Source organism: Peromyscus leucopus, chromosome 8a, assembly GCF_004664715.2.
Source record: "Peromyscus leucopus breed LL Stock chromosome 8a, UCI_PerLeu_2.1, whole genome shotgun sequence".
Lineage (NCBI taxonomy): Eukaryota > Metazoa > Chordata > Mammalia > Rodentia > Cricetidae > Peromyscus > Peromyscus leucopus.
In genome coordinates, this window is record NC_051085.1 from 49,645,624 (window position 1) to 49,711,702 (window position 66,079).

The 66,079-nt window shown below is 49.4% G+C and overlaps 2 protein-coding genes across 2 annotated transcripts in view; both read left to right on the forward strand.

Moving 5' to 3' along the window:
* Igf2r (insulin like growth factor 2 receptor) overlaps positions 1 to 19,345 on the forward strand; it is an 89,402-nt gene extending 70,057 nt beyond the window's left edge. The window contains 20 exon segments of the mRNA XM_028866666.2: positions 969 to 1,105; positions 1,989 to 2,182; positions 3,256 to 3,382; positions 3,928 to 4,047; positions 4,290 to 4,546; positions 4,918 to 5,136; positions 6,187 to 6,336; positions 6,933 to 7,094; positions 8,399 to 8,606; positions 8,865 to 9,011; positions 9,732 to 9,966; positions 10,480 to 10,616; positions 11,591 to 11,705; positions 12,785 to 12,912; positions 12,915 to 12,930; positions 13,453 to 13,640; positions 14,296 to 14,482; positions 15,138 to 15,281; positions 16,155 to 16,224; positions 17,653 to 19,345. Coding sequence (XP_028722499.1) covers positions 969 to 1,105; positions 1,989 to 2,182; positions 3,256 to 3,382; positions 3,928 to 4,047; positions 4,290 to 4,546; positions 4,918 to 5,136; positions 6,187 to 6,336; positions 6,933 to 7,094; positions 8,399 to 8,606; positions 8,865 to 9,011; positions 9,732 to 9,966; positions 10,480 to 10,616; positions 11,591 to 11,705; positions 12,785 to 12,912; positions 12,915 to 12,930; positions 13,453 to 13,640; positions 14,296 to 14,482; positions 15,138 to 15,281; positions 16,155 to 16,224; positions 17,653 to 18,069 — 3,358 coding nt within the window. The 3' untranslated portion in view covers positions 18,070 to 19,345.
* Positions 19,346 to 32,491: 13,146 nt separating this feature from the next.
* On the forward strand, positions 32,492 to 59,512 carry Slc22a1 (solute carrier family 22 member 1). Its single transcript, XM_028866665.2, has 11 exons — positions 32,492 to 33,073; positions 39,081 to 39,184; positions 39,651 to 39,805; positions 41,863 to 42,031; positions 44,128 to 44,242; positions 44,372 to 44,478; positions 47,436 to 47,650; positions 50,165 to 50,273; positions 53,895 to 54,007; positions 56,035 to 56,137; positions 59,304 to 59,512. The coding sequence occupies exons 1-11, from the start codon at positions 32,660 to 32,662 to the stop codon at positions 59,368 to 59,370; spliced, it is 1,671 nt and encodes a 556-aa protein (XP_028722498.1). The 5' UTR covers positions 32,492 to 32,659; the 3' UTR covers positions 59,371 to 59,512.
* Positions 59,513 to 66,079: the final 6,567 nt, after the last annotated feature.

The following is a 66,079-nucleotide window of genomic DNA, read 5'->3' on the forward strand; positions in this document are numbered from 1 at the left end:
CAAGAAAATATGGAGAACAGTCAAGCAAGATATCCACTGTCAACCTATGGTCTCCATATACACACAAACATTTATATGAACAGAAACATAGGTGAACAGGTATACTTCCCCTACCCCCAAGGAAAGGGCTTTGCCTGGCTGCCCTGTCTAAACTTTCAACCAACTCCAAACTTACATCCCTTCTCCTTGCTCTTCTTCCCTCCCCACCCCCATTCAGCTCTTTTAGTCATTTACTATTTAAAATATAGATCTTATTTGCAGCCTTTTTCTCTAATAACCTGTGTAACGCTGTAAGAGTGACCCTTTTCGTCTGTTTGGTTTTGCTCACCTCTGCTGGCTTAGCTTTTACTTTTGGATGACCAGGTCCTTTTCATTCTCCTTTGAATATAGAGATCCCCTGAACTAGTGCTCACCTGTCCTCACCTGGACCTAGACCTGGTGTCTTGTGGCCCCTGTGCCCTATCTTGCTTACATTGGTATTGCATGTGACACACGGCCAGTTTTCCATAGCTTCCTGTGTCTAGGTGTGTAGTGCTGGACCGTCATCCAGGCAGAAGGTCCACACAAACTCCTCCTCATCTCCAGCCATTGGTAGTCTCAGGTCTAGCTCCCAGCTGACTTGGTGGGGCGGCTCCCGGGAACGGCTGGGATTGCAGATGCTCTGAGCGCCAGTTGGTGGTTTCTGCTGACCAGTGTGTCCACTTCCCACTGGCCTGTGTGTGGACGCATTCTCCAGACTTGGCTTTTCAGATAGTTTTTTTTGTTGAAGGGAACCTTGACTCGTCAGAGCTCAAGGCTGCGTTCTGCTCACTCTGTATAAATACAGAGAGAAAGTTCTGTCCTTCACTTAGTAAAGTCTGACTCACAGGACATCAGGGATAGACTGATGCTGGAGCCTTTCTGAGTAAAGTGCCAAACATGTCCTTGGAGCTAACTGAACCCTAACCATGGTGTTCTGTTCCCTGCAGGGATGGGGCTGGCAACTCCATTGACCTCTCCTCACTGTCGAGATACAGTGACAACTGGGAGGCTGTGACCAGGACAGGGGCCACTGAACACTACCTCATCAATGTATGCAAGTCTCTGTCTCCGCAGCCTGGCAGTGGTGAGCAATAAGAGAACCCTTGTGAGGTGGTGGTCCAGGATGAACCTTCTGGAACAGAAGACAGAGCAGGAGAGGCCTCAGTGGGAGGAGTTTGTTTGGCCTAGAAGCAGCAGGGAGAGGAGCTGAGGGCCTTGGTGACTGATCTCCGTGTGGCCCAGGCTCGGTTGATGCCAAGGACTTTGCAGGGAACATAGTAACCTCTCTGATCATGAGGACATGGCTGTGGGTAGAAAGAAAGCAGAGTTGGAGATGGGAGGGGACTAGAGATCCTTAGGCGGCCACTGTTTATCTACAGGGCACTTGTATCATCTAGGGTGAGCTCCCCCAGGTCTGGGACGAGAGTGGAGACCAGAGGGCACTGTGTGACCAACAGTTTCCCAGGGAGTTCCTTGGAATGCTGAAGGTGAAGGCCACCGATTTGGGGGAGTGAGGTACGGCCTCACCCGCAGCACAAATGCTGTCACCCCAGGTGCTGCTTCTTGAACTTCACCCTCAGCATGCTGGAGGCCATGGCCCACTTTGCTTGCTGTGTTGTTCTGGGCAGCCCGTGACTCTGGTGCAGGGCTCGCCCTTCTCAGGGCATAGGGCCCAGGTGCTTGGAGAATAGGAAGTCAGTGGAGTTCTTGGTAAGATCTTGACTAAGGAGTGAGAATGTGGGCCTGGCGTTGAGGACTCCTAGCCTTATCATACACGGTGTTTAGAGATGATGGGGAGGCTTGGTTTTACATACAGCATACCTCACATTGGCCCCAGCCCATTTATGGTTAATGCTGCATTTAAATGAGCAAAAAATGAATGTCAAATCTGTGTGACTGGTGGAGGACACAGCTTCGCTTTCCACTGCACTCACCCCCGGAGACACTGATTGTGTCTTTGGTTGCAGAGCCGTGCCCTCCAGAGGCGGCTGTGTGTTTGCTGCTGGATGGCTCCAAGCCTGTGAACCTTGGCAAGGTGAAGGATGGGCCTCAGTGGACAGCTGGTGTGACTGTCCTGAAGTATGTGGACGGCGACTTGTGTCCAGACAAGATTCGGAAAAGGTCCACCATTATCCGCTTCACCTGCAGTGACAGCCAAGTGGTGAGTTAATGGCTTCCAGAAGAACATGGGGTCATGGGCCAGTGACACTACCAGGCTTCCTTTGGGCGCCAGCTGAAGAGCTCAAGGTGGCATGGTTATGGTGTCTGCTGTTTGAGAAGGTCTGTGATTTGGGAATGTGAGACTCCTCATTGACTCCGTAGGCAGTTAACTAGATACTTCCAGGCACGGGGTTAGTTGATTCTTTTGAGTCTTGTCTGGTTCCTTAAAGATCAGAAGGGCAGCTGACACTTGGCTACCTGTCCTGTGTTTGTCAACAAGATGTAGAAAGGACCAGAAGTGCCTGTGTCAGGTGGTAGGCATGCCTCGCTGGGCTGGTCTTCTTCTGAGTTGCCTCCTTCCCTGGTGCCTGGTGTTGGCATCCAGCAGATATGGATGCCATGGGGTGCTTATCTCTGACAGGGAGGCGTTCCCTGTGCTCCCATGTGTGATGGGGCACATCTGTGTCGGGGAAGTAGGATCTGTGTGTGCAGGCAAAGGGAGGGAGGGGCGGAGGTCGGGGGGGCCTCCTGCCCGGTTCCTTCTCATCTCTGAGGGAGCAAATGCGTTATGGCCCAGCATACACCGGAGGGTGGTGGGGCCTCTGTGTGTCAGTGCTGAGAGCTGTACAGGAAAGAGGAGGGTACAGTCGAGTGAATGGTCTCAGTTCCATAATGGTGGGAAATGCCTGAGGCCAGGAGTGAGCTGTAGCCAGGGCCTCAGAAGCATTAGTGTTAGTGGCCCACTCTGTTGGTGGATCCTTTTATTTTGACTGGAACAGGCATTAGTTCTCTAGCTAAGCATTAGGTCGGTGTTTGCTCACCGAGTCCCTTGGCCTGGGTTCCCTGGGGCTGTCCTTAGGAAATGTCAGCTCTCTCGGCTGGCTTCTGCCCCTGGTATTTTGCTGACTTGTTGAGGCCCCTGGTTACTTTACCCTTACTTTTCCTGACTTGTGCTTACCCATAGAGACACCCCAAGACTTACTGTGCTTGACATTGCCAAGCAACCTTCCTGGGGCATGGGCAGGCACCCCTGCTGCACCAGCTACTCTAATGGGATCTCTCTGCTTACCCTAGAGCTCCAGGCCTCTGTTCATCAGCGCAGTGCAGGACTGTGAGTACACCTTCTCCTGGCCCACACCCGCTGCCTGTCCTGTGAAGAGCAACGTACATGATGACTGCCAGGTCACCAACCCCAGCACAGGTGAGGGGCAGGCATCACCAGCCCTGCCCAGGGAGGGACCTAGGAGATGCATTTGATGATATTCGGGCATCTTTGGCCTTTTCCCAGAGCCTTGTGCTCATTCTAGAAGGAAGCTACCTCATGCCCCTTGCTCCTCTGGAAGCCAGTCTCCATCTTGTTCTGTGCTGTGCTCCTGGCTGACCTTGCTGGTACTGCTGGCTCCACTGGTGCCAGGGCCTGCAGAGCCGGGCACCTTTCAGCCAATGGGGCAGCTACTAGAAGGCTTCTGCCCTTCCTTCTGCTGAGCGACAAGAGGAACACGGGTGGCAGGCTGTTGATGGTCAGAGAGATGCATCAGGCCCTCGGGAACCCGAGTGGTTGCTCTGGTTCCTCTCATGGCTCCAGAGACTGGTAGTCAGGTGACCAGTGCTGCTGGTTGGAATGTTTTGGGGTGCTCTTGGTGTGCGGGAGTGGTATTGAAGAGTGAGGGTGACCTCGCTGATGGGGTTTGAGCTTGCAGGCAGCACCGTCCTGGGTCTCAGCTCCCCTCTCCCTCTGCTCCGCAGGCCATCTGTTTGACCTGACTTCCTTAAGCGGCAGGACCGGAGTCACGGCCGCCTACAGTGAGAGGGGCCTGGTCTACATGAGCATCTGTGAGGAGAACGAGAACTGCGGCTCTGGTGTGGGTGAGCGCCCTCGCTTCCTTTGCCCGCCCGATTGCTGTCCCGAGGGCTGGCCTCAGCCCTCTCACCACTCCCGAGACCCACACCACCACCCCCTGCACTGGTTAGGAGATACAGGGCTGCATGCCAAGTGACGCCAGCCTGGGATGCCAGTGCTGAGCGCTAACTGGATCTGCAGGAAGCCTTCCTAGGAAATGAGCCCCGGCCCCTCACCGGTGCCTTCCCCGTCCCTCTCCATGGTGCAGGGGCCTGCTTTGGACAGACCAGGATCAGCGTGGGCAAGGCCAGCAAGAGGCTGACCTACGTGGATCAGGTCTTGCAGCTGGTGTATGAGGAAGGGTCCCGGTGTCCCTCCAAGTCGGGCCTGAGGTACAAGAGTGTCATCAGCTTCGTGTGCCGGCCTGAGGCCGGCCCTACCAACAGGCCCATGCTCATCTCTTTGGACAAGCAGACGTGCACACTCTTCTTCTCCTGGCACACGCCCCTGGCCTGTGAGCAAATGGTGAGTGGGGGCGGAGCGTGCCTGTGTCACGCAGCTGTGCCCAGTCCTCAGTTCCCTGCTCCCTCACAGTCCAAGGCTGGGCGGCCTCAGCTAATCTTACTTCCTTTTTTCTTCTCTTGGGGGTGGAAGTCTCATACTATATCCTATGCTGGCCTTCAACTCACTGTGTAGCCCAGGCTAGCCCTGAACTTGTGGCAATCCTCCTGTCTCAGCCCCTTGAGTGCTGGGACTGTAGACATGTTCCATCATACCTGGCTTTAGCTTTTTAAGTTCTTCATGGTCACCGGAGAAAAATTATTTGCAGACTTAAATGTAATCTTTTCTTTTTTCTTTTTCTTTTCTTTCCTTTTTTTTTTTTTTTTTTTTAACAGACGGAATGTACTGTGCGGAATGGAAGCTCAATGATTGACCTGTCCCCTCTCATCCATCGCACTGGTGGCTATGAAGCATATGATGAAAGTGAGGACGGCACCTCGGATACCAGTCCTGATTTCTACATCAACATCTGCCAGCCACTGAATCCCATGCATGGTGTGCCCTGCCCTGCGGGTTCCGCAGTGTGCAAAGTTCCTGTGGACGGGCCCCCTATAGTAAGTGTCTGAGGTGAAGCGTTGGGGATCTTTGCACATTTCTAGTTGTAGCCTGTGTGCTGGGTGTTGCAGATGTGTGCGTGGTTTGCCAAGCACTCTCAGTGGTGTCAGCGCTAACGTCACTTCAGGTGTGAGCTCTGTGTGGGACATCAGATGGCCTTTGAAAGTGATGTGAAGTGTAGTGTTGTGCAGAGGAGGACCAAGGCAGGAACCACGTTTTACTAGGAAATTCTTCAGTAGCACCCCGACAAGTTATTCTGATTGTGAATCATTTCCTGAGGTCCAGTCTGATGAGTTTTTCTGCTTGGCCCTTCTTTGTAAGATTAACATTTTGCCTCCAGTTCTTTCATTGGTGAAAGTATTATGTGGTCTCAACGTGCCCCATAGTGGTGATTTAAGACCTACAATTGTAGCTGAGAATAAAACCCTGAGAAAAAGCATGTTCTTACCATATACATGCTCATATGCACACACTCGCACACAACACTTATCACACACACACACCCCCATACACCCCACACATTAATAATACACATACATATAGGCATGTTTCCAGTCCATCTGTCTTTCATTCATTAACTTACTTAAAAGTACTTACTGAAGAGCCACTGTGTGTCAGCTACTGTCCTGAGCAATGATATATGGTCAACAAGAGTTGTCCCCTATGTGGTAGACTCAGTAGGCACCATTGAGCTGAGTAAGGAGCAATCTCAGGGCAGTGTGGTTATCAGGACACCACCAGGGACATCATCAAGGCTCCTGCCTTTCTCCTTCTGGGGTTGGGGACTGTGGCATTCTTGCTATGAATGAGGGGAGAAATCCCTAGTGCTTAGAATCCGGAAGCTGAACATGAGTGGAGACAGCCTTGGTGCCCATCCAAGCTTCTCTGGTGTCTGCACGCTGGTGACCTGCTTGCTTGACAGCCACAGAGAGAGAGAGTAGAAAGTGCTGCTGCTTTGAAGGCGGATGATGTACTGCAGTGCCGTGTGAGTTCCTAATCTGCCCCCCTTGGGATGGTTATAAAGCACTGTTTGCTTCCTTCTGTTCCAGGACATTGGCCGCGTCACAGGTCCCCCGATATTCAATCCTGTGGCCAATGAAGTTTACTTGAACTTTGAAAGCACTACTCCTTGCTTAGCGGACAAGTATATGAACTACACCTCACTCATTGCCTTTCACTGCAAGAGAGGGGTCAGCATGGTGAGTGTGCCTGCCACCTGTTACCTTTACCCACAGCACCGCTGTGGGGCCTGCCTCAGTGATAGATCGAAACCACTTACAACATTAGTTGGGGTGTGAGTAAGTATGAGTTAGCACAAATGCTTTCTGTTACTCAAAACGTGGTAGCTTTGCGGATAGAAGCCACATTTAGTTAGCACTAATTCTGAATGCAGTACAAGGTTGAAATACCTTTTTTTTAAATTATAAGGTGATTGGTTTTCTGACTAGGAGGTTAGACTTAAGGGTACCTACCTTCACTCATTATATAGCCTTATTATTTGTCAGGACCAGATGAGCAAATGCAACTGTTCTCAGCCCTGAACCCAAACAACTGGCTGCTCTCTGCTGCTGAGTGAGGGAGAGAGAGATGCTCCGATTCAAAGTTCATTAGCCTGTGTAGTACATGGCTGCACTGTATCTCCCCCTCATAAGTATCCCGGTGTCCAGATGTGGCAGAATGCAGACCTGCTTTGGTTTAGTGTGCTTGCTTGTGCGGTCACTGCTCCCAGGCAAGAGTCTGGTGGATCTTGTACTCACACTCTGGTTTTTAAGACTAATGCTCTTCTTGGCCACAGGGAACTCCTAAGCTGATAAGGACCAATGACTGTGACTTTGTGTTTGAATGGGAGACTCCGATCGTCTGTCCTGACGAAGTAAAGGCGCAGGGCTGTGCCGTGACGGATGAGCAGCTGCTCTACAGCTTCAACCTGACCAGCCTCTCTACCAGCACATTCAAGGCAAGGCTGCCGTCCGTAGCCAAGGGCTCTGGCTAGTGAGGCGGGCAGTGACATTCTGTGGGACAGGTGGATGACAGGCATGGTGGCTTGGGGACATGCATTGGACCACACACCCCTAGGCCAGGACAGGGTTAGTAGGGTGACAGAAATCCACAGTAGAATTGCCAGCCTGAGCTCGAGGTAAAGAGACTGCAGTTTGCCATTCACAGAGAGAGTGAGTGACTCGGTGCTGTGCAAAGCTCCTCAGCCGTGCATCTGGGGGCGGGGGTGTGCAGTTATTGGCAAGCCAGGTCAGTGTATGGACTGGGCTACAGCACCTTAGGACCTGCTTGTGCCTGACAGCTGGTGAGTTCTGAACTTTCCTCAGGAGTTGGTACCTGGGGCACAGGGGTAGTTGTCTGCATGGGCACAGGGCCCTCGCACATGGCCACAGTGAGTGAGGAAGGCAAGGCCCATGTTTACATGTGGAATCATTTGTGTAGACGATTTCTGAACAGTCTTATTAAATAAGAATCACAGAGCCAAATACAGGGGTGAAAGCCGTAGAGATCAGAGGAATAGTGAGAGCCACCAGCTAACCTTAGCTCACCACGCCACCGTAGCTTCCCAAGAGAGAGCCTCTTCCTGTCTAACCTGCACCTTTATTGCCTTGCTCTTCTGCCCTCTCATTGGCTCTCAGCCCAGCCACCTCACTTCCTTGTCACTGCCTGTCTGTACAGACCTCCAGGTCTCTATGGTTGCTACTGGGATTAAAGGCATGTGTCACCACGCTTGGTTGTTCCCTAAAGAGACCCTGCCTGCCACATGATCGGATTTGTTTATGGCGGGCTATGTTCTCTGATATCCAGGCAGACTTTATTAACATACAAATAAAATATCCCCACATTTCAGCACAAATAAAATATCACCACACGTCTGCTCAGCTACTTGACTCATATCTTACCACCATGCCTGCCCTATTTCCCAGCTGAAGAAATACTAGTTTCAAGACTAGGGGGAGCCTGGAAGTCAGAGCAGCAGGATCCAGCCAGAGAGGACAGCAGGGCAGCACCCATTGGCTGCCTGGGCCCAGGGGAGAGAACATGTCGGGGATGGAGACTAGCCTGGGGTGACGGAATTGTGACCTCTTCTAGTGGCCAGAGGAACTGCCTAGAGTGCCAGCAGGCATTCCTGGTTGCCTCTGGAGGTGGCCTTGGGCCCAGGAAGACGGCAGGGGAGCCATGGTGCTGTCCAGGTACAGGACCATGAACTGAAGTAACGTTTCTTTCTTTACTTGGAGCTACACATGCTGTCTGTCTGTGCAGGTTACTCGGGACTCTCGCACATACAGCATAGGGGTGTGCACCACCGCAGCGGGCTTAGACCAGGGAGGCTGCAAGGATGGCGGGGTCTGCCTGCTGTCTGGGAACAAAGGGATATCTTTTGGACGCCTAGCATCGATGCAGCTGGATTACAGGCACCAGGACGAAGCAGTCATTCTGAGTTATATGAATGGTGATCCTTGCCCTGCAGGTAAATCTCACATTAGGGTACATTTCAAAGACTTGAGGGGTGAAGCTTCAAATCTGTGAGCACTACATCTGCCATAGTCCCCTCCCTGGTAGGAATGCCCGTTCCTGGAGCATGCGCGTTGTCTGCCGCTTGCTTGTTTGGTGCATCCTGGCTGTCAGGCTGGGAGACAGCTTCTTAGACTCCTTGTTGGGTGACTGTGGGCAATGGCGTCTAGTAAGGTGTTGATACATCTAAATGATCTTGCTTCTTTCCTTCCAGAAACGGAGGACGGTGACCCCTGCGTCTTCCCCTTCACGTACGAAGGGAAGAGATATGATGACTGTGCTTTGGAGGGACGGGCAAAGCTGTGGTGCAGCAAAACTGCAGACTATGAACGTGACCACGAATGGGGCTTCTGCAGACAGTGTAAGTGGGGAGCTGAGTTTGCGGGTCGGGCGGCAGCTGTTCTTGGGATGGCCAAGTTAATTAAGGGCCTGATCCTATTGTGCAAGCGTTGTTCTTGTTAGTTACAGAAAGCATTTTAGTTGCTCCATGGAATGACAAGGCAAATGTGTATGCAAACCACAGTGGAGGTGTACTGAGAATGGACATGCTGAGCAGCTGGAGTGCCTGTGCTCCCATACCGGCATTCAGCTCTGGTTCAGATTCACTCCTCAGCTAGACTATTCTCTGTTGGGTCTGCAGTGTGGCTAGTGAGTGTCAAGTCACTGAACACACCATTTGTGGGGTGGTGGTGTTCATGGAGAGCCAAACTTAGCACCGTGGCTGCTTTACAATTTAGGGATGGAAGAAGGGTTACACCAAAGCCTGAACATCTGTGTCATTCTCTAAGTGATCAAGGACAGTGGTTTGACTGATGAGAGATGACTAGCTCCGAGGCTTGTGTTACAGAGAATACTGTGGCCCATGGGTGGCACTGGAGTTTTAAATTCTTGTCGTCGCCGTCCGTATGTGATCAAACGTTGAATGCTTTCCCAGGAAGAATCTTAAGGTGTTGTGGGGTGTGAGGGAACTGAGACTCTGGACAGATCTGCAGGAGTGAGACAAACCGTGGAGATAGGAGAGAGGCGGGTGAGGTCCCGGTATGTGCCCCTCCCTAGTCTGACCATTACCACTGCTCTCCAGCTGACAGCCACCGGATGTCTGCCATCATATTTACCTGTGACGAAAATGAGGATATCGGGAAGCCAGAAGTCTTCAGTGAAGTTCGTGGGTGTGAAGTGACATTTGAGTGGAAGACAAAACTCGCCTGCCCTCCGAAGAAGATGGAGTGCAAGTTCATTCAGAAGCATAAAACCTATGACTTGCGGTTGCTCTCATCCCTTACAGGGTCCTGGGACTTAGTCCATGAAGGAACCTCGTGAGTACACCACCGCTCATGGTCCCCCCAGTTTGCAGATAGGACTATCACAAGCCTGAGACGTGGTCTAGAGTGTCACTGAGTGCCTCTGACATAGTGTGGGGAGTTCTGGTGAACTCACTGACGGTTGGGAAGGACTTCCTGATGCGCAGGTCTGAGGGCAGTTTGAGGTTTCTAAGATTTTTGCCAGGTCTTTAGGTCTGCCTTTGCCCTTTGAGCTAATTACCCCGACTGCTCCATGTGGGAGTTGCTCTGCCAGGCTCCCTGAGCCCTGCAGGGCCTGCTGCAGATCAGGACTGTGAATTGGAGGACCTGGGTGAGTGTCTCCACAGCCTTCTCTCCTCTCTGCACCGGGCCAGGGCTACATGGGGACATGTCTCTGCATGCAAGCCTGCCCAGGCAGCTGCCTTCTGTGACTGCTCTCGGTTCCTTCTCCTCTGCCAGGGCAGCATGGAGCATCTCAGGGTAGGGATTTCACTCCCCTTTCTTCCCACCCCTTTGTGTCTTCCGTAGGTACTTCATCAATCTATGCCAGAACGTATACAAAGGGCCCCTGGACTGCTCTGAAAGGGCCAGCGTTTGCAAGAAGAGCCCATCCGGTGACGTCCAGGTTCTTGGGCTTGTTCACACACAGAAGCTGGATGTCATAGGTAAGGCTCTGGGGTCCTTGTCCTTGGTTCATTTCCTGCGTCAAGATTGACAAGGCCAGGCTGTCCCTGGTGTAATGGGGAAAGTATGTGAGCTTTGGTGGAGATTTCAGACTGTTCTCTATGAGAAGTTGAAGCATTTCTACTCACTTTGGAACATGAAAGCACACGCCATTCTGTATGCTCTGAGGCATGGCCTGCCTGTCTGTTTAAAGCACCTCTGGCGATCATGTTCTGGTTTCTAAATCTATGTCTGCATACATCTAAGAAATCCACAGTTGCACAGGACGTGGTACAGGTTAGCGTGTTTTTCCTCAAGCACTTGGAGAGTACTCATGACTCTTTAGTAGTTTGAATACAAGCTCACCTTCCATTGGTCACTGTGAATGCAAGCTCACCTTCAATTGGTCACTGAAAGGAAGATGTATCTGCTTGTTAAAGGGCTCTCATACACTCTTAGCTAAGAATGACTAGACTATGTGAGGTGTTTGGACATTTTGCCCTGCCTGTCAGGTTAGAGTGGGGTTCTGAGTTGTGCTGACCGAGCTACAAGGTGTCATGGATATTGAAATGGAGAGAGAATTCGGAGGGAATCACCATGAGCTAATCACAAACCCAGGTTCTAACAATTGGCAGGGTCCCCAGACAGGTGGCCAGAGTCTCAGAAGTGGCCTGAGAGGTGCCTGTCTCTGGGAATTAAATCCCCAATATATGAACCCTGGTGGGCACACTTACATCTTAGGAATCCTGTGGGGTTGGATTAGCCCTGCAGGTGTAGCTGTGGAGGGTTAGCATTGCTGAGGAACCAGGAAGCTCATGGTCTTGCTGTCGCCGTGGCACTGGTGGTGTGGGCCTGTGCTGTCTTTGCGCGTGGCAGACACCTTTAGATGGCCAGCACTTGTCTTCACAGTAAATTTAAACCCCTGATGCTCTCGTGATACCCTAGAAATAACCCCAGTTCATTGTTTATATTTCAGACGACAAAGTCATTGTCACTTACTCAAAAGGCTCTCCTTGCGATGGGAATAAGACCGCCTCCTCTGTAATCGAGTTGACCTGCGCAAAGACTGTGGGCAAGCCCACATTCGAGAGGTGAGACAGTGCCCAGTGCAAGCACACCACGGCTCCTCGATGCCTTCCCCCGTTTCCACAGTGGAGTTGGTAAACATGCACACGGATGACAGGGTGTTTGGGGGCAGGGGCCACAACTGAGACGGCGGAGGCCAGAGCTGCAGATGGTCTTGTCTGTGCGGTGTTTCTCCCCACAGGAGGCACCCCACCCCCACCCGAATGCCAAGATATACCATAACCAGGCCGCCTCAGCTTCTTAGCCTGGTTTGCCTTAAGAAACATGCTCCCAAACTGGCTTTGGAGCTGCTGTGCTGGCCTGGCAGTATAGGGCTGGGTGTTGCCCTTGGATGCCATGGTAGAATTAAGGGCCACCACCAGCAGCCCGTCTAGAACCCACAAGCAGGTTCTGGGGTGTTCTTGAAGGATTACAAGTGTGTTCCAGGCAGTGTTGGGTGTCTAGGGGGAGTGTGGCCAGCAGGGGGAGCATGTGAGCTGCTGCTTTGGAAGCTGTGCTTTGAAAAGGCAACCATAAACCTATGAAAGGACTTTTTAACTTCTGAGACTTGTAAAAGTGAGATTTTTAAGTCTAGGTCCAGAATCTCCAGCTTTATTTGTTAAGACTTTTTTTTTCTTTTTTTTGTATACAGAGGCTTGAACCCAGGGCCTCAGCAAGTGTTCTGCTTTCGTATAGCATTTCCAGTTCCTTTTGTTATTTTTGAGACAAGATGTCGCTAAGGTGCCCAGGCTGGCCTTGGATATTTGTTCTGTAGTTGTGACAGGCACTTAGCACCTTCTGCCTCTGCCTCCTGAGTGGCTGGAATCACAGGCTTATGTTCCCAGGGTCAGCAGGCACCAAATCCATGCTACTTTTCCATACACCTGATGGAAAATGTTATCTTTATTACTGTGCTGGAGCATGGTGACCAAGATAATTGTCCTGGACCAGAGCTGTCACTCACTGTGTGCTGTGGGGACCTATAGCTGAGGCTGCAAGGACCCTTCAGAACCCAGCCTAGGCCCCTTCAGGCTCCTCCAGCTGTGTGTCTCGCAGCCTTTCTGTGTGTAGCCTGGTGGTGACCGAGTCTGCTCCTCCCTTCCAGGGTGGATACTGACACTTGCACCTACTACTTCCACTGGGACTCACGGGCTGCCTGTGCCGTGAGGCCTCAGGAGGTGAGCATGGTGAACGGAACTCTCACCAACCCTATGACCGGCAAGAGCTTCAGCCTCGGGATATTTACTTTAAGTAAGTGCAAGATTGCCTCTTTGGCATTTACATGTAGTCAAAGTGAACAAAAATGTGAGACTTTCCCTAGCAGGAGTGCTGCAAGGTAAGTCATGTGTGTGTTTCCGTTCCTGTTACTGGAGTAACCAAGTACTGCTTAGAACAAAGCAAAGTACTGCTGTTTCCCATGGTTTAACACCACAGACGGCGAGTCTTTATAACGAGCTTCCCTCTGCCTTCACCGCTGGGAAGCCCAGGACTGTAGCCAGGGATCTCAGGAAGTGTAGGGAAGAAGGAGTCTTCTGGGCTGAGCCGCGGGCTGGGTGAAAGTGAAGGCCCGTCTCTTGGCAGCCGGCTTGGAGTCCTTTGGCCATGTGGGAGCAGAGTGCATACGTGTGCTGTCTGCAGTGTGTAAGAAGGTGTAGTCTCTCCAGGAGGTGACACTGGGGGCCAGAAGATGACGGAAGCATTCCTGGCTGGAGTATGCAGGAGAAAAGAACTGTCAGGCAGGTTTGTAAGACACTGTGCTCTCCTCTGCCTCAGGCTGTTCAGAGCCTCTGGGGACATGCGAGCCAACGGAGACAACTACCTGTATGAAATCCAGCTCTCCTCCATCACCAGCTCTACTAACCCTGCATGCGCTGGTGCCAGCATCTGCCAGGTGAAGGCCAACGACCAGCACTTCAGCAGGAAAGTGGGCACCTCTGACATGACCAAGTACTACATCCAAGGTGACTTGCTGCTTCCTGGTAATGGTTCATGTGCAGCTCTTCAGAGGGAGAGCTTTGCATGCTCATCCACAAACCCACTGCATGGGCATCTCAGACAGATTCCAGAACCAAAGCCCCTTGTGAGACGGTGCTGCCCTGCTGGGCAGAGACAGGGAGACAGGGAGACATAGTATGACTGTGACCTGGCATTATGCATGCTGCTTCCTTATTTAGAAACTTTTAAGTAGTTAGAGAAGAAGAAGTTTCATGGGAGAGCTGGCTCAGTGGGTCAGGGTGCCTGCTGCTGCCAAGCTTGAGGACCTGAGTTTGATTTCTGGGACTCAAAGGGTGGAAGGAGAGAACCAACTCCCATAAGTTGTCCTCTGACCTCCATGATAGGTGTATGGACACACACACACACACACACACACACACACACACACAATTGCTGGTCTCTGGTGGTCAATCTCACTTTCCAAGTAGAACGAGACCTCCTGGTCAGCCCACCGTAAATTTTATCACTAGCCAAGGACAAGGGCCAGACCTCATGTTAGATGAGGTCAAAATCTTTACTCTGCTTGCTGGGATGCCAGGTCATTTTTAAAACTGTGCACATGGGACATTGGAAGTATCCACTTGGTGGGTGGTAATGGAGCTGTGGTTGTCTCCTTTCCAGATGGTGATCTGGATGTGGTGTTTACCTCACCCTCCAAATGCGGGAAAGATAAGACCAAGTCTGTCTCATCCACCATCTTCTTCCACTGTGACCCTCTGGTGGAGGAAGGGATCCCCGAGTTCAGCCACGAGACTGCTGACTGCCAGTACCTGTTCTCCTGGTACACTGCGGCTGTCTGTCCTCTCAGGTGAGTGTGGCAGCCCGTGGCCCTTTCCCACCTCTGTTGAAGGCCAGAGAGCTCTGAAGTGTCGAGTCCTTGTGCTAAGTCCTCCTGAGCAGAAGGGAAAGCCAGCCTGTGTCCATGTACACCTGCTGCTTCCCTTGTGTGTTGAGCATCCTGGACATCCTGCTTCCTCCTCCTCTGGGACTGGCACCATTGAGTGGGCGTGGCGGAATTACTCCATTCCATAGTAGTGTTCTTGGGCCAGCCGGGCTAGAGCCAGTAGGCGCTACAGTGTTCATGCCTAACCAGTCTGTCTTAGATATTCCCTCTACCCAGAAGCCCTAGGACTAGATCCTAAGATGGCCCGGTACAGGAGAAGCCTTGCCTTTGCTTGGCCTGCAGGGTTCTGCAGCGACAGGCAGACCCACAGGAGATGATGTCCATGGCTGGTCTTCAACTCCTAGTATTTCCTGATGTCTGAAGCCGTGCTTTCTGTCAGTAGGCCTGGCCCTGCCTTAAACGCATTCTCAGAGCACTCTAGATGCTGCTTTCTAAGCCTAGTGGATCGCGGGTCCTGGGCTGGGTTCAGTAGGGGCTGATTCCCTGGGCCCTGGGTTCCTTGAAGTGTTGCTATACTTAGCTCCTGACATGGCTTCCTTTCTTTGTGATGTCTTTCTAGTTTTGCCTTGGATGGGGACAATCCTGAGCCAGAGTACAAGGGACTCTCGGAGCGGAGTCAGGCGGTCGGGGCAGTCCTCAGCCTTCTCCTGGTGGCGCTGATCGGCTGTTTGCTCGCTGTGCTGCTTTATAAGAAGGAGAGAAGGTAAAGTGGGTAGGAGGGGCCGGACTGGGCTAGCAGTCCATAACTCTTGGATGTGGGCTTGGGTTTTGAGCCTGGCAGCAGCAAACATCTAGGTTCAAAATTCTAAGCAGTGGGTACCACTGCCTTTAAAGGTCTTCATTTCCATGACATGGCATGAGGTTGCCCAGAACTTTGGCACAGTTCGTAGGTGCCGATGTGGTTCAAGTTCACACTGGGTGTGTACGTCACAGACTGGTGCTGGTGAGTCTTAAGACACATGGACCTTGTGTGAAGTCCAAAGACTGATAAGAAATTACAAAAATATGCTCATCAAAGATTCTTACTGATCAGCTGACCCTCCTTCCCCACATCACACCAAGTGAACATTAAGCACCCGCTGAGTGTTAGGTGCACTCTCCTGTTGGCCTTGCTTTGCTAGGTGAAGGGCTTGTCATATACATGACTGTATTTTTTTTTTCAGTCAGATTTTTTTATGTCACCCATTAGAGAGGTCCTGGGCAGGTGGATGAGTGTACAGAGTGGAGCCAGCCATGCTCAGAAATGGACTCAGGGAGGGATGGGGCTCAGGGAGAGCCATCCTCGCATCTGTGGGGGCCACTGTCAGTAGTCTGGGCACACAGAAGGTGTGTTCCTGCTGCTGCTGACATTGGGAGTCTCAGGTGGAGCAAGACTGGCATTTCTGTGCTGATGCTGAGCCCAGTGGTTCCAGCTGTGCTGTCACAGTTGGCTGTTAGTCATTCCAAATGCCCTGCCCTGGCGTGTATGTGGGACACAGCCCTTAGGAGCTGCACAGACTGGACTTGGGGCTAGCCAGCTGGTTCCCTTGTCTCTGCTTATTCTTCTGTCTATTTACTGTGGTTTCCATTTTGACAGGGAAATTGTGATAAACAAGCTGACCAGTTGCTGCCGAAGAAGCTCGGGTGTGTCCTACAAGTACTCAAAGGTATTGTCCACTGGGTGGGGCAGCCTTCCTCCATGCTGGGAGAGTGGCTTAACAGCGGGCATTGGGAGGGAAACCTCACTCTAACACCAGTTTTGTGGCCTTCCTGCCTTTGAGTTTCTCTCAGTATGGTTGTGGCTCATTTCCTTCACATTGTTTGATAGTCTGTTTCCAAATTTTTGGGAACTCTTAGAAGAAGCCCCGATGATGAAGTCTCTGTGTACCAACCATCTGGGTAATTTTTCTGAGACAGACTTTCAAAAGAGGCCAAAGGACATAGATGTGTTTATAGCCCTCAGACATATGTAGGCAGAGGTTTCCTGTCTCACCAGCCACTCCCAGAACATTTTATTTATTTTATTTTGGCTTTTCAAGACAGGGTTTCTCTGTGTAGTTTTGGTGCCTGTCCTAGATCTCACTCTGTAGATCAGGCTGGCCTCGAACTCACAGAGATCCACCTGATCCCGAGTGCTGGGATTAAAGGTGTGCACCGCCGCCGCCATTGCCACCTGGCAGAGACTTATTATTATAAATGACTGGCCCCTAGCTTAGGCTTGTTGCTAACTAGCTCTTACAACTTAAGTCAACTCACATTTCTTACCTGCCCCCTACCATGTGTACCTTCTTTTAGCATGGCACATCCATCTAGCTTCTCTGTCTCCTCCCAACTCCTCAGACTCCACCCTTCTTCCCTGTATTCTCTCTGCCCCCACAATCCTGCTTAGCTGCAGTGACCTATATTCACACAGTATAAAGGAATATTCCACAGACGTACTGCCAAATCACTTTTTAAAATAAACTGAGGCCGGGAAGACGGCTCTGTTGGCACAGTGCTCTGTTGCAAACACAAGGACCACAGTCCAGCTCTCTAGAACCCGGGTTTTTTGTTTTTTAAAAACCGAACCATGGGCATGGTGATCCACACTAGAATGCCAGCACAGGGGCAATTCAAACGTGGTGGCGCTCTGGGCCTTGCTGGCCAGCCAGCCCTGTCTACTTGATGATGAGCCTTAGGCCAGTGTGAGATGTTGTCACAAAACAAAAAAGCCAAGGTGGATAGCTTCTGAGGAATGACACCCAAGAATTTCCTATGTATGCACACATATGTGCATACATGTGCACCTGTGCACATTTGAACATACACAGAAATAAAATTTAAAAATTCGACTTTCTGATACAAACCCTTCCTGTGGCTTCTCTTGCACATCGGATGCCCTCTCCCCGTTATACAGCTGCCCAGGGGAGCCCCCTCTGCCAGCACTGCTTCCCAGTCACGGGCCATGTCAAGGCTCTCGCCAGTGGCTCTTTGCAAGCTCTCATCTCACGCCAGCACAGAGAGGCCCTGGGGTGGGCGGCTGTGCAGGGGAGCTGGTCAGCAGCAGACGGGCGTCTTGCCTGGGTCTCACGGTCTCTGCTCTTGTTCCCTGACAGGTCTGCAAGGAAGAGGAGGCCGATGAGAACGAAACGGAATGGCTGATGGAAGAGATCCAGCAGCCAAACCCAAGACTAGTGAAAGATGGCCAAGAGAACGGGCACATCACCACCAAGACCATGAAAGCAGAAGCTATCACTTCCCTGCGCGGGGATGACCAGGACAGTGAAGATGAGGTCCTGACCATCCCAGAGGTGAAGATTCACTCAGGTAGAGCAGCCGAGGGAGAGAGCCCAAAGCCCCTGAGAAACCCCCAGCTCAAGGTCCTTAAGGAACGGGAAGACGGAAGGATGGGCCTGGTCCAAGGAGAGATGATCAGAAGAGTGAAGCCTCGCCCCGGACAGCACAAGTCACCAACCTCGGCCAAGCTCGTGTCCTTCCATGATGACAGCGATGAGGATCTCTTGCACATCTAACTCCGCGGTGTCTACAGGAGAATGCAGAGCCACGGGACAGCCAAACACCTCCAACCAAATAAGACTTCAACTTGATGATGCTTCTATCATTTTGCCTTTAACAAAAACTGCTTCAAAGGGAAGAGTTTTTGTAATGGGGGAGAGGATGAGGGAGGTGGGCACCACTCCTTTACAACCGTTTACAGTCAATGGAACAAGTGTTGCTTGAATTGGCCAAAGGGCGGCACTTTGTGCCAGGGTTTTGCCCCAGGTCCTCACTTTACAAGCATAGCTGCAGTGTGCTTCCAACAGGTGCCAAGGCCACATGCATCTCATAACAGAGGGCTGTGTTTAAAAAACCCTTGCTGCTTTAGACTCTGGGGTGTTCAACCATTTCTATTTAGCATTGTAATTCTCTCCTCCTATTTATTGACTTTGACAATTACTACTCAGGTTTGCAAAGAAAAAACACAAAAAAAATACAAAAAACAAAAACAAAAAAAAAAAAGAGAAAAGCCAGTTTTTTCTGCCAGCAGGGATGTAAGGTGATGCTGGCGTTGTGCTGGGGCGGTTGTGTGTGGCTCCTGAACTGGTCCTTGATACACACACTAGCGTAGTGTTCCTCTCCGCCTTCCAGTTTGTAAGGGCACACATATTCACAGGTCCCCGAGTGCCTAGGTTTGGGAAGGCCCGCCTGCTCTGTGCCTCGAATTGTAGCCGCAGCTCTTTGCAAGCATCCTCCTGGGTGTGGCTTTTGCTAGCTGGTGAGTCCCAGCAGCTCACCCAGAGGAGGACCCGGTCCATGTGACGGGAGTTGAGGCACGGAGACCAGCTACACCTAGGTTGGGTGGTCGGCCTCATCTCTTCAGGGTCTCACGACACCACCTTTACTGTGCTTTTTCGTTTTTTAAGGGGACAGAGTGTTTATCACCCACTTGACCTATAAGAAGCCTTAATTTGTACAGGGTGACTTACAGACATCATGTGAACCCCAGTGGGCCAGTGTTGTGTGTGGACCTGTGCCCGGGCAGAGTCCCAGGATGGAAGGGCGGCCCGGTGTGGGCTTTTCTTGACGTATTCAGTGACTTCTCACGTTGTAGACTGTACATAGGTGGTATCTATATACTGAAAAGCAAACCGCCCTGCAGATTGCTTGGTTTGTGCCGATTTGGCTGGCTTTTTTTTTTTTTTGATTTAAACATGAGTGTATTTTTAAAATTTGATTTTTCTTTTCATTTTTTTCAATCAACTTTACTGTATTATGAAGTATTCAATTTCAATAAAAAAAAATAATAAATTACTAGGTAGGTGTAAGTGATTTTCCCCTCACCTCCCAGAGTGAAAACTCGCTGAGCTGGTGACCACTCTGATTGCCTGTTTCTTCTTTCGGTCTAAATTGCAAAAGGCATTTGCATTTGGGTTTTGCCTGAGTGTCCTGCCAAGCGGCTACCCACCTTTCCCTGGAGCTGGCCCACTTGTATGTTAAGTCTGTGTCCTTCAGCTTTACCTGGATCTGAGGGCTCTGCTCTCCAACATAAACCTCTGCACCTCCACCTACCAAAGCGAAACTGCCACTCATTTCCGGTGCCCAGTGAAGCCTTTGTGTGTGGTCCAGTCCAGCCCTGAGTAAATTCATCAGTCTTTGTCCTAACTGAGAGTTGACTTGGAAGCAGAAAGCTGACCTTAGTTGTTCCTTCATAGTCATTGTTTTGCTGTCTGAAGTTTCTGTTGACCAGGTGAAGATAACTAGACATTATTCATGTGTTTTGAGTAGTACATTTGTGATGGGAAGAAACCTTGTGTGTCCCACTCAACTGTCTAGGATGTGAATCGTCTGTGTCCAGTGTGTGTGTTCTCTGTACACTACTCACACACCTCATAGTCACCGGCCATGCCATTTATCAGACCAACCCTTCAGTGCTGTGGCACACATATACAAACTGCCCCTCACACCCTTTTTGAGACAGCAGCCCATCTAGTGGAGGCTAGAACTTGCTCTGTAGCCACAGATGACCTTGAACCTCTGATTCTTTCGGATCCTACCTCCACTGGAGTGCTGGGATTATAGATGTGTGCTACCATGCTCGTGTCTTGTGGTATTAGGGATCAGCCCAGGGCTTTGTGGTATGAGGCAAGATCTGCCACTGAGCTATATCTCTAGCCCATTCCTCATGCGTTCCATCTGGGTGGTGTTCTAGCTCTTCTCCCCTCCGCTCCATACTCGGGCATTTGCAGAGGCCCGTTGGTAAGCTCGGTAGCAGAGAAAGATATTGGCTTTCCTGGCTCCTGCCTTGTGGGCTTAGCTCTGGCCCTCAGGAGGGAAAAGGGGTGCTAAGAGGTATGGATGCTTTTGCCCCGCCTCCTCCCTCCAGCCTTGGAGGATATAGATTAATGATCCTTGCCCACTGCTGGTACAGGATCTTTTTAACAAAACCCGAATGACAGCAAATAGGAGGAATTCAAATCTTTTCAGAGAAAGGATTTTATTGGTCAGAATACTGCCTAGTGAGGGATGGAAGTCTGGGATCAAGTCGGGTTTATTAACAGGTGAAATCAATACACTACACTCACAGTCCGGAACAAGGCTGCGAAGATGACACTGATTTCTGACGCTCCTCTAGTCCCTAAAGGGCAATGGGAAAGGTCCGGGGAAGGTCACGAAGCTGTATTTTATTTTTGCTTTTAGCATGGTTTTCTGTGCTTCTTTTTTTGAGTGTTGGACGCAGATGGGATGAGTGGGGATTTAAGGAATATGCAGGCAAACCCCTGCTGAGGAAATCGTGGAGGAGCGGAAATGAGTTATTAGGGACATTGTAAACCCTGGTTTCAGCCACTAAACAGCATTATACAGCCAGACCCTTGGGAAGGGCTGCAGTCACCTGGTTAGAATACCTGCAGATGAAGGTCAAAAACCCAGAGCCCATTGGTCCTTCTGCACCATCTTGGAAATCGTGGCCCTCAGACTCGGTTGGGAACATGACTTTCTGGAAGCCCCATTTCAGCCCCTGAGGAGCTGCCCACATCCTGTTGGGTACCTGTCTGGCCAGGGCTCCTCTGTTGACCGCTCACCCTGGACCTGAGCTTCCTGAGGGTTCTGGCCGTAGTTACGCCAGATCAGGACCATGTAGTCACATGGCTCGAGGGAGCAGGCGAGGTATTCATCAGAGGCACCGTGCTCACACTGGTTTGTGTAGAACGGAGCTGGCTTTGCATTGACCTTGACCTGGGAGGGTCAAGCAGCTGCAGGGGCGGCCTCAGTCGTAGTTTCAGAAGCTGCCTGGTACAGATGGGGAAGTTGATGGTGGAGCCAGTGATGCACACACTACACAGAAGGGAGGAAGGCCCTTGCCTTGGGCATCTGACGTCTTTTTTTTTTTAACGGCCACACCTGCAATCTGATCACACAAGATAAAGAATGCCTTCTCTCAGTCCTTTGAGATGAAGTTGTGTCCCTGACTGTCACCTGAACCTATCATTCCTAGAGTGAGTGTGAGCGTGTTACACTGTGCAAGCACTAAGGCTGGAGTCTTGTGTCTGTGTGTGTGTGTGTGTATGTGTGTGTATGGTGGGGGAGGTGTTTGAGGGAGAGGTTTGGCCTTTGCCACAGCGAGGGGGCGGAGACAGTGCTCACGGCTGCGACCAGAGTTCTTAAACTCTTACAACCTGCCCAGGAGTTCTGCTCCTCGCCCTGCTCCGACTCCATCTGCAACAGCACGTAAACCTTAAAAGCCACGTGTGTTTGCATCCACATGTAATCCTGTTGCTGGGAAGGTGCAGACAGAGATGCTTGTGGCTGGCTGGGTGAGCCAGTCCGAGTTCACTGAGACACCCTGTCTATAAATAAACAAAATTAGTAAGGTGGAGTGTGATAGAGAAAGACACCCACGGTTGAGCTCTGGTCACAGGGTGCACACGTGAAAGAACACACTTAGACACATGGGTTCAACAAACAAAAACTGAAGAAACTGGGTGTGGAGGTGCTTGTCTGTCATCTGGCACTCAGGGCTGAGGAACTAGTTTCACAAGTTCTAGGTCAACCTCAGTTACATGCACAGCAAGTCTGAGGAGCGCCTTGGCTACATTAGACTATTTCAGAACAGCGGCAACAGCAGAAACGTGGGGGAAATGACAGGACAAAGGGAGAGTGCTCACCCCAGGGATCTCTGGGCAGGCCGGAAGCCCGTTGGCCACTTCCTGCTGAGTCATTGCTGACTTTTCCCAGCACAGGTGTCTCCCAAATCCTACCACTAGTCCTACTTTTTCAGGACTAGGTCATGCCCATTTTACTAGGGGCTGACCTAGGAAGCTCGCCTGGATTCCCTAAGTCATATCTAGAACACCCTAGGAAGCTAGTACTTCATAGGACCCAGGCTTGTCCTCAAACCTGGCTTCTCCCTTTCCGGGTGAACCCAGCCTCTGTTCTTTGTGGGAGTCCACAGAAGTTTCCTCGTGAGATCTGAGTTTGCCTGACACAGCAGAGCTGCATAAGGGGATGATGTGACCACGGGCAAGGTCGCCAGGTGGTTTGAAGGGTCTGCACTTGGCTGTGCCTGGGGGAGGTCTTTTGCTCCGCCCCTTGGCATTCCTTTAAAAGCCCCGTTGCCAGAGACAGTCAGGGCCTGATGGATAAGGATCCAGGCCCTCCCGAGGCTCTTCTATGTTTCTGTCTCTCTCTAGCAGTATTTTTATCTAATATTCCCTGCTGCTCCTGCTCTAGAGTACCCTGGGGGGGGAGTAGGGGGGAGTAGGGGTGGGATGCCCCCCACGACCCTTGTTCCTGTAGCTGCTTCAACTCCCGTCCCTTCCTTGGCTCCAGGAGGTACAAGCACCTGGGGTCCGCTTTCCTACAGGCGGAAAGCACCCACATGGAATTTGTGTCTAGATGGACATTAGGTGAGTTGAGCTGATGCATAGACTGTTTTGGAAAATGGGTCACTGGTGAATTGATTTATTGAGACATGACGTGATTCCTCAGGGCAGGTGACCTGTGGTCTTAGTCTGTTTGCATATAACAAAACACTAGAGACTAATAGTTTCTAAAGGAAACAAGTTAATTTGGGCTCAAAGTAGAGGCTGAAAAAGTTCAAGAATATCGAGCTGGTGTGGCCTCATGCTGCTCACTCATGCCAGAAAGAAGAGCCAGTGGGCACGTGAAAGAGGGGAGCAAAGGGTACTGGATGCCGTGTGGTGGCTTGTTCTTGGAGTAACTAAGCCTGTTCCTTGGGGATGACCTCAATCCAACAGTTCTCGACGTGTGATTGAGATTCCCTGGTGGTGTGTGTGTGTGTGTGTGTGTGTGAAATGACCCTATGATTGTTGGAAAACACAGATATTTACATTACAATTCATAAGAGCAAAATTACAGTTATGAAGTAGCAACAACAATTTTGTGGTTGGCAGTTGCCACAGCATGAAACTGTGAGGGGATGGAGCATTAGGAAGGTCGGGAACCACTGCCTTAATCCCTTCATGGAGGTGGAGAACCAATACCCACTATGTCTTAAAGGTCCTGCCACACCTCAACACCATTAACAGTTAAAATTCTATCTGAACTTTGGCAGAAGAACACATCCAAATCACAGCGTCTGCCCTTCTGGCTTTGGGGTCTCATCTACAACATGGGGTTAACCTGGGAATTCATCAGAGCATGGGTCCCTCTCAGGAAGGAGTCTTGCAATTTAAACTGCCTGGGCTATCTGGACATTTGCATGTGGACTGGAACCACGGACCTAGGTAAAGATAAAGAGAACCACATAGGCTAAGAAAGAACCCCCTGGTCCCTGGTCCAAATGGAAGAAAGGCCTGAGCCAGCAGAATGAATGGGAAGCACAGCTCCCCTTCCGACCAGGGCTGAGAATATGCATGGATAAGTGAAAGGTGGGCACGGGGCCCAGTGTGGTGGGAGGGGGTGTGGGGATGGTGAGGGATGCTGGTTTCTGTTCTAGTGTGTTCCAAGTGGGACCTTTGTACCTTGGCAAGTCCACAGACATATGAGGGCACCTCTCGGGGAAGTGAACATCTTGGGGGCTCAGAGAAGACAAGTGCCCTGCTCGGAGCTGATCGCTTGACCTTTCTTTGGGGTGGGACTTGTATGTGTGTGGCTAGAGTTTTTCCCAGTCCTGCTTGACCCACAGTCAGGACAAATCTCTCACCTGCCAGGCCTGCAGCTGCTCAGACCCAACCAAGTAAACACAGAGACTTATATTGCTTACAAACTGTATGGCCGCAGCAGGCTGCTGCGGGCCGCAGGAATATCATAAGAACTCAGCTGGTTATGGTAAAGTCACTACCTGGAGGAATCAGGGAATTCCTCCAGAGGAAGCCAAATCCCAAGGAGTTTTTGGTGTTACTTGGCTTGTTATATATCAGCTGTATTCTGTTATGAAAATCATGTGTGCCTTCATAGTTTTCTCAATTGATTTTTCCCTAAAAAGGGCTAACAATGTGGACTGATCACTCTCTAGACATACACATTCCAGGCATTTGGAGAACAGCCTCAGGAAAGGCTTTCTCTGGAATCAGATATCTCCCCTAGCCACTTTCAAGGACTAAAGGAGACATCACCCAGGTGGTCACCCAATTTCTGAGGACTAACAGTGATAACAACCCACAGGCGAAGGAGACACTGCCTAGGTCAGGTGGACGTTAAGTAATAGCTTTACACAATTCAGCTCAGACCCTTCCTTCTTACAGCATTACTAACTTTATAGACCGCTAACTCCTCACCTAACCACTTCTAGGAATATTTAGATAACCTTCTGTGCTGACAGCTATGCTCAGCCAGAACTCCAATTCAAGCCTCCCTGTAATTATCATCATTGACAGCATCCGGCCAGGTCCATCCCCAGATGGAGGAAAGTACCTTATCAGAGATACCTCCATACTTTCTAAGAATAGACTTAAGCATCCAGCCTACCTGTCTGAGAAGGCCTGGTGGATGTGCCAATTAAGCCTTACTTCCTCCTTTCCCAAACCTTACCTCCAGTTCCAGATCTCCCTTTAACTATCACCAGATGCATCTAGCTGTACACAGGTTGCCTAGCGACTGAGCACACTTTCCCCCACCCTGCAGAAAAACTGGCAGGTAGCTTGGACAGATAGCAGCCACAGGAAAAAAAAAAGACAGTTTTATTTTCTCCCATTGACCTAGCAACTTATAGATTCTTAACATTTTCTACTAATCATGTTTAAGATTATAGTTGAGCACATGAGAGCCCTCTTCTTAGATATTACCTGAATTCAGCCTTTAGTTAATTCATTTCCCCATTGGTCACTTCCCTTTGGGGTTACAAATGATAATTAACAGCTATTGCCTCTCAATGTGATTCTTATCACCCCTCTGTTTGACCCTGGAAGCCTGGATTTATATACCAGGACTTCCAGGGCACAGGGGGACTGAGAAGAGAGAAGAGAATGGAAGAACTAGATGGGTAAGAACTTGAGAGAAACAAACTGAGATGGGGAAGAACTAGATTGAAGGGCTAAAAGAGAGGACTAGAGGAACAAATGGAAGATGAGGAAAAGCCAGATGAGAGAGAAGGAGACGAGAGAGGAGCTGATAGGGGAAAGAACTAGATAGATGAGAACCTAGAAGGGACAGAACTAGATGAAGGAATTAAGATAGAACCTAGAGGGAACAGTAGACAAATATAGAGAAATCAGGCAAGGAAGGAGCTAGGCATGAGAGCAGAATAGAAGCTGTGTAGAGAGAGAACTATTACAGAATAATAATAAAGTGTATGAACTAGGGAGTTTCGTGTACATAGATTCATTTCTTTTCATCAAAGATTAATTATCAGCTGGTTGTAGATTCTTCCCGGACCCTGGGAGGGGACTAACGAGGGGCTGGACCCCCATAGTCCTCCATAGCAGGCTTCTTGTTATCTAGTTCTTATATCTTAAATTAACCCATTTCTATTAATCTGTAAGTTGCCACATGGCTTGTGGCTTACTGGTGTCTTTTACATGTTGCTTGTCATGGTGGCGGCTGGTAGCGTCTCTCTGACTCAGCCTTCCACTTCCCAGAATTCTCCTCTCTCCTTGTCCTGCCTATACTGCCTGCCTGGCTACTGGCCGATCAGTGTTTTATTAACTAATCAGAGCAACACATTTAACATACAGAACATCCCACAGCACTTCCCCCCGCTTTTTTTTTTTCCAAAAAGGAAGGTCACCAAAGGCCCCAGAGGATACAATATTATCTGAGAAACAGAAGAAGGACATACTGAGTAGTCTGTAGGGCTGGTTGCTCAGTGTTCCTGTGTGCATGTGTAGGGCTGTGTGACTTCTGTGGGTGTGATAGAATACCATGGCCAAAAAGGAATTTAAGGAAGCTAGAGTTTATTTTGGCTTATGGTTGCAAAGGGATAGAGTCCTTCATGATAGGAAAGGCATGGTGGCGGGAGCTGGGAGCTGGCTGGTCACATTTTCATCTACATGGGACGGGGATGGGGGCGGGGGGTGGGAGTGGGAGGGGGAGAGAGAGAACACAGAGTGAGCACATGTGCAAAAACACAGGAAGTGAGGTGAGAGTCTAGACCCTCAGACCCCGCCCCCAGTGACATACTCTCCAGCAATGCTCCTCCTCCTAAAGGTTCCATCACCTCCCCAGACTGCACCGCCAGCAGGGAACCAAGGGTTCACATTCACGCCCCTATAGGAGATAGTTCTCATTTAAGCCACCACCACATTTAGCCTCTGACATCCATGGGTTCATGGTCATATCATAATGCAAAATACTTGTAAACTTCAAAAGTCCCCATAGTCATTAACAATCTCAACACTTTAAAAGTTCAGTCTCTTCTGAGACTTCAGGCAATTTCTTAGTAGTGAACCCCTAGAAAAGAAAAAAAAAAAACCCCGATCTTATACTTCCCACAGACAATGGCACGGGTATACATTCCCACTAGGGGGAAGTAAAGTGAGGAAAGATTGGACCAAGGCCAAACAAACAAAAACAAACAGAAAAAAAAAAAACCCAAATCCTGTACATCTTCGTCTACACTCTGGGGCTTCAGTTTCAAAGGGTTCAGATGGCTCCTTTCCAAGGCTGCCTGTGACATACATCTCTCTTGGGCTGGTTCCACTCCTTGTACCAAGTTCTGATTGGCAGATGTTTCATGCCTCTGGCATCTCCAACATCTCGGGGTGTCCACCACAACCCAGGCTTCACCTTTACAGCTTCAGGCAATGGTTTCTCCCTGAAGATTCAGGCCCAGGCACAAGCTGCCTTGGCTACCTGAAACATGGAGGAAGAACCTATGGCTCCCTTAATCTGGCATTTTTTTTTTTAACCTCCAAAACTGTTGCCATGTGGACACCTAACTGCTGGGTGTGGCTGCCATCTTGGTGTTGGGCCATGGTTGTGTCAGCTTTTGTATGTAGTTGCTTTCTAGCTGGGGTGTGGAAGGCATTAGGGCAGGCAATGGAGGCCCAGCTCATGCGGTTTCAGAGAAGAACAAGGACTGTTAGCAGCTGATCTGGAGACCATTCCTGTGATACTTTGGTGAAGAACTGGCTGCATTCTACCCACGGTCTGAGAAGCTGCTGTGGGCTGTCTTTCTATATGCTGTGAATATGTGTTGCTCCCATTGGCTAATAAATAAAGCTGTTCTGGCCTATGGCAAGGCAGCTTAAGGCAGGCGGGAAATCCAAGCAGAGATATGGAGAGAAGAAAGAGGAGGGAGAGATACCTGGCCAAGGCCCAAGGAGCAGCAAGATGCCAGCAGACCGGTAATGCCACGAGCCATGTAGCAAAACATAGATTAATAGAAACAGGTTAATTTAACTTGAAAGAGCTAGTTAGCAAGAAGCCTGCTGCTATAGGCCATACAATTGGTAATTAATATTAAGCCTCTGAGTGATTATTTTATGAGTGGCCATGGACCGCGGGGCTGAGAGGGACCAGAGAAAACTCTGGCTACATAAAGCTGAATTAGAGAGGAATGGACTAACTTCTTTGGTGGAGGAAATGTCAAGCTAGCATAGCCCTGGCTGAGTCTGCAGCTTGGCTCCCGCGGCTGATCTTTTTGTAGCTCCACAAATAATTAAGAGCAACACGCGGGGCTGAAAGAATGGGGAGAAAGTGCCTTTTGGAGGAGAAAAGCGCAATTGGGAAGTTGAAGGCTGTAGTGAAGTCCAAGGATGAGAGAGACTGTGACCTTAACCCTGAGATTCGTACCACCGAGGAGAGGCCTCCCCTACTGCGGGGACAATAGGAAAAAGGTGCCTTGGGGCAAGAACCAGTCCAGCTAAAGCTCTGGGACAAAGTGTCCAAATGCATGAACCTTTGGTGGTGTTTCTCATTTAAACCATCACAGCGACCTGCTCCTACTGTTATGTGCCCCCCTAGAGCCCAAAATATACATGTGTATGTATGTTGGGTATGTATGACTGTACATATATTCACACACTTAATTTTTTTTTTTTTTTTTTTTTTTTTTTTTTTTTTTTTTTTACTTATGAATGCCCGGCCTTAGCTTGGCTTGTTTCTAGCCAGCTTTTCTTTTTTTTTTTTTCTTTTTTTTTTTCCATCACAGGCAATTTATTTTGTTCTATTCATTCACAGTTAATACAGAAAATACTTGGAAACATTTCCATATAATGTTTGACACAGAAATCATCAAATAGAAGTATACAATGTTGACAGGAGGCAGTACATTTATAATTTATAACCCCAAATGTATTTATAAATTAGAAATGGAAAGATCTACAAATGAAATTATGAAGGTTCACCAAAGTCATTTAATCTGTCAGTTTCTCATTCATTTTTATGTCTTAATAATATTCTATTGTATGAATAAGCCACATTTTATTTCTCTCCAGTATTTGATAGCTATTTGAGTTGTTTTAACTTTTTTACTATTAGCAACACACTGCTGTAAACCTTCATGTACATGTTTCATAGGTGCACATTTTCAGTAGTTTGAGGATATATTCCTAAGGGTAGAATTGTTGAGTAACAGAGTAACAATGTTTTGCATTTTGACCAACCACCAAACTGTTTTGCCAAAGTGGCACACCATTTTACAATCTCACCAAATCCTTGTTTTTAAGGCTCTGATTTTTGTACAAAAGCATTCAATCATTCTGTCAGACCAAACCAGGAAAAGTAAGCTATAGTTCAGAGCTGTTCTATTCCATTTACTATGCAAAGCCATTCTTGGCGTTTGCAACTCTCAGCCCTTTTGAGTATTCTTGCAGTGTTCACCTTTTCCTCCACCACTTTTTTTTTTTTCACACACTTAATTTTTAAAGCTCGCTTACATTTTAAGCTTTGTTTAACATTTTTTCTCTTTCTGAGACAAGGTCTTATGTATCCCAGGTTGGCCTCAAATACACTATGAGTGGTGATGACCTTGAATTTCTGATCATCCTTCCTCCACCTCCTCAGTTACAGGCATGAGTCCCCACTCTTGGTTTGTGAGGTACTGGGGATTGAACCCAGGACTCCATGCATGCTTGGCAAACTCTCTGCTAGCTGGGGTACGTCCCTGGCCCGAAGTTTTAGTTAGTCCTTGAATATTGTAAATTATATAATTTGAGCAATGTTTGCTGGCTAGTTTTACATCAACTTGATACAGGCTAGAGTCATCTGAAAGGAGGGAGCCTCAATTGAGAAAATGCCTCCGTAAGATCAGACTGCGGGCAAGCCATAATTTTAATTAGTGATTGATGTTAGAGGGTTCAGTCCATTGTGGGTGAGGCCACCCCTGGCTGGTGGTCCTGAGAACTCAGGCCAAGCAAGCCGTGATGAGCAAGCCAGTAAGCAGCTCCCCTCCATGGCCTCTGCATCAGCTCCTGCCTCTAGGTTCCTGCCCTGTTTGAGTTCCTGTCCTGACTTCCTTCAGTGATGGACTATGAACGTGGAAATGCAAGGCTTCTTTTCCTCCCCAACTTTTCTTTTGGTCATGGTGTTTCATCACAGCAACAGTGACCCTAACTAAGACAAGTTGATACCAGGATAGTGGGGTATTGCTGTGACTATGTTGTTTTGGGAGGATTGTGGAAAGACTTTGGAACTTGAGGTTAGAAAAGCCATTGAGTGTTGAGAGCTCAGTGAGCTGTTCTGTGGGAGCATGGGAGATAAGAATGTTGAGAGCAGTGTAGACGATGGGGCCCTGGCAGGTGAAGTGTCAGAGGGAAGCAAAGACTCTGCCAGGCCTTTTCGTGTGAAGAATCTCTGGTTCTGGTTAGCTGGAGCTGAAGAATCAATCGGCCGTGATTAACAAGAGACCAAAAACACCAAAGTAAAACCTTTACTGGGAAAATGATGCTGGCCCGCTGGAGCTAAGAAATTAGTGGTGGTTAAGAAGAGACCAGTGTCACTGAGGTGAAATCTTCTGGGAAGTGTTTCCTTAGGGTCAGCACAGAGAACCTGTGTTCCAGAGACGGCCAAAATCGTACCTTGCACTGGAAGCCAAACTTGGTAATCTAGGAGTCACCCAGGTGGTACTGGTTTTGAAGGCATGAAGGGGTCACGGAGAGCAGCTGAGGCTCGGCACTGTGAGAGGTCAGGAGAGGCCATTGGTGAAGGTGCAGCCTCAGTGGCAGTTGAAGGCCAAGGAGTAAAGGCGTCATGCAGAGAAGTCGAGTCTTGGCATCATGAAGAGAGCCTATGCGAGGCTACTGGTGAAAGTGCAGCCCGGTTGCAGCCGAGACCCAAGCATTCTGGAGATGCCAGAGCCGTGGGATGACCACCATGAGCGGAAGCAGTGATGGAGTGGAGCCAGACGGAGCCTAGAGGACAAGCTGTGTGTGCTGCAGAGGACAGAGCCGGAGAAGGAACCCAAGGCCCTCTGAGGAGCCCAGAAGGTTGTGAGTGGATCCCAGACATTGGACAATGAGTTGTTTATAGATAGAGTTTGGTTTTACTTTGTTCAGATTGTGACTGTGCCTGGTTCTTCCCTCTTGAAATAAGAAAGTATTTAACTTATTTTTGATTTTGTAGAAGCCCACAGTTGAGAGACATCAGATTTTAAAGAAGATATTTGTTTTTTTTAATATAATATTTTTATTGATTAGTTGGGAATTTCACAGCATGAACCCTGACCATACTCACTTCTCAGTCCTTCTAGGTCTCTCTCAGCCCTTGTAGTTCCCCCGCCAAAGGAAACAAACAAACAAACAAACAAAAAACAAGTCCAATTTGTGTTGCCCACATACTCAGTGGAGCATGTTCAAACTTTCAGAGGCCAGCCCCGTAAGAAAACTGAGTCTTTCCACACCAGCAACCCTGCAGAGACCATCAGTTATAGACAGATACATTTCAGCATCCTTATCACAATTTTTAAGAGTCCTCTTTGATGGCTTTCTGTCTAGGCTGTTACTCTTTTGGGGGTGAATGGAATGAGGGGGGTAGGGGTAGGGGTTGCCACGGCAGCCTTCTAGATCCCTCTTCTTCAACTGTGGGTCTGCAGTCATCAGTTCCACTGCAAAAGTAGCTCCCTCCCCGTCTACAGTCAGCGGGAGCATGGATCAGCGACTTCCTCACGGTCTCCAGTGTCAGCACGTGCCATGGACCTCAGCATGGAGACTGAACTTTTTTTTTTTTTTTTTGGTTTTCTGAGACAGGGTTTCCCTGTGTAGCTTTGTGCCTGTCCTGGATCTCACTCTGTAGACCAGGCTGGCCTCGAACTCACGAAGATCCCCCTGGCTTTGCCTCCCAAGTGCTGGGATTAAAGGCATTTGCCGCCACCGCCCGGCTGATACTGAACATTTAAAGAGACTTGAATTTTGAAAGTGTTTGAGCTTTTAAAGAGAGGGGAGGCCCTGAGCCTACCTGACTGCTGGCAGGATTCAGTTCCTGTGGTTGAGGCCTGAGGGTCTCAGTTGCTCACTGGTCATCGGCTGTGAACCCTTAGTCCTTACCTTTCCGGCATACGGGCTTCTCAGCAAGGCTACTTGCTTCCTGAGGCCCACAAAGGAGAGAGAATCCCCGAAGGTGGGGCGGCCAGTCTCATGTGATGTGATCACAGAGGCGTTATCCTTGGCATTTGCCATTTGATCTATTAGAAGGGAACCATCGGCTCCCCTCAAGGCCCCTTAACAGTGGCCTGACATCCCTGCAAAGTGACAGTCCTTAATTAACTTTTGAGACAAGCTCTCCTGTAGCCCAGGCCGATCCCAAACTTGGCTGTATAGCCAAGAATGACCTTGAACTTCTGATCTCTTGGCTGCTGGGATTACAGGTGTGCACTACCACATCTGGCTTATGTGCTGCTGGGGATTGAGCCCGGGGCTTCATAGATGCCAGGCAAGGACTCTACCAGCTGACATTCCCACAGAAGGCTCACTAATAGATATGCTCTTCAGAAGGTTCTGAGAGACAGAGGGTGCTCAAGCCCGCTTGCCTGCTCCCTCTTCCCGGGACTGAGCCCTGGCTCACTTCCCAGAAGAGTAAACAAGGCTTGGGGCAAGCCTGGTGTACTCCCTGCCCTGTGTCAGGGGGCAAAAGGTTATTTCTGGTTGGTTGCCTTCCAGATGTATCATGCTTGGACAGCAACTTGATTTCAAACCACCTGAGTTCCAAGGACTTTAAATGAGACGCCGTATGAAACCCTGTGGCAGTCCAGAGCAGGTCTGGCTTAATTGGTAAGGGTGCTACCCAGCCATGCCCACCGTGGACGATGTCCTGGAGCAGGTTGGAGAGTTTGGCTGGTTCCAGAAGCAAGCCTTCCTGTTGCTGTGCCTCATCTCAGCTTCCTTAGCTCCCATCTATGTGGGCATCATCTTCCTGGGCTTCACTCCTGATCATTATTGCCAGAGTCCTGGGGTGGCCGAGCTGAGCCAGCGATGTGGCTGGAGCCTAGCAGAGGAGATGAACTACACCGTGCCGGGCCTGGGGTCTGCGGACGAGGCCTCCTTCCTCAGCCAGTGCATGCAGTATGAGGTGGACTGGAACCAGAGCACCCTTGGCTGCGTGGACCCACTGTCCAGCCTGGCCGCCAACAGGAGCCACTTGCCACTGAGGCCCTGCCGGCATGGCTGGGTGTACGACACTCCCGGCTCCTCCATCGTCACGGAGGTACTAATGGGTTCTGCATTTTGGGTAATGTAGAGACTGAAAGCAAATCCTGGGTGGTTCAGTGTCTTTTCAGACAGGAAAGGAGGTCCAGTTTCCTGTATGCTGTACAGTAGCCGGCTCTGCCCTGACCTCTGTGTTCTTCCCACCAATTGAGTACTAGAGGGGACACTGAGGCACAAGGTACTATGTGGGGAGCCTGCTTTTAAAAATCTACTTTACATGTACCATGTATGTGGGTATGTATATGTGTGTGTCATGGTGTGTGTGTCATGGTGTATGTGTCATGGTGTGTGTGTCATGGTGTGTGTGTGTCATGGTGTGTGTGTGTCATGGTGTGTGTGTGTCATGGTGTGTGTGTGTCATTGTGTGTGTGTGTGTGTGTGTGTGTGTGTGTGTGTGTGAGTGTGTAGTTTAAGTGTTTGAAGGTCAGAAGACAACTTGTAGGAGTTCCCTCCTTCCACCCTGGGGGTCCCAGGGACTGAACTCAGGTCATCAGCCTTGGCAGCAGACATCTGTATCTTTTGATGTCTCACAGCCCAAGCCTTGCCTGTTCTCCTGTAACTTGCTGACTCATCTCAGAGTCCGCAGTCTTCACCGAATGTCCTGCTCCCCTGTGGTTGGTGTTGTGGAATCCCCTCATCTCTTCCCGTGGTGACAAGTGGCCTAAACAATGGCCATTGGGAGAGCATGGGAATCACCTTGGCTCGGGTCAAACTCTGTGATACCAGCTCTTATTAGCTGACTAGGTCTGGGTAAGATACTTGGCTTCTCTGAGTCTTGGTTCCCCCATAGGCAAGCAGGATGACAATAACTTCACCCACCGTAAGGATGAGCTGAGAACTGGGAAGGTGTTCCCCAAACCCAAACAGAAGCACACTGTTTGTGGCCTGGCAGTTGCTGTGATGGTATCCGCGAGCCCTGACGGCATCGTTTAGTTGACTCTTTGTGCACTTGGCTTTGACAGTCTTTGTTTTGGGACAGGGTCTCACTATGTAGCCCCACTTAGCCTGGAACTTCTCTTTTCGTAGATCAGGCTGACCTTGAACTCACAGAGATCCTCTTGCCTCTGTCTCCCGAGTGCTGGGATTATAGGTGTTTCTACCCCTCCACATAGTTTATGTGGTCCTGGGACTGGAACCCAGAAGGCCTCATGCATACAATGCGATTACTCTACCAGCTGAGTTACATTCCCTATGCCCGCCTGAGTTCTTTTCTCGGCCTCCATGTCATCTCCCACCTCTTGTGAAGCCTTCAACCTGAACACCATCTTGATTCTGAGGCACCCACCAGGTCCAGATAGAGCTGCTACTCTCTCGAAACAGACCGAACTCTTTCATTTGGCAGTAGGGTGGGGCTGCTATGTTTAGCAATAAAAATAGAGCATTCCCAGTTAAATTTGAGATAAACAACAACTGTTTCTATGTAGCATAGGCTAGCCTCAAACTCACAGTGATCCCCTTTCCTCAGGCTTCCAAACGCTAGGAATAAAGGCATGAACTGCCATACCGGGCTAACATCTATATATATCATGTCTCTGGGTGACATGAGATTCCATGTTTAAAAAACAAAACAACCCACAGGAAGATAGAAAGGTAAAGTGACTTGAGAAACGTCATTCAGCATGGGTGTCGTGGGACAGAAAGATAGGATGTAAGGGGTATAGACGCTGTGTGGGTTTATGAGTAGTGTCTAATTTAAGGGTTCTGGCTTAGGGAGAAGGATGGGGAGCTACGGATGACGGGGTAGGAACCCAGATGACGTGGTCCCCTGGGCAGGGGTGGTGCCCTGCAGTGTCAGGACCAGAGAGGAGGGAACAGATGCAAGAGGCCAGAGCAACTTGAAGAAGAGTTGACTATCCGCACACACAGGAGGGGGCTTCAGTGACCCCCCCCCAAACTAGAGCTCGGTGAAGACACTGAAGTGTGTAGTAGTGTCCAGAGGGACAGTGAGGGCCCGGCTTAGAAGAAAGAGCATGGCACTGGGCTGAGTTTGAAAGTCAGTGGTGTCCGTCTGGAAACATTCAAGGGTGATAAGAAACCCAGCTGTGGGCAAATGACTCATCTGGTAAACTGCCTACTGTGCGATCATGTGGACTACTGTGTACACCTAGGATTTGAGTTCAGACACCCAGAGCTCCTGGTGAAAGCCAGTTACGGTAGCACATACCTGTAAGGCCATTGCTCCAGTGGAGAGATGGGAAGTGGAAACCGAAGAATCCCCCTTGTGGGCGGGCTAGCCTGGGGTTCGCAATGGCCAAGCAACAAAGAGGGCTGGTGAGATGGTTCGGCTGGTAGAGGCCCTCGCTTCCAAGCCTGACTACCTGAGCTCAGTCCTTGGAACTCATACGACAGGAGAGGGCCAACTCCTGCAAGTTGTCCTCTGATGTACACACACACACACACACACACACACACAAAATATATATATATAAAAGAGAGAGGCCCTGTCTTAAACAAGGCGGAAGGTAAGGGCTGACATTCAAGGTGTCTGACTTCAACATGTACACTATGGCATGTGCATACCTATAGTCACACACATGTGCACCCACACCATACACGCGTGTGTGTGCACCCACACCATACACGCGTACACTCATTTCACACACAAAAGGAAAAATGAGGTGGACATCGATGGAGGAAGATACTTCGTGTCGACCTCTGTCCTCTGTGTGCAGGTACACACACACGTGCATACGTACGCACAAGTCCATGTACGTGTGACACGCGCATGTGCAGACACAAGAGAGGCTCAGCTGTGGCAGAGCAGGAGGGTGGTGGAGACTGGCTCCTGGACGGGCGCTTGCTCCCATTTATCTGTCTCTTCCAAGTGCTTTCAAACCACGCTTGCCTCACCACGTATCCCAAACCAGAGCCCAGGAGCTAAGTGCAGTTACTCATTTCTGCGGAACTAATTTTTAACTCGCCTTCACCTTGGACATTGGAACTTGCTTTGGGGAGGACGGGGCGTGATCTTTGTTTCGGTCTCACCCCAAGGCTGGGGGTTGGGATCTTGAGGCACACTCCCCCCCTGCACTCCCCCCCCCCCCCCCCCCCGCCAGGGAAGGAATAAGATCTTGCTTAGCTTTTGTTGCCCTCACTGGCTTGGTGAGCCCCAGCTCCACCACGGCCCACACACCAGGCTCGAGAGAGACCCCAGCCGCCGTGGGCATTGCGCAATCGGAAGCAGCCTATGGACAGAAGTGAGCTGAGGTGGCCACACGGGTGCTTCCCAGACTTATTTGAATTTGTGAGACACTGAGGTAGAACAAGGGCCCTGGGTGACTCTGATGAGGCAAACTGCGAAGACTTTTCTGCACCCTGGAAAAGTTGCCAAGTCCTGGGGCAACTCCAGTGGTCTTAGCAGAGAGGCCCAGGGACCCCCACCCTCTCCATCCTTGCCCTTTGTGGGCTCTCTGCAGGGACATGAATGTGCCTCGGGTACAATGGATGGGTGGAGTTTGGGAGTGGGGGGATCTAGACACGGATACTGGACAAGTGTGGGGGAGTGTGGTCCTCAGGGAACAGGGGCAATGGGAGGTGAGACTGAGTCAAGATGGGCCGGCCGGCTTCCTCTGCTACGGCAGCTATCTGGCTCCACACACAGTCCCAGGGTAGAGTGACCATCTCCACCTGTGAGGAAGGGAACAGAAGGTCCCACAGCAACACTAGCTTGCAAAGATCAGATGGAAAGCCAACAGTGGCCAAGAAGGGATCACGTTGAGACCTAGGGGCAGCAGTCCCATGGGCCTCCCCTGCCCCGTGACTTTAGTGACAGACAGAACATTGTCATGGGACACAGAGTGGAGCTACAGAGGCATAGCTGGGTGGATGAAGATATGGGGCCTTGGATGCCCAGGTGACACCCAGGACTGATCTGTCCCAGTGTGTCCTATCGATAGAGCACAAGACAAATAGGAAATCTGGAGAACTCGGGGCCTCAGAGGGACACACTGAATGTGTCTGGGAGACATGTGCCTCACGAAGCCATGTGTTAGGCTGGGGTAGGTGGAGAGAATCAGAGTACCACTGTCCAGGGCCTTGCCACCTCCCCAGAGCAGCAGATAGTGTCTGGGCACAGGTTGGCAGATACCAAGGCTGCCATTTTTTTTTTCCTGGCAATGCACGATCTCATTTATCTTTCAGAAAAATGAGGGGCCGTGTCAAAGAACGCACAGGCTAGTCACATAGATAGACCTCAGCCAGCCGAGTACCGTGACTCTAAGACTCAGTGTTGGACCTTGTGACGGGTCAAGGGTATAGAATCACCGGATCGCTAATAAAATCTTAGCATGTAAGTTAAAAGGATTCGTCATTTACCAATTTCTGACCGACCTCCAGTGCTCACAGCAGCCGTTCAGGGACACAGTAGGAATGCTTCAGCCTGGGAAACCGGGGGGGCTCGAGTTGCTAAGTGACTTGTTGCTGCCGTACCCCACATTGTTGCTCCAGGCTGCCCGAGCCAGGGCTCCACAGCACGGCGCAGAGCAGAGCAACAGGGAAAGCAGGCTGGTACGAAAAGCTGTACCAGCACCGGGGATGGCAAGAGGCCCCATCCAGCCCCAGTGCCCAGCCTCCTGGAGTCTGACCTGTCTGCCCCACGCAGCTCTGGGGCAGAGAAAGTGACCTGCTGTACAGAGACCCCGAGCCCTGCTCAGAATGTGCCCGCGCTTTTGGCCAGGAAAGGTCCTTCCCCTGCCTCTCTCCCTTCAGACCTCTAAACAGAGGAGCAGGTCTGGGGCTATCCGTCTTCCCTCTCTCCTACTTAGTTCCACCCCTAGTTCATGACATGCAGGCCCCCCACACTCTCAGGTTCTACCCCATGAACACCCCCCCCCCCCGGTCTGGGCCCCTTCTGTTCCATTGCTACCCACAGCTCCTTTAGTACCAGAGTCCAATTAAGATGCTAACACAATATCTACATGCTCTGGAAAACAAGACCTTTTTGTTTGAGACAGGGGAGCACAGACCGGCCTTGAACTTACTATGTAACTGAGGAGAGCGTTGAACTCCTAATCCTTCCTGTTTATTCTCCTCCAGTACTGGTGTCACAGGCATGGGCCACTATGCCTGACTTTACGTTTCCTTTGTTACGTGTCTTTGTACTGGGTTATATTCCCGTGTGTGTGTGTGTGTGTGTGTGTGTGTGTGTGTGTGTGTGTGTGTGTGTACATGCACATGCACAGGTGCTTGCCAATGGAGGCCAGAGGTTGACACTGAGTGCCTTCCTCCAGCACTTTTCATCTTGTTTTGTGAGGTGGGGTCTGTCTCTGCATGTAGAGCTCTATATTTTGATTAGCCTGGCTGCTCAGGAAGACCCTGGGAGACGCTCATCTCCTTCACCCAGCATTAGGGTTAGAGGCATATACTGCACCCAGTTTTTTTTTTTTTTTTTTAGACAGGGTTTCTCTGTGTATCTCTGGCTGTCCTGGAACTCACTCTGTAGACCAGGCTGGACTTGAACTCTGAGATCTGAGATCCGCCTGCCTCTGCCTCCCCAGTGCTGGGATTAAAGGTGTGTGCCACCAATGCCAGGCATGTGCCCAGCTTTTTACATGGGTGTTGGGGATCTGAACCCTGGTCTTCACACCTGTACCCTTTACCAACTGAGCCACTTCCCTGGCTCTTGGTTGTATTTCTCTGTGGAGAGCTTCCTTGGCAGCTACAAACTCCTTGGAGGATGTTTGTCTGTTCTTGCTCCTTTTACAGTGACGCTTTGTCCAACAGTAGCCAGCTACCAATGGCAAAGCCAACGACAGCCATCTTCACAGACACCAGGGTGTCGGGAAGAAGCTGGGCATGGTAGAGCCAGACCGATGTTGATGTTTCCTGCGTCTTGGGAACTTGTGTTAGACACAACTGATCCAGCCTGTGGGGAATGGGGGCGGGGGCAGGGGTGGGGGAGGGATGAACTTCCGTGGGGCCGTTTGCTTGGTCTGGCAGAGGATGGGAATGGGCCCCTGGCTTTCCCATGAGTCTCGCTTTTGTTCTGTCTCCACCGATGGCTGCAGTTTAACCTGGTGTGTGGAGACTCCTGGAAGGTCGACCTTTTCCAGTCCTGTGTGAACCTGGGCTTCTTCCTCGGCTCCCTGGTTGTGGGTTACATCGCAGACAGGTAGGTGAAGGCGGTCCATTTGAGCCAGCCTTTGGGGAGCGGGCAGTGGTGAGGAGTGTGGTTGGCCAGGATCAATTTCCAAGGGTGGTGCAGAGATTTCCAAGGGTGGTGCAGACAAGACCGGCCAGTAGGGGCTTCGTGCTGCTGGGACTGGCGGAGCCGGGCAGCTATGGAATGGGCATGCAAATGGGGGAGAGGAGCAGGGCTGAAACAGAAACAGAATGTTATGCTTTGAGCAGGGAGGTGGCCATGGGGCATTTTGGCTTGCAAGCAGCCAAGTCTTAGCTGTTGGTGGGCTTGCGCTCATGCCAGAGGTATGGCCTTCTAACTTAGATACACGGAGTTTGGAAATGTGTCTAAATGGTCTATGAGATACACAGAAAGGCCGTCAGGTAGGCATGCGGGGTTCGTGCATGCCCGACCTCGGATTCTTAATCCCTCCCACACACCCCCTCTGTCTCTGCAGGTTTGGCCGTAAGCTGTGCCTCATGGGAACCACTCTGGTCACCTCCCTGTCAGGCGTGCTGACGGCTGTGGCCCCAGACTACACGTCCATGCTGCTCTTTCGCCTGCTGCAGGGCATGGTCAGCAAGGGCAGCTGGGTGTCCGGCTACACCCTGAGTAATTACACATGGGCTTGCGGGGGTGCGGGGAGGGCGTCTCTGGGTCCATGAAAGATAGGGGTGAGGCAGTGGGACTCATGGAGGTTTGGAGAGCAGGGGATGTTGGGGTGGGTGGGGTCTAGGGAAAGGGAGGCAGCTAGTTGAGTGGTGGGGAACTGGGCCTGTTATTGTAGAGATAAGAGTTCCTTTGCTCTCAGCAGCCCTATTGGTGAGGGGAGGGGGATGGACAGGAAGTGAGGTAGGTAGAAGAATATTTTAATGTTGTAGCAAGAACCCTCAAAGCCAGGCTACAGACACCACTGAATTGAATGTAAACCTGGGACAATATGAGATGGCTAGGTGTGGGGGACAAAAAGAGGTTCTGCCTTGAGAAAGGATGACTCACTACTGAGGTTCAGGTAGCACAGGTTAGCCTGAGACACCTGTATGCTGGCTGATAACGAGCAGTCATGAAGGGCACCTCGGGGTTGAAGCCACGTTCCAGGTCTGAGCAGCTGTGGGATTTTAGGCGCGTTAATTCATTTCTCCGTGCCTTAGTGTTTTGGAAATGAGGATAATAGTGTTGCTTTCATCCTGGGGGTCGTGAGAGACAGGCATGCTACTGGGCATCCGATTGGTCCAGAGCAGTGCTGGGCATGTAACCATGTCTGCCAACATCGCTGGTGCTGCTGTGGGCACTGTGGTAGGTGTAGGGGCTCCAAGGTATGGAGCCCTTGGCTGTATGTATGTATGTCTCTCTTGGCTGCTTGGATCCCAAGGCTAGAGAGAGGCCTACTAACAGATGCCACAGTGGACTTAGCTGCATGTGGGAGGAGTCTCAGAAGCCTTCTGTCACGTGATGGGTCTGTTGGCTCCAGGACACTCTACCCCACCCCCTCTTGCTCACCGGTGGCTCTTTCTCAGTCTCCTTTCTTGACTGTTTAGTATGGCAGGACCTCAGGACATTGTCCTGCTGCAACCCCCAGACTGTTTCATCTGTGGACCTTTCTTAAGAGTCACCCACACTAGTCTCCTGACGGCTGCTCAGGCTACCCACCCCATCACTCCACCGCCACCTTGCACCCCCATATTCCTTCAGCGAATCTTGTTATTGGCTTTGGTTTCAAAATATGCCCACAGGAAACCACTGGCTTCACAACCTTGACTGGTCCTGGCCCTGCCATAGTCTCATCCTCACGTATACCTCCCGACGGCATGCGTATTCAGTTCTCGACTCCTTAGCAGAGGGGGGGGGGCCTTTGCGGACACAAACTCACGGCACTCTGCTGCCTATGGTTCCACGGTACGAGTGAAGGTCCCTTAGTGTCCCAGGATCAGCTTCCCTAACTCAGCCTTACTCCTCTGTCTTTGTCCCACACACCCTTCCCACCACCTGGATCTCCACACAGTCTCTTCGCCACACCTTATGGCGCTGTTACCGCCAGGACTGCGCTCCTCCAGTATCTGAGAGGCAACGCTGCTCCCCTCCCTGGTGACTTTATTCCAGCTACTCGCCTGCCCACCCATTCCGTGTAAAGCGGCAGCCCCTCTGCACTCGCAGCCCCCAGCGAGTGCCTGACTTATCTGTCTCCCATGGGGAAGGAGAATGCCTTCCATCTGGGAACAAGAGGCTTCATTTACCTTCCAACCCCGAGAGCAGTGCCAGGTTCGCGGAAGGGATGCTAAGATCCTTGTGGAATTAGTGACGTTGCCAGAACCCTGGGAGACTTTCTAGCCCAGCCGGGAGTTTCTATGAGTATTTGGGGAGCAGAGGCTCGAGCCTTGAAGCATGGCAAGGGACACCTAGACAGCAAGGAAGAAGGCCGAGAGAGGGGCAGCGAGAGAAAACCCGGTGGCAGGCTGGCCTGGTAAACCTGTGGGCTCAGGCAGAGTGGCATTAGGCCGGCGAGGGGCCAGACAGTGCAGACTGGGTTTAGGGCAAGGGCAGGTGGGAAATGCGCAGACGCGGAAGGAAGCCAGGGGGTGGGTGAGGCGAGGGCTGTGGCTGGTGAGAAGCGGGAGTCAGGAGCCAGCCCCATCTAGGTCTCTCTTCTCTGACCACCGTCTCTTTTCCAGTCACGGAGTTTGTCGGTTCCGAGTACAGAAGAACGACGGCGATCCTGTACCAGATGGCGTTCACGGTGGGGCTGGTGGCGCTCGCCGGCGTGGCCTACGCCATTCCGCACTGGCGCTGGCTCCAGCTGGCGGTCTCCCTGCCCACCTTCCTCTTCTTGCTGTATTACTGGTAATGCATGCCCGGCCAGAGGCAGGGTGGCTCTGCGTGACCTTCCCGCTCCACGCTGTGTCTGCTTGCCGCGGGGCTAGGCTCTGGGGGCATGGAGGGCGGTCCTGACCTCTGCCCACTGCACAGGCCACCTTCCAGCAGGCATGAGCCTCCGCGCTCTCTTCTGTGGCCTGGTGCTTGCATGCTAGGCATGCCATGCTTCTGCTGTCCCCAGGGCTCCTCGCAGCATGGGCTGCTGCTGTCCTTCCAAAGCGTGCCCAAATCCACCCCACCCTCGGATAGACAGGAGTGATACTTCAAGGAAGCACAGAGGCTGCCTGCCCATCTCAAAGCCTGTGCACCTTCTTCTAGAAACCCAAGGCAAGCCAACCAAAGGGAGACTGGCCTCAGGAGTCAGGATCAAATAGTGTGTGTTACCCAGGGGCCCTGGGAAAGCTTGGAGATAGTCTTTATAAACTATCTAACACAGGGAGACCCACAAGAGTGGATACTTTCCTACCGCGGCCGCTATGTCCTGCAGTCCCCAGAGGCCCTCTAGCGACACCACTTTAAGTCGGTTCACCCCACTTTCTTGCCTGCTTTCCCTCCTCGGTCGGTCTCCCGTCTCCTCTCCTTGCATCCTGTCTCACTTCATGTCTCTGTTGAAAAGGCTCCGCCCTGCCTCTCATCCCTAACTACACGGTAGGAACTCGATCTTTAAGAATGTGTGTGAGTGGGCTGGGCAGCGGTGGCGCACGCCTTTAATCCCAGCACTCGGGAGGCAGAGCCAGGCGGATCTCTGTGAGTTCGAGGCCAGTCTGGTCTATAGAGCGAGATCCAGGACAGGCACCAAAACTAGAGAGAGAACCCTGTCTCGAAAAAACAAAACAAAACAAAAAGTACGTGTGAGTGAATCATGGATGGAAGGGCTCTGCTGGAAGCCTTCTCTGGGGAAGGTGCACACTGTGCCATCCCAGGACAGGAACACCCCCCAGTGCAGTGTCAATCTTATTAGCCGTGTGTGCTTTGCACACCCGAGTGGTAAGCAAACCCACAGTGCTAGGCTGTACTGTGCGGGGAGAGGCTGCTTCAGGGAATGGGCTAGCTTGCCCATGAAGCATTTATCAATTTTACTGGGGACAAATCTTACTTCAGGGGACGCTGGGCTAGACTCAGCCTCTACATGGACGCTGGTACCTGGGTGGGTGGATGGGCTGGGAGGCGCCTGTCCCCTCCCTGCAGACTGAAAGGGGGTTTTCTGTGAGGAAGGGCCCTGGCTATATGTGGACGTTTAACCAGGGCATACCCTAGTTGTAGAAGACCATCGCATCAGAGTCTCAATCCCTGACCTGAAACTTCCCATCTGAAACAGCTCAAACTGGACATGGTGACACATGCCTGGAATCCCAGCACTCGGGGTGGGGATAGGGGTGGAGGATGCTGAGGCAGGAGGATTGCCATGGGGTTCAAGGCCATCCAGGCTACGTAGTAAGTACCCAGCTTGCCAAGAATGCATACAAAGACCCTGTCTCCACATGATCTTAGAATAAGACCCTGCTTCAAAATAAACAAAGAAATGAGGGAGAGAGAGAGAGAGAGAGGAGGAGGAGGAGGAGGAGGAGGAGGAGGAGGAGGAAATAGCATGTCGTCCAATTTTAGGGCAAGTGAATCCTTAGTTTAGGAAATAGCATGGGCCTTGTTCAGCATCTTTTATACATTTGCTATGTGCAGGGCAGGGTATGTGGAGCACCTACCCAGTGTGTTTTCTCCAGAACAGGGCTCTCAACCTCTAAGAGAGATGGGTCTCCACTTCACAAAAAAAAAAAAAGGCCGTGAGGGGAGCCCTGATCCCTTCTGCTTTGGGAACCTTAGCCGGTGACCCTTGAGTAGCAGTGACCTACAGAGCTCATGCATGGGCCACACAGCATGAGCCACACAGCATGGGTCACAACTGTGCATCACAACCTAGGCCTTCCTTTGCAAGCGCCTTGGGGAATCACAATCCTCCTGGAGGATCTTGGGATGCTCTGAGTCATGCTCCTGCACCACTCTCATCAAGGGCTGAGGTGGGGAGAGCTCTTGGGCAAAGACACTACAGTTACGAGCTGTGTCTGCAGGTGTGTGCCGGAGTCCCCTCGATGGCTGTTGTCCCAGAAGAGAACCACCCAAGCAGTAAGGGTTATGGAGCAAATTGCTCAGAAGAACGGGAAGTTGCCCCCGGCCGACCTGAAGGTACCAGAGTTCAGAAGGGAGTCTTCCCTTTGTGGGTTTGGGGCTGCCTCGCGATCTACATGGGACCCCTCCCGGGGGACTGTCATGTGCACATAGACCAAGTGTAGTGAAGACTGACTCTCTCCCCAGATGCTCTGCGTGGAGGAAGACATCTCAGAAAAGCAGAGTCCTTCATTTGCAGACCTGTTTCGCACTCCCAACCTGAGGAAGCACACCCTCATCCTCATGTATCTATGGTGAGTGCTTGTTCTTCCTACACATCTCCCCCTGGGGGCAGGCCACTGCTCTGTTGCTGTCCAAGTGTTGGGTGCCAATAAGCCTGTAGAAAGAGCATGAAGAGGAGCTGAGCTGTTACTGAGTCTTCAAAGGGGCCCCTTGGCTCTCTTGTTTTAGTAAGAATGGGGGAGTGGTCAACGCTGAGAAGGGTGGAGAATCATGGAGGGTTTCCTAGGCGACCTCAGTCCAAGTGTCTTATGTTCTGGGGGCAGCTGAGTGTTGACTTGGTGTGGGGTAGGGGACAAGGTTCCAATAGCTCAGTGCTTCTAAGTAGGAAGTATCCTTCCTCACATCTAAAAACCTTGTGACCCACCTCTGAGTCCTTGTGCACCCTTGGTCTATGGATAAGGACCTTGTAGCACATAGATGTGCTCATCCCTGTGCCCACCAAGGGCAGTGTGTACCCCCTACTTGTGTTCATGAGGAAGAACCCCACCTGTTCGTCTAGGACATCTGCCAGTCCTCCACACAGGGCTGCTTCAACCTGAATCTTAAGCTATTCCCTCAGCAGCCATGGCTGGGCTGCTGTGCTCTGGGTCTCCCCTTACATAGGAACTGACCTGATGTCCTGTTTGCCTTTCCAAGTTAGGTTTTTAGTGGAACAAAGAGCAGAGCTGGTCGGGTATTGCCTGGCGCATAGTAGGCCTGTGGTAAGTGTTTACTGAGTGCCGAATGAGTAATCATAGTTCCACGGATTCCTCTGACCCCTTTAGACACCAGGCTCATCACTCTTCCCCTGCCGTGGCGCCCTCCACCTCTCTCATGGGGTCCTGTACCCAGCCAAGGGTGTTACAGCCCCCCACCCCCGACATGTCTACTCTACGTTCGGACCAGCAGGGTGTCTCCTCTGTGTAGCACCTGTGACTCACTGCGGATGGGAACAGTGGCTTGCTCTCCTGTCCCATCCAGCTTTACCATCTCCGCCCTGACACACTCCTCCCAAGAAGGCAGATACCAGCTCCATTTTCCTCCTCCCATCACCTGGTCCCTCAGCAAACTCTATTATATAAACTTGACCTCGAAAGTTCATGAAGTTCTGCTGTTTCTCATGTGTCCTCTCCATCCCAGCGAGGGGCCACCTCATGTGTTGCAGCAGCCTGCATCCACCCCACCTCCCTCAGGCTGTGCTTTGTAAGGTAGTCATACTTTCTCAAACCTTTCCTATGTCTTCCACTGGTTTCTGAATCCAACAAGAATAGAGCTGCCTTCCTTCTGTGACCTACTTGGCCTCCTGTGGCTCAAACCCAGGATGGCTCTCACTTCTCCCTCCCATGCCATCTACTTACTTATTTTTTATTTGTGTGTGTGTGTGTGTGTGTGTGTGTGTGTGTGTGTGTGTGCGCGCACACGTGCGTGTGCGCATACGTTCATGTGTGTGTGTTATATGTGTATGTTTGTATGTATGTGTCTATGGTCAGCATGAGATGTCTTCTACACTCTCCACCTCATGTTTTGAGTCAGAGTCTCTCACTGTGCCTGGAACTTGCTAGTTCAGCTACATTGCCTGGCCAGCAAGCCTCAGGGATTCTCCTGTTTCTGCCCCCAGCTCCGAGGTTACAGAATGTGCCATCAATCACACTGGCTGTTTATGTAGGTGCTGAGGCTCTGAACTCATGCTTGTACAGCAAGCATTTTATCAGCTGGGCCATCTCCCTAGCCCACACCTGCTTCTTTTTACTAAGGTAATCCAAAGGGCCTATGGCTGCATCTTGGCCGTGTGGCTGTAAGAGAGTACCTGCACCAGTCTGTGACACAGGGGACTCAGCAGCAGCGTGAGAAATAATATGCTGAGATCACAGGCAGCTGGAAATGAGTGAGATGATCTGAGTAAAGGGCCTGCAACAATGTTGAATACAGCTGCAGGAATTTCTTAGCATATTTTGATGTGTGTGTGTGTGTGTGTGTGTGTGTGTGTGTGTGTGTGTGTGCGTGCAATTCCAGGGTCTGCCAACAGATGACAGCACTAATTCACTGACTGGTTGACCAGTTAGTTATACACAGTTTTTTCTTAAATGTGACTGTTGGAGGCTGGCAGCCATTTTTTTTGGCTGGGATAAACAATAGTTTCTTATGGATTAAAATCTTACCATTGCAATTCCAATTGGGATGCAATGGTGACAGCTTCCAGAATAGTATCATTTCCCTTAATGACATGAGGTCCCTCAAATTTGGACTTGAGCTGCTGATTTAATGTCTTCGTTGATGATGCAACATGGTCCACGATGTTGCCATGCTTTCCTTGAATATGGATGGAGTTGGTGTGGTGGGTGAAGAGAGGAGCTGAATGTGCCTGATAAAGACAGCACTGTGAAGTCAGAGATCTTGCTAGCTGTAGATCCTTGATTTTGGAAGGATGAATCCGATGCCCATGACAATACCCCTACCCTTGCTGTGTGCCAGGAGCTAGGCTCCTTTGTCAGTTGTCTCCGTAAATATTCACAACTAGATCGATATGCTCCCTGCCATCACTACCCCACTCACAGGTAAGGAGACAAGCGAAGTCAGTCACTCAGTGTCCCCATGGTCACACGGCTTACAAAGCAACCTGACATCAGGTCCTGTACGCTCTTGTTGCTGCACATGCTTTCTACTTTGTGGGCCTGTAGGAGTGTTCGAGGTCACTCTGTGTGGGGCTCAGCACACTTCCAGACACCTGAGCTTGCAGTGAGCGGGAATATCTGGCTGCAGTCTCTCCTTCCTGTTTCAGATATCCCGGGGGAAAATGTTTAAAAAGTAGGTGCCTTGGGAATGTCTGTAAGACACACTGTCACATCTGTGGGGACACAATTTCCTATCGGGGATCCCAGTAGGGCGCTCTTCATGCCATCCTAGCACATCTTGTACCAAGTGACATGTCCTTCTGTCCAGCTGGCTTGGGTCCTCAGAGCCGCCTTTTGACTTGTGGTCTCTTCTGCAGGTTCTCGTGTGCGGTGCTGTACCAGGGCCTCATCATGCATGTGGGGGCCACAGGTGGGAACCTCTACCTAGACTTCCTTTACTCTTCCCTGGTGGAATTCCCTGCGGCCTTCATCATCCTCGCCACCATTGACCGCATTGGCCGCATCTACCCAATGGCTGTGTCAAATCTGGTGGCAGGAGCAGCCTGCCTCATCATGATTTTTATTCCACAAGGTAAGTCGTCTGTTTTAATCACTTCCCAGATAATCGAATTGTGGGGACGGTGTCGTAACTCCCTGATAAGCTTCTGGAACGAGAATAAAGGCAGGGTGTTTCCTTGGCTAGACTTGAAACAATTTTAGATTGAAGTATAGCAAACATATACTAAGCACATTCTGAGTGGGTGACTCAGTTTGTTAAATATACAGTAGCAGAACCCAGAGACTGAGGATGCTTTCCAATCCTTAGTGTCCCCTCCAGTCCTCACGATCAATACAACCACCTCTCCTGACCCCTGTTGCCACAGACTAGCCCAGGTACATAAATGAAACCGCCTGGAATGTACCCCCCTGACCTGTCCCCTGACCTGTCCATGTTGCCACATGGTTGCACAGACTACTTTTCTCCCTCAGTACTGTATTGTTCCTTATGGAGACATCACAGCAAGTGGTCTCTGCTACTGATGTTGCTTGCAGTGTGTGTCCATGAGGAGTAGAGTTGTGCTATATATTTCTTCTTGGTAGGCATGGGTCCTTGTTCCCTTGGGCACATGTCTGTGAGCATACTGTCAGAATCCACAGGGACACCTGAGTTTAGCTTCAGTGGATACCAGACAGCTTTCCAAAGATGGCCGGCCCCCTTTCTGCTTCCCCCAGCAACATGGGAGTGCTCCGATTGTCCCGAACCCTCTGGGACACTTGGTCCAGCAAGTCTCCAATGGCAGTCCGGTGGTGGGTGTGAGCATTGCTTCATAATTCTTATGACCCGAGACAAACCCGCTGCATAGAGGGTCCAGGCAGAGTTACTTGGGGCAGTTTTAATTTGAGCGCGTAAATTGCCCTTCACATAGGAAACAGCAGATTCTCGTGAATGCTGAGCTATCTCTCCCCTTTTATTGCTGTGCCCTGCACTGTGAGCCGGGCGGGCCACTTTGACGGTCTCTCAAGCAGGGTGCTATTGAAAAGAGCTGAAGGTCTTTTTTTTTTCAAGAGTCGGCAGGACGTGTGTGTGTGTGTGTGTGTGTGTGTGTGTGTGTGTGTGTGTGTATGTAGGAGCAGGGAGGAGGCCCTCTTGTGACTCTGAAATAAAATCTCCTCTCCTCTCCCCCCATCTCCCTGTTTCTAGAATCCTGAGTAAGATTTTTTGAACGGCATGACATTGATGCCAGGAAGAGGGGTGTGGAGGGCTGAGGCCATCCTTCCCTGCCTGTCAGAGCTGGGGCATGGCTGGTCCTAGGACCCTTCTGGCCTTTGCATCTTGGTTCACGTTCTGTGGCGGTCCTTTTCTGTCACCTATAAATCATTTGAGGGCATTCCAGGCACCTGTGGATCCTAGAGCCTCACCAGAAAGACAGACAGAGAAGAAAGCCGCATGGACAAGGCTCCTGCCGTGGGCTGATTCCTAGAGGGGAGAGGAGAAAGAGGAGGAGGGATGGGCATTGGCTTCACTGAGATCAGGAGGTCTGGGCAAACCTGACCGGAATGGGAGGGGCCCCATGGGAGTCTGGGAAAGGGGTGCTCAAGCAGGGCTAGCAAGGGTGGGGACTCCAGGGGGCAGAGCTGGGCCTTAAAAGGAACAGTTCACCTGTTCTGAGTACCTACAGTTGGACAGCTAGGGGAGCAGGTGGCCTGCGGCCCAGAGTTAACTGAAGACCGCAAACTGAGCCCTACAGTGGGAGCAAATGCTGGTGGCCTTGGCAGGAGTAACTTAGCTCAACCTCCGTGTACGTGAATCCTTGGCTGTCCCAGACTAAAGCACAGATGGACTCATCTGTCCTCGGAGGGCAGGGATGCCAGCTCCTCTCAGTGGCCCCTTCTATGGGTGGCATGGTGGAGCAGCCTCCACTGTCTGTGGGAAGTCACCAGTCAAGTCAGTGTCTGGGGACGGGGCAAGAGGACACGTGTGTAAATACAGAGGAGACCTTCTCAGGGAGGGGGCCTGGCTCAGAGCCGTGGGCGCTTGAGCGTTGGTGGCAAGACAGGCCAAGCAGTGGCTGATGGTTAGTGGCACTCTTCCCTCCCCATGCAGGACCTTCCTTTCTTCAGTTGGAAATGAGGATTAGGGAGAGGCTTGCTCAAGATCTGTGTTTACACCACACCTCCTGAGCCTCAGGTACCTGAGCTGGCCACACCGTCCTGTGGAATAACTAGAAGCCAGGTTTTCATTGCTCCGGGCAGACTGGGCACTTGTCTGTCCTGCAACCTGTGTATGTTCATTCCATGGGGGCTCAGCAAGCCAAGGCACGAAGAAACAAATCGCTTATTTCTGTCCAGCATGGCTAGCAGAGGCAGGACAGACTGAAGCAGTTCAATCTTTCTTCTTCAGGATGGAACCTTCCAGAATATGTCATTGGCAAGTCCCCAAGTCATGCAGGCATCCGTTTGCTCATCTAAGTGGAGAGGATTATTCCTTTCACTCTTCCAGCCTTCAGTGGTCCTTTCCAGTCCAGCCCAGTCCGGCTTCTCCCCTGCCGACTCTAGCTCACGTAGGCAGCATCCTCTCTCCAACCATCTTTTTGTTTCTTCTTAGAGCTGCACTGGTTGAATGTCACCCTTGCTTGCCTGGGTCGTATGGGAGCCACCATCATATTGCAGATGGTCTGCCTGGTGAACGCTGAGCTGTACCCTACATTTGTCAGGTGAGGCCACACATGGGGATAGACACTGAAGTAGCCACCTGAGCACCAGACAGAGAGCAGCATTTCGAAGATGTTTTTGTAAGGTGCCTTCAAGGGATGGGTCACTGTAATAGTTCTGACAAATGCTGGGCCAAAGCAACTCAAGGAAGGGAAGGTTTATTCTGCTCACAGTTCCAGGGGATACAGTTCATTCCCCCACCCCCCCCCCCCCCCAGGGAAGGTGTGGCTTGCAGAGTGGGAGGCTGGCTGGTCACACTGCCTTGGCAGACAGGAAGTAGAGAGTAAACAGGAAGTGGGATCAGACTGTAAAGCCAAGGCCCACTCTTAGTGACTCAGTTCCTCATCTTTAGAGACATGGCGAGTGAGGTCATTTCCCTGCGATGGGGTCATCTCTGTGGTTGTCAGGTGGTGGTTCTTTATACGTTCTGCATATCAACCCCCCACCAGATATTGGACTTGTATGTAATCATCTTCCGTTCTGAAGGCTGCTTTCTGCTCTGTGGGTGGCTGCCTCGATGAAGAGATGTTTTAAGTTTTCCTACAGTCCAACATCTCTTTCACTTTTGCTATCTACACTTTGGCATTGAAAAACACTTTTTTTTTCCTCTTCAAGTCTCATATACATAGAGTGGAATTGGCTTTTTCTAAAATACATTTTGGTGAGTTTGGGTGACGTACGTATAGCGTGCACATATACATTTATGTGTATTACTCTTCGACTCGTGACATAACCGAAATAGAACATTGCCCCTACCAAGTTTCTCCATCCCTCCTCACAGAAAGTCCCCTTGTAGACGCCATTCTATCCGAATAGGTTTGCCTCCTCGAGACCATAAGCAAATGAAGGGTCACGACATGTGACCTTTTGTCTGGCTTCTGTTACTAATTATGGTGAGCTGTATTTGCCTCACGGTGTTTGTCAATGCCTTGTTCTTTCCTGAAGAATATTCCAGAATGAGAATGTCCCAGGACCCACTGCTCCATCAGCAGGTGGACCTTGCTGCCAGCATAGGATGATAACGAGGTGGCTGCTGTCAACATCCATGGGGAGCCTTAGGATGGATTTGTGTTTTTATTTGAATCAGATGAATACAGGGATGGAATTGCAGGGGCAGACTTAGATATGTGTATGTTTAGCTTTATTAAGAAAAAGCAGTAAACCAACAGGCGGTGGTGGCTCAAGCCTTTAATCCCAGCACTCAGGAGGCAGAGCCAGGCGGATCTCTGTGAGTTCGAGGCCAGCCTGGTCTACAGAGCGAGATCCAGGACAGGTACCAAAACTACACAGAGAAACCCTGTCTCGAAAAACCAACAACAACAATAAAAAAATCTGTTTTCTAAAAATATTGTATCCTTTTCATCCTCCAGGCATGGATTGGGGATGGAGGTCATTGTTTGGTGTGGACACTTGGAGGTCTTCTTGGGAGGTAGAGGCATCATGGTAGCTCAGTGTGATGCATGAGCTCATTGCTGCCAGTATTTTAAGAACTCAGTTTTCAGAGTTATTTAAAACACACTTAGTGTGTGTGTGTGTGTGTGTGTGTGTGTGTGTGTGTGTGTGTGCGCGCGCGCGCGTGTGCGCGCATGTGCGAGACAGCTTGCCTGTAGAAGTCAGATGACAGCTTGTGGGAGGTTGTTGGGTCTTTCCACCACATGGGTCTTGGGGATCCAACTCAGGTCATTAGGCTTGGCAGCAAGCACCTTTACCTGCTGATCCTTGTCTACAGCACTGAGATCCTAGCTTAAAGTGAAGATTATTTTAATAAGTTTAGTAATTATGTTATTTGAAGTTTTAAAAAATGGTCATTATCCTAACCTGCTCTTGGTTAGAATTTGGCTTCATATCCTTAAATTCTTTTGTCCCTTGTCTAAGTTATTTCTTCTCTGCTTGCTCTTGTGCAAACGTCTAAGAACTACTGCAGCTCTCCAGTTTCATCTGACGCCTGCAGCTCAGTGAGCCTGAAGACACAGATGACTCCAGCCTATGTCTTCCCTCCCCACGCCAATCCTTTTATTAAAAGAAAATGCTTTAGACTCTTCTTTGTAAAAAGTTGCTCAATCTGAGTACAAGGAGATGAAGACAAATTCAGGAAAAAAAAAAAACAAAAAAAAAAAACAAAAAAACAAAAAAAAACTTGTTTCCAGGCCTTCCAGGTCTAGATAAGGAGACCCTGTCTCAAACAAAACAAAATCAACCAACCAACCAAACAAACAAACAAAAAACCCAAAACAAACAAAAAACAAACCTCCAAACAACTAAGAACAACAAAACGAGAGAGAGAGAGAGAGAGAGAGAGAGAAGAGAGAGAGAGAGAGAGAGAGAGGAGAGAGGAAGGGGAGAGAGAGGAGACAGAGAAAGAAGAGAGGGGAGAGAGAGAGAGAGAGAGAGAGAGAGAGAGAGAGAGAGAGAGAGAGAGAGAGAGAGAGAGACACTGAGACTCTTCTGTGTCAGTACTTTTGAGCCCAGATTCTAAAAAAAGAAATAGCCAGGACAAACAAGTCTGCTGTCATGGCTACCAGATCCAAAGAAATGATCAAAGGTGCCATGTGCTACTGTAGCAAAACGCCGGAGATGATCAACTTTTAAAAGGGAAAGGTCTGTTTTAACTCCTGCTTCCAGAGGTTTCAGTCTGTGGTCACTTGACCCTTTTGCTGTGGGGTTGGTGCTCTGGGTAGCACAAAACAAAGAGGAGGAAGAGAAGAGGAAGGGCTGGGATTCCAGCTCCCACTTAAGGCATACCCCTGCTAACCCAACTTCTTGCCGTTAGCCCCCACCTCCGAAAGTCTCCTTTATCTCATTAGAGCACCGTTGGCTAGTGACCAGCTGTGTAGCACACAGGCTTATCCGAATGCTCCTCTAAACAATAGCAGTTACCAAGTGCCTGGTCCTCTATGGAGGAGGCGAATGGTACCATCCTGAATGCCCCTTTCCACCATGCACTGGGTGAGGAGCATTCCTAGACAGTAGGAGAGGAAGCTGGATGCCCAGAAGCAATATTCAACCTGATGCCTACGTATGCAGAGCTGTGGGAGTTCCAGTGTTTACAGTCAACCGAATCAAATGCAGATGGCAACAGGCACTCATTTTGGCCACCCATTGCTCCGTAAACACTCCTGATTCAAAGGACTCTCTGAACCACAGGACCCTCACTCACCGTGGGGCCTGAGCTGAGCAGCTCTCCTCACATTCTGAGCATCACACTCACTTGGTGGTGATACCGGGCATCGCCTGGTATGAACCTGGGTCTCACTAAACGTAGCCACACACAGATATTGTGTTCTCTTCCCAAGTGACAATACATCACAGCCCCGGGACGGGATGGGGGTGGAGCTAAGGTTTAAGTCAGAGAATGGGTATGCTTGTTTCTCTCCATCGGGCCCTTAGCTGGCCTCTAGGAGTGTGAGGGCTAAGCATAGGCGAGTACAACTGCAGGGATAGGCTGTCTTTGTCAGCTGTTGGAGCTGCTCTCGCCCGCCACCTTCTCCCCACACGGCTCTTCCCCAGGCCTGGGCTTCTGAGGTGCTGAGCACTCACCCCGTTTCGTGCTTGCTCTGAGGATGCTGAGAACACCTTGAATATTAAGCATGAACGTGACCTGTTGGGTCTCTGTGTCTTCCCAGGAATCTTGCGATGATGGTGTGCTCTGCCCTGTGTGACCTGGGTGGGATCTTCACCCCCTTCATGGTGTTTAGGCTGATGGAAGTTTGGCAAGCCTTGCCCCTCATTCTGTTTGGTAAGACTTGATCGGGCTATTCCCTCTTTCTGGCCTGGTGGAGGGCACTGTGTGAGCACTCAGCAGCTGCTTGTAGGGTGAGCCTCACGGAGGGAGCATGGGCTTCAGCTGTCTCCTGGCTCATTCTGCCTTGCATGTCAGGAAATAATAAGGTGTGATTCCCATGTAGTAGCCAGAGATTTTCATCTTGTGACTCCAGAATCCATCAGCCCATCCTGCAGTCTACAGGTGGATGATCTTTTGATGGAATCTCCTGCTTTCTTGTGCATTTTCTTCCTTCCTTCCTTCCTTCCTTCCTTCCTTCCTTCCTTCCTTCCTTCCTTCCTTCCTTCCTTCCTTCCTTCCTTCTCTCTCTCTCTCTCTCTCTCTCTCTCTCTCTCTCTCTCTCTTTTAAAATTTCTTTTATTTCATGTACAGAGGTTTGCCTGTATGAGGGTGTCGGGTCCCCTGGAACTGGAGTTACAGACAGTGGGTTCTGGGAATTGAACCTGGGTCCTCTGAAAGAGCAGCCAGTGCTCCTAACTGCTGAGCCGTCTCTCCAGCCCTGTGCATTCAATTTCTAATTTTTATTCATTGAGCATGTTGTTGCTAGGGGTATGATGGTGTTGAATGGTTATCCCTTTCTGAGTGTGGTGGTACGCATCTGTCATCCCAGCACCATGGAGGCTGAGGGAGGACAACCAGAGAATTAAAGGCCTGCAGGGGCTATCTGTGAGACCCCATTTCAGAGAGCGAGGTGAAGAAGAACACAAGGAGACTCATGGGAGTCAATGTTCTGTGTCCCCTTTGCTGGTAAAGTGGATGAGTAAAGGGTACAGGAATGCCATGTTTGTCCCCCAGCCTAGAGCAGGAGGGGTCTAAGACATGCTCATCCACCAGCAGAAGGCTAAGGGTCTGGCTGTGTGCAGAAAAATGCCATGCCTGCCACAGGCGAGTGCAAAGGAGAGGCAAGGGAGAGAGGGATTGGAGAGAGAGGGAAGGAAGAGAGAAAGAAAGAGACAGGGAAGAAAGGAAAGAGGGAAGGGTAGAGGGAAGGGAAGAAGAGAAGGTGGAGAGAAGGCAGGAGAGGAGCAGAGAGTAATAGGTGGGGCACACATAGGTTAGTCATGCCCTCTAGCTCTGCCCCCATCCCCATCTTTATACTTACGTACCTAAGTATCTGCCGTCTCTGGATCTAAGCATGCTCTTTCTATCTGTGCATGTTCCTATTGTCTCTGGATCTGAGTATGCTGTATCTATCTATGTTTCTATTATCTATCTTTTTTCTTTCATCTTTTATGCATGTATGTATCATCTGTGTATCTATCACATATCATTATCTGTCCTCTGACTATCACATATCTATCATCTAGCTACCTATCTGTTATTTATCATCTATCATTTGTCATCTATCTATCTATCTATCTATCTATCTATCTATCTATCTATCTATCTATCTATCTTTCTTTCTTTTTTCTTTCTTTCTTTCTTTCTTCTTTTCTTCTTTTTTCTTTCTTCTTCTTTCTTTCTTTCTTTCTGTCTTTTTTCTATCTTTCTTTCTATCTATCATCTATCTATCTACTATCTATCTATCTATCTATCTATCTATCTATCTATCTATCTATCTATCTATCTATCTATCTATCTATCACTTATCACCTAGCTAGCTATCTACCAATACATATATCTTTCTGTTTATCTACCATCTATTTATCAGTCATCTGTCATCATGTGTCTATCTATAATAACAATTTTAAACAGATATTTACATTTTTCTCAAGGTATTCAACTTCAAAAATCCCTTAATACTTAAACATTGGCTACTTTGGAATTTTGTACTTCTGTTGAAGCATATTGAAGGCAAGTATTGCCTTGTCTTACTCTTGTATGTCTCTAATCATCCCTTTATTTCCAATTCTTTCCTAGATGTTCTTGATAACTTTCAAAGACAAACAGAATGTCTTCCCTGCCCTCTCTGGCTCACTGCCCTCATGTAAGGGGCACAAGCATGTTCTAACACTCTTCCTTGGATTTTGTTTTATTTGTAGGAGTTTTGGGCCTGAGTGCTGGGGTCATGACATTCCTTCTTCCAGAGACCAAGGGTGTGGCTTTGCCTGAGACCGTTGAAGAAGCAGAGAACCTACGGAGGAGGTGAGGACTGTGGAGCCAGGACGGGAGGGTGTGGTCTCATCCTCTCTAAGGTTCACGGCATCGCTGCGCATTCTCGTTTACTCTACCTTAAGAGTTGGGGAGAACTTTTCAGATGCTTGGGTTTGGAAGGAACTCCGGAGATGCTGGGGATGGGAACAGAGCTCAGCCACTGAGCTCTGCAAGGAAAGCAGAGAACCAGACCCTGCTTCTTAGTGGACAGGTGTCCCATGCCGCATCAGGGACAGCAGGCAGTTGCCTTACACTGCATCAGAGATGGCTGTCCTTTGCCAGTCAAGCCGACTGCCAGAGCACCAAGATCTCTGACCCACCCTGACTTTTGAACATTTTGAAAACTATTCTTCTGACCTTATTGGACATTGTTGGGTCAGACTTCTTAGTGACTTTCTGTACAAAGAATGCTAAATCAGCAACGAGAGGAGGAAATAAAAAGTGCCAGGTACCGAAGTCTTTCAGGCTCCGCTCAGGACTCTGTTCTGAGATTCTTAGAAAGGGCATGTATGCCCTTGTGCAGGATGAGAAAAGCATGGGAATCATAAGGACCTGGGCTTAAATTCAGACATCCTCGTAAGGTTTGGGGTCTGTCATTAAACCCTTGGCTTCTAATGATTCCAAGGGCTACCAAGGAAACCCAGGGAGCCCAAGTGAGTGCATCGGACTAATCCATTTCCAGGTATCTCACAGGTGTCTGGCCACTCTCAGATTTTCTCTAGTCTTCCTGAAGCTTGTGTGATTAGCTCAGTGCATCTCAAAACTTATGGCACAGAAACAGAAGAATGACAGAGATCTTGGGAAAAGGCAGACTCTCTCTCTCTTAATTTTTGAGATGGCGTCTTTCTATGTAGCTCGGACTGGCCTAAAATTCACTGTGTAGTCCAGGCTGAAACTCATAGAGATTCACCTGTCTCTGCTTCCTGAGTGCTGGGATTAAAGGTGCACAATTGTGCCTAGCGGTTCCTCAGTGACTTTCTCTTTCTTTCTTTCTTTCTTTCTTTCTTTCTTTCTTTCTTTCTTTCTTTCTTTCTTTCTTCCTTCCTTCCTTCCTTCCTTCCTTCCTTCCTTCCTTTCTTTCTTTTTAAGTAACCTGACAAATTGACCTATGAGCCCAGAAATCAGGGCCATCACTTTTAGATTTAATCCACCTCTTCAATGCCAAACTATTTATTTATTTATTTATTTATTTATTTATTTATTTATTTATTTATTTATTAGTTTTTCGAGACAGGGTTTCTCTGTGTAGCTTTGTGCCTTTCCTGGAACTCACTTGGTAGCCCAGGCTGGCCTCGAACTCACAGAGATCTGCCTGGCTCTGCCTCCCGAGTGCTGGGATTAAAGGCGTGCGCCACCACCGCCCGCCCCCCCCCCCTTTTTTTTTTAAAGATTCATTTATTTATTTTGTATACAGCATGTATGACTACAGGCCAGATGAGGGCACCAGATCTCATCACAGATGGCTGTGAGCCACCATGTGGTTGCTGGGAATTGAACTCAGGACCTCTGGAAGAGCAGTCAGTGCTCTTAACCTCTGAGCCATCTCTCCAGCCCCTCAGTGACTTTCTGTACAAAGTCTCGATTCTTTCCTTTTGACTTAGAAAGTGAGGCCAGGAATTAGTTTAAATTCTGTCAGTGGTGCCCCAGAGGCAGGCGCCCCCCGAACCTTATTGTGAGACATTCTGGGGTTCTTAGTACCAATTAGGGACATTGGTTTAACCCCATGCCCTGCTGTTTCTGTTAGATGACGACCTCCTTCTTTTGGTTCCGGTTGACAGATTTGTATAGCTAATGTTCTGTTACTGGATTCCAACCCCTTTCTTCATGATTTATTAACAGCATGTGGCTATCCTTTAAGATCTTTGTGGAACACTTTAGTCCATCCACTCCTGCCCTGTAGGGGAGGCGGGGCACTCCTGATTGGAACCCTGCCTGTACAGTCCTCATTCTCTTGCTCCATACAAAACCAGGACACAAGCTGTCTGTGCCAATCATTTCTTTATCTGTTGCTGCCTCTTCTGCTCTCTCTGTTTCGAGACACGCCTGCATTTTTCCTTTCCTTTCTTTAAAACAGAACATCTCTTTTTATTATTCATTGACAATTTCTTGCATGTAATTAATGCATGTTGATTCTATCCACCCACGACTGTCTGTCTCAGCACTTCCTCCCGGTACACATAAGGTATTCCCCTCCACCTTCATGTCTTCTCCTGTTCTTTTTGTTTTTGGTACCCCATCATTTTGAGAATCTTATCCCTGGGCAGGGGGACTAGACAATGTGTTTCCTGACCCCCTTCTAAGGTCCCAATGACAAACTAAAGTTACATTCTACCAAAATTACTCCTGGGGGACAAATGAGTTTATTAGGCTGACTTACAGATCCTGGGTCAGGGGTTGTAAGTAAGATCACAGGTGACCCCAAAGCAGCAGCATTGGAATGTCAATGCTTGCATGGATGGAGGACCTTCTTCCAGGCTTCCTCAGTGTATATGATCTAGCTTCTCCTCGAGACCCCAAGGCCATATGTAATTAGGGCAGGACTGCCTACAATCTTCTGGGAGGGGTGACAGGATACTTAGTCGGAGGGTGTAATGGTCCCCCTCATACCCTCCTCCCAGAAGGGAATGTCAACGGTCCCAGCTGTGATGTTCTTTGCAGATACAGCTGTCTGATGGAGAGAGTGGTTGTTCTGTTTGGAGGATATAGTACTTTAACACCCGTTGAATCCAATTAGTGCTGCCTGTTGGAATGCTGACTGACCTTGTTCAGGTTCTATGTAGGTAACCATAGTTACAGTAAACTCATGGGTGTGGCAGCCATGTCACGTCCAGAAGGCCACTTTTTATGGCGCTCTTCCCCATCCTCTGGCTTTTCATTCTTTCTGTCCCCTCTCATGCAATATTCCCCGAGTCTCCACGTTGCAATGGTCTTTATCAAGAGGTTGACTGTCAAGCTGAGCAGGATGGCTCATGACTGTCATTCATCACTTGAGACACTGAGGCAGACTCATCTGCATAGTGACTTTGAGACCAGCATTTCTAAATAGTGAGTGACAGGCCAGCAACAGCTATTTCACAAGACCCTATTTCAAGTATCAGACACGCAAAATGTTGATTGTTTATTCATTAACTTTAATTTTTATTTGTGGTTGCTACAGGAAATCAAAGCCCAAAGAAAACACGATTTATCTTCAGGTCCAAACAGGCAAATCCCCAGGTCCCTGACAAGGACATCATGCCAGAAGCTGAGTAGCAAAGAGGAAGGGGGACTCACCACTTGGAGAACTCCCAGAAGCCTTTGCCTTCCCTTATCTTCTATGTCTCCAGTTTCCAATGACCATCAACCCTAAAGAGTTTCCTGAAATCATGTTGTCTTGTTTCTTTAGACTCCCGAAAAGCCCTGGTTGCCTTTGACCTGTCTGTCTGTTCTGGTGAGAGTCACTGGTACTGTTGGTGCAGATATTTCATGCCAAAAAGCAGTGGTTCTCAACCTGTGGGTCATGAACCCCCAAGAGATCATCAGAAAACACAGATATTTACATTATGATTCATAACAGTAGCAAAATTACAGGTATGAAGTAGCAACGAAAGTAATTTTATGGATGAGGGCTAGGTCACCACAAGAAGAGGAACTGTGTTAAAGGTCTGCAGCCTTAGGAAGGTTGACAACCACTGTTCATTTTGAAGGTCCAACAGCCTTTAAGCATGGCCACCAAAACAGGCCTCTGCTTCCTGTAGTAACTGTTACATTCGTCTCTGAAGGAAAACACCTTTGCACATGTAAGTATTTACATTATCAAAAGCATTTTAATTGGGGATGGCCTGGAAGGCAGTTAGATTTTTAAAATGGCAGTTCCCAGTCATGTTCAGTACATGTGATGAGGACAAACACGACCGATGTTATTAGAGCAGAATTACATGACCCTTTTAGAAAGACGTTTCTCCCACCCATGTTTTGGGACTAGGCTGTTCCTCACTACTCCTGTTTTGGGTTCTTATTGGTGAGGCCAGAAGGTGGATTTCCATGGCCACATTGCAATATCACAGTGAAAAGGAATTCATTTGGTCTGGAAATTAGAGTTTGGGTTTTGCATGAGTTATTTAGACTCTTGTTATTGTAGATAATACCAGCAACCTCAGGTAGAGCCCAAAGGCAGGAGACTCGATGAACTGTCTGGAAGCAGAGGAGATTAGGAGTTAGAATGAAGCCCAGGATGATAAGAAAGAACGAATAATTCTTGAATATGAAGAACTGGGAAATTGCTGGCACAAACGCAAACATGAGTGCTATGTAAGCCTGTAACTGGACGTTTCCTGTCTAGACTGCTGGGTCCCAAATGACCGACTCAGGGGCTGAATGTAAATTATAAATGCTCAACTGATAGCTTAAGCTTGCTACCAGCTAACTGTTCACTTAAGTTAACCCATATTCCAATTTATGCTTTGCCACATGGCTCATGGCTTGTTACCTCATTTTTTTTTTTTTTTTTTTTTAACATGTCCTGCTTGCTTGATGGCTGGCTGGCTGGTGTCTCTCCTGACTCTGCTCTCCTTTTCCCCATCATTCTCAGTTTGGCTTTCGTGACTAACTTCCTGCCCAGCTACCAGACTGTCAGCTTTTTATTAACCAGTGAGAGTAATGCATATTCATAGTGTAGAAAAGGATTGTTCTATATCATGAGCCACTTCTCACCAAGCTGCTAGCAGGAGGAAGCAGTGTGTTTCTGTCCCTCCAGCGGGCAGATCTGGTAGGAGACTTGCCTGGTTTTAGGAGGAAACTCAGTTCGGCTCAGCAAGTGAGTGACTTCCATGTGCCAGAAACTCAATATCTGTCATCTGAAGAGCTGTTTTATGTTTCCATTTGTGTGTGTGGTGGTGGGGGGAGGAGAGGGGAGGGTATTTATTTTCATTATATCAAAAGAAGGGAATTTCTACCTCATGCCCAAGAGGAGAAAACATTGGAAGACTTATCCTAGCTTCTCATGATCTTGGCATGTCCTTACATGTACGTGCTCATATATGTTCTCTTATACACTTATGCATAAGTCAGTATAAGCAATATTGTATAGAAGCTTGTTTTTGTTCCCTTGCTGGGCATGGCCGTCATTGTCTCCTGATGGTGACTTCCCAGCATTCTTCTTTGCACTGTTGAATTATTCATGGTCTCTATTGTAGCTAGAGTTTTCCTGCCCTGCCCACAGTCAGGACAAATCTCTGTCACCCACCAGTCCCACAGCCGCTCAGACCCAACCAAATATACACAGAGACTTATATTGCTTTCAAACTGTATGGCCGTGGCAGGCTTCTTGCTAACTGTTCCTTTATCCTAAATTAATCCATTTCCATAAATCTATATCTTGCCATTCCATATATCTATACCTTGCCATGTGGCTTGTGGCTCCCTGCACCTTCACATGCTTCTTGTCATGGCGGCGGCTGCAGCGTCCTTCTGCCTTCCTGTCCCTTTTTATTTCTCCTCTCTGTTAGTCCCACCTATCTTTCCTGCCTAGCCACGGCCGATCAGGTTTTATTTATTGACAAATCAGAACAACTTGACATACAGACCATCCCCCAGCACAGCAAAGTGCAGACCATCTCAAACACCTGCACTCAGGCCATGGTCCTAATCATCCTCTATACGGACCTGCTGGGTAACGCCACAAAGAACCCAAGAAGGGCTCCCACAGGACATACAGAACATCCCACAGCACTCTATTGTGATTGGGCATTTTAAAAAAAATGAGTATTATTTACTTGCTTATGTATTTTGAGATAGAGTTGAATAGATCAGGCTGGCCCTGAACTTGCTATGTAGTTGAGGATAGACCTTGAGTTTCAGCTCTAGTCTTCCCCCTCACTTCCTGTGTGCTGGGTGGGATTGCAGGCCTGCATCACTGTGCTTGGTTTTATGCGGTGCTGGGGATGGAACCCAGGGCTTCCTGTACACTAGGCAAGCATTCCACCAACAGACCTACAGTCCCAGCCCATGGCTGTGGGGCCGGAGAGATGGCTCCACAGTTTAAAGCACCTGTTGCTCTTGCAGAGGACAGAAGATCTGGGTTCAGTTCCCAGCACCCACATTGTGGCTTACAACCATCCATGACTCCAGCTCCAGGGGGCCCAGCACCCTGTCTGGCCTCTGATGACACCAGACATGCACATGGCACACATACACACATGCAGGCAAAATACTCATACACATAAAATTAAGAAAAAGAATATAAAAAAATTGCCACTATTTGTAATAGCCAGAACCTGGAAACAACCTAGATGTCCATCAACGGAAGAATGAATGAAAAAAATGTGGTACATATACACAATGGAGTACTACTCAGCAGAGAAAAACAAAGAAAGCATGAAATTTGCAGGCAAGTGGATGGAACTAGAAAAAATCATCCTGAGTGAGGTAACCCAAACCCAGAAAGACAGTCATGGTATGTACTCACTCATAAGTGGATTCTAGATATAAAATAAAGAACAATCAGACCATAACCCATAGAACCATGGAGGCTATATATATAGCATGGAGGTCCCTAGGACAACTGTGGCTTATAATAAATTTCAGTTTTACTCAATTATTGGAAAAAAAAATAGCCAAATGAATGGAAACACATGAACTATGAACCAAAGGCTGAGGGGTCCCAGCTGGATCAGGCCCTCTGAATAGGTGTGACAGTTGATTGGCTTGATCAGTTTGGGAGGCAACTAGGCAGTGGGACCAAGTCCTGTGCTCATTGCATGAGTTGGCTGTTTGAAACCTGGAGCTTATGCAGGGACACTTGGCTCAGTCTGGGAGGAAGGGACTGGACCTGCCTGGACTGAGTCTACCAGGTTGATCGCAGTCCTCGGGGGAGGATTTGTCCTGGAGGAGGTGGAAATGGGGGGTAGGCTGGGGGTAAGGGGAGCATGTGGGGGGGAGAATAGGGGAACCTGTGGCTGATATGTAGAACTGAATGGTATTGTAAAATAAAATAAAATCAAAAAAAAAAAAAAAAAAAAAGAAAAAGAAAAAAAAAAAATTGAAAAATTGCTGCCAGGTACCATTTTCTTAAAAGAAAAAGAAATGAAGATTTATAAAGCTTTCGGTGGAATTATAATTTAGGATGTCATTTGGTGGGAGGAAAGCAAGCAGAATTAATAAAAAGGTCTCTCACAGGGAATTGCAAGGATGAGAAAAAAGCCAGTAGTTGCATGAAGAGGCATCCGCTTTCACACGAGAACGCAATACCACAGAGCAAACCATAATTTGCTAAAATAGGATTTTAAGAAGGAATATTGTGACTAGACTTAGGAACAAAAAAAAAAAAAAAAAAAAAAAAGGAAGAGTTCACAAAATCAGGCAAGTGTTTTTGCCAAAGAGCAAGGCCTCAGAGATGTCCAGGGCAGTGTTAAAAAGACAGAGATGCCTAAATAAGGAAAGCTTCAGATGGCCAAGCAGAGACAATTCCAACATCGCCAAGACAGTAATTATGGTCACTCAGAATAAGTTTGTCTCTATAAAAAGAGCTACAGTGCTTACAGAGAACAAATAATAGAATTTGCACCAAAAAAAAAAAAAAACGCACCCATGAGTTTCTATAGCATTTAGAAACTGGTCTATCCATTCAACCCAGCTAACACGAGCCTCGTGCTGGGGGAGTAACACCCCAGCTCATAAGCACACACAACGGAGAGGTGAAAGAGGAACAGTTAAAGCATGCTTAAGGTGGAAATGCCTGTGGTTTGGTTGTTTTATACTAAAATGTGTTGGCTACCCAGAACTACAGCGGCTTAAAAACCAAGGCAAAAAATTTGAGGATCTCCATCTGACTTGAAGCTGATAGGTTTGGAATAGAGAATATAAACTGCTTGGTCTTCAGGGAGAGGTCCTGGCAGGTAGAGGGCTCTGGAGAGGCAGGCTGTCACCTTGACAGTGACCTGCCATGTCTGCCACGCTCATCTGCTGTTTCATAAACCACAAAGCATGCTGTGGGGCCATCACATGGTGTGGTGGTCAGTGTTAACTATCAACGTGACAGAATTTGGAATCGTTTGGAGGGTGGCCCGGGGCACACCCAGGAGAGGTTGTCTTGATTACACTGAGCGGGGAAGATACATTTTAATTATAGGTAGGCTTTTCCAAGGCAGGTGAGCCTGGATTGTATAAAATGCAAAAAGATCGCTAGCATCCATCCCCCTCTGCTTCCTGGTTGTGGATGTGACTTCGGAGGCTGCCTTGACTTCCTGTCGTGATGGACAGAACCTTGAACTAAAGTAAATAAAGCCACCCGCCCTTAACGTGTGTTTATCACAGCAACAGGAAAATAAATGGAAAATTATAAAAAGTAAATAATGAAAACACACTTATAAATTTTTAAGATTTATTTTTATCATTTTAAATTATGTATCTCTTTTAAAAATATTTTAATTGTGTGGGGATGTGAACATGGCTCATGCTCTTTGTTGCTGAGCTATTGCTCAGAGCCTGGACATATGCTCTTATTGGACACTACTCCTTAGTCCATTCTGCAGATCTTGAGATTGCAAACCAACTTCTCCTACATTGTCTACTGTAATCCTAACTGTCAATTACAAGTGTCTCGCAGTATTCATAGAGGATTGCTCCGACAACCTCTCTCCTCTTTCTGGGTACCCAAGTCTGTAAATGCTCAAGGCCCTAGGAGGACACAATATTTGCATATAAATACAGCTTCATCTAGATTACTCAATACAAAATATAATTGAAGTATTTTGTGAGTCGTTATTAGATGGTTCTGCTATAGGAAACGCTGACAGGCCTGTACATGTTTAGCACAGACACAACCACAGGTCTGACTAAGCAATACATGTCAGCCATTTGTGGCTGGCCAAGCCCTCAGCTGGGAAATTGTTGCACCCAGAGTCCCCTAAAGACCACCAAGAGACCAAACCTGATGCAAAAGCAAAGAGTCTTTTTATTGTTTCAAGTTAACCTGGGTCTCTACGTTCATCTGATGCAGCAACTGAGCAGGAGAGACCCTGAGTAGCCATTAAGCAGGGTTTTATGATAGTTATGGTAGGGGATCTGGGGGAATTTTAACTCTGTACAGTTACAAGCTCAGGCCTGGTGCTCACTTCCGGTGAGAGACGCTTGGTTTGAACTGATTGAAGAGTTGCAGCTGCAAGGAAATTGCCGTATCCTCTGCAATCTATGTTATTGTATCTGTTTTGCCAGCAGACCCATTTCCTCCGACAGTCAGACATCCCATTTTTATCTGCAGGAAACTCATTCCCTCTGACAGCTATGGTATACAATCTATAACAGCAGAAAACATCCCACGGGGCATATCTGGTGTGTTGTTTATCATGCCAGTTGTGTTCTGTCATATCCTTTAAGTTATAGCAGGAAATGTCTGGTGTGCAGCTCCTAATTGTCTGGGTCTAGGGGCAGCACATCTTCTGATGAGTTTCCCAGGGCCTAAGGGCAGAGGGGCATCACGTCCTCTGGTGAGTTTCCCAGGGCTTAAGGTGGAGGGGCCGCACATCCTTTAGTGGGTTTCCCAGGGCTTGGGGTGGAGGGGCCGCACATCCTCTGGTTTGTTTCCCAGGGCTTGGGGTGGAGGGGCCTCACATCCTTCTGGTGGGTTCCCCAGGGCTTGCTGTCCCCAGTCTGACCCTTCTCTAAGATGGCTGCAACCCCGTCATCCTCTCAGAAACGGGTTTATGTAATGGGTGAGTTGGGTGGTCAATGCCCCCAAATGACAGAACTGTTGGAACCTGAACCCCGATAGCTACCGGCCCTCCACCTCATTTCCCACAGTTCAGAGAGCATCACTTCAGGTGACAAGGCTGAGGCGAGCCAGCCTTGGCTCTGACATATCCAGGGGAGCCTGCTCAGCATGTTACCGTGGACGTAAAAACCATGACCTTAACTATTAAACTGGGAAGTAATAGTCAGACCTACGCACTTAGGACA

Excerpts from the sequence above, each read along its gene's own strand:
- Slc22a1 (XM_028866665.2), top strand. The coding sequence starts at position 32,660 with ATGCCCACCGTGGACGATGTCCTGGAGCAGGTTGGAGAGTTTGGCTGG. Across the intron at positions 54,008-56,034 it reads CTTGCCCCTCATTCTGTTTG|GAGTTTTGGGCCTGAGTGCT; the intron begins GTAAGACTTGAT and ends TTTTATTTGTAG. Across the intron at positions 56,138-59,303 it reads GCAGAGAACCTACGGAGGAG|GAAATCAAAGCCCAAAGAAA; the intron begins GTGAGGACTGTG and ends TGGTTGCTACAG.